This window comes from Anguilla anguilla, chromosome 3 (assembly GCF_013347855.1).
Source record: "Anguilla anguilla isolate fAngAng1 chromosome 3, fAngAng1.pri, whole genome shotgun sequence".
NCBI classification, from domain to species: Eukaryota; Metazoa; Chordata; class Actinopteri; order Anguilliformes; family Anguillidae; genus Anguilla; species Anguilla anguilla.
Window position 1 is genome coordinate 54,819,552 of NC_049203.1, and position 61,085 is coordinate 54,880,636.

The 61,085-nt window shown below is 43.0% G+C and overlaps 3 protein-coding genes across 3 annotated transcripts; 2 read left to right on the plus strand and 1 right to left on the minus strand.

The window, feature by feature from the left end:
- Positions 1 to 837: 837 nt before the first annotated feature.
- Positions 838 to 10,895, plus strand: gpr174 (G protein-coupled receptor 174). Its single transcript, XM_035407722.1, has 2 exons — positions 838 to 1,232; positions 8,971 to 10,895. Exon 2 carries the CDS (start codon positions 9,282 to 9,284, stop codon positions 10,299 to 10,301), a length of 1,020 nt encoding a protein of 339 aa, XP_035263613.1. The 5' UTR covers positions 838 to 1,232; positions 8,971 to 9,281; the 3' UTR covers positions 10,302 to 10,895.
- A 3,386-nt stretch (positions 10,896 to 14,281) lies between these two features.
- On the minus strand, positions 14,282 to 22,344 carry LOC118223389 (integral membrane protein 2A-like). The gene is made up of 6 exons (XM_035409823.1): positions 22,130 to 22,344; positions 19,700 to 19,834; positions 18,616 to 18,813; positions 18,058 to 18,168; positions 17,643 to 17,787; positions 14,282 to 16,688 (listed from the first exon to the last, which is right to left on the minus strand). Exons 1-6 carry the CDS (start codon positions 22,205 to 22,207, stop codon positions 16,600 to 16,602), a joined length of 756 nt encoding a protein of 251 aa, XP_035265714.1. The 5' UTR covers positions 22,208 to 22,344; the 3' UTR covers positions 14,282 to 16,599.
- A 22,647-nt stretch (positions 22,345 to 44,991) lies between these two features.
- Positions 44,992 to 51,633, plus strand: tbx22 (T-box transcription factor 22). Its single transcript, XM_035411289.1, has 8 exons — positions 44,992 to 45,303; positions 45,915 to 46,071; positions 47,769 to 47,870; positions 48,860 to 49,034; positions 49,178 to 49,342; positions 50,314 to 50,378; positions 50,600 to 50,685; positions 50,818 to 51,633. The coding sequence occupies exons 1-8, from the start codon at positions 45,129 to 45,131 to the stop codon at positions 51,396 to 51,398; spliced, it is 1,506 nt and encodes a 501-aa protein (XP_035267180.1). The 5' UTR covers positions 44,992 to 45,128; the 3' UTR covers positions 51,399 to 51,633.
- The last annotated feature ends 9,452 nt before the right edge of the window (positions 51,634 to 61,085 follow it).

The following is a 61,085-nucleotide window of genomic DNA, read 5'->3' on the forward strand; positions in this document are numbered from 1 at the left end:
TTAACAGTGGCATTTGGGACCTTATAAGCCGCGGATATAAGACCATACTTGGTAGTGGAGAATGCAGGATTTAAGAAAATGCTGAGCCACATTGTATGTTTCTTGTCCACGTTTCAACAAGACTGCAATTGCTGCTTGTACAGTCAGACAAAAGATCAACTTTGTTTCATTCTAAGGCACTGCTTTTGTTTTGGGTTCATATATGCTGCTGAGAAACCACTTTAAATGAGTCAGATGTAATTCAGTTGTTTCATTGTAATACTATAAATATACTTTTATGTTAAATGCTTAAATTAATTGAAATTGTAAATGTAATGCACATTTTCAGGCATCCTTTTTATTTTCATTGTATCAAAAACATATCAAATCCTGAAAATACAATATTGCATTGAATTGAATCATGAATTTTGTGAACCATTACACCACTATATATATATATATATATATATATATATATATATATATATAACATATTATAATATATATATATAATATATTATAATATATATATATATATATATATATATATAATTACTAGTAGTACTACTATTGTCATTACTACTAGTACTAGTATACGTTTTATGTTTATTGTATATTTTAATCTATATTTATTATTGTTGTTTCTACATTGTTGTTATTATTGTGCTTTGGAAAAATGTATTTCAAAATATGCCATGCCAATAAAGTATTCTGAATTTTTTTGAGTGAGAGAGAGAAAGAACTGTTTCAGTGTGCATCATCTGCAATAGAACATTGTTTTCAAATAACAGAACTGAAATATTAAAGTCTGAAACAGTGTCACATGTGTCTACCCACATCCCCAGAGAAGTACAGGAAGTAAGTGGTATGAGATGATAAACGTCTATGTTCGAGACAGGGTGAAAGTGATAGCAAGCAGGAGTGAGAGATAAAACACGACAGATCGAATGAGAGGTCGCACCTAAATTAAATGAGTATGAGAGAAATAGCAAGATCGAGAAAGAGTGAAGAAAGAGAGATAGCGAGAGAGTGAGAAAGAGAGAGAGAGGAGACAGAGAGGAGAGGAGAGAGAGAGAGAGAGAGAGAGAGAGAGAGAGAGAGAGAAAGAGAGAGAGAGAGAGACCCACACTAACTGTACACACTCACTCCTGACTGGAAGACCATGTGTGCTGGATGATCTGATGTCAGTATTCATCGCGGGTTTCCCTCGAGATCCAAACAGCCGGAACACACAGCTACGACCCAGCCTGAAGGTAAGAGAACTACCTTAAACTGCTACATGTTCTTGCCCTCTGTGTGTGTGTGTTTGTGTACGCGCACATGTATGTGCATGTAGGAAGCTGGTGTGATCAGGGGAGACGGTTAAAATAGTTTTCTTGTGCAGTCATGCCTCCTGTGCGGTCTTCTGATTTTCCACCGACAAACTGAAGAATGTGAAATATTTGGGTTCTGCTGTGGAGTGGGGAGCCAGCGGGAAGGGGCGTATTGGGGGTATTGGGGGCCTGTGGGGTTGTGAACCAGGGCGGCATACAGGAGGGGCCACACGTGGATGGGGAATGGCTCTTCCTGAAACGTGTGGCCCTCACATGTGGATCCAGACATGCCCCCAACAGCCTTTTCCAGGACACTGAGCTTCACGGCAGGCTCCCGGTTTAATAGCAGATCACAGCAGGGCACAGAATACTGGTATAGAGGTGGGACAAATCTGAAAGTTTTTCTTAAACCATGGAGGGTGTTGTGTGTGCTAACATATATCTGGCTTCTCCTGTAGTGTCAGGTACAGCTCCCGGAAAGAATAAACAAACAAACATGCAAAACCAGAAAAAAAATTCACTTGTTTTCTGTTTCTTTACCAAAATTTAAAATGAAACATTACTTTTTTTCTGTCTGAACTTAGGGCAGGGCATTGTGAGATGACTCAGTGGACTCATCTTTTCCATCGGCCATCTGCGCCTTAATTTAAACGGCTCTCACATGACAGAACAGAGATGAGAACAAATGTGCAACTCCAGAGCAAGCTAAACTGAGCATCATAATTTCATGTTACAAACCAATGAAGAAACAGAGTTAGAAAGATTAAGCACAGAACGAATCAAACGTTATTCACCAGTTTGAGTGCTGGGTGAAATCTCGCCCTGATAAGAAACAGTTAACTGGAGGGTTTTCCCAGAAAGCACCAGTGCAGTGTTCACTTGAGTGAGAAGTTCTGTGAAAGTAAGCAGGGTGAGGGGGGAATGACTGTGAGGCCAAAAAAGTCACTTGAAAAATCTTGAGAACTAAGGCCAGAGGGTCTCGAACCTTTCCAAATATTTTGGAATTTCAAATGCTTCTTTGTGACCCTCCACTGAAAGGGACAAACAAACAGAGCACAGGCTCATTAGATGGTGTCCCGGGCCAACTTTCTCCACATCGGCCCTTCATCTTCATCTCTCCTCCCTCTGTCTTCTCCAAGGGAAGAGAGGAGGCTAGGAATTGGGACGCTATCCCATAATCCCCAAAGGCATCATTCATTATCAGACTAACATTATCATTGTCTTGCTGGGGGATAGTCAAATAGAGATTACTGAGATAATCAGAGCATGTAAGAATAAGGAAGTCCCCTGGTGGGCATGAGGGTGGGGTGAGGTGGGGGTGGGGAGTGCCCCAGGTGGGGTGAGGCATCCCATGAGTCACAGATTCTGGATGTGTACACATACTGGCCTGTCACAGAGAATGGGGTGCATTTCATAGGACCTGTTTACATGGTGTCTGCTCTGTAAACATGTGACCAGCAGAGAACTGTGATAGCTGTTGGACCTCCACACAGCATCACAGGGATGTTGGTGATGTGGTAAGTATGCACACCAGACAAATCAAAATGGATATGTTAAACAAGATTCTCTTCTGTACTTTTGCTCATGCTATTGGTGATTTAACTGAAATATTCAGGAAAAGCTTGTTGACTGCTGACACTTTTGCACAAGCTGTCTCAGTGTCATCTTTTCGCTTCCTATTTATGTGTTTTCCTTTTTAAAAACTTGTGAAGAATATGCACATCCAATGCAGTTTCACAGGACTGTATTTTGAGTATTTGACCTGCACAATCAGTTAAGTCAACACTATCAACCCATCCTTGGTGAGCTAACCCCAGCACTGTATAAAATACATTTTTCAGTGTGAATTATTTATCTCAGACGAACAAAATAAAAGCAATTAATAAAAAAAACTGTGTTTTAAGTGAAATGTTTGCATTTGCCGAAAGCCTCGAAAGACAGGAAATTAAATTGATCAGCCCTAACAACGCAAAGGCCTACATATGCAAAAAAATATATACGTTCATATACTCTGGATAAAAGGGTCTGCTAAGAATTCTCTCTCTCTCTCTATATATATATATATGTATATATATATACTGTATAAGGTCAGTATTTAAACCATGAACCAAATTCAGTGGCTTTTAAAAAACATCTGGCAAAGCCAGTTAGAAAGTAAAAAAAAAGAAATTATCAAAAAATGATAATAATAAATGTATAATTCACAACTGAATATGGAAAATATGGAACAAGCCACCTCTGTGAGCTGTATTCCAAGGCAGCATTTCTCAAACAAGTAACAGTCTGTGACATGGTAATGAGGAAGACGCCAGATTATTGTCTGGGCCATCAGCTACTGTAAACCTCCAGTAATAGGTACTGTGGCTAAGTAGCTAATACCCATTGGAACTGTCAGTCCATAAAGCAGCTGCAAGGTGAAGGACAGTAACTAGGCAATGAGTCAAAAGTAACTGGGTGGCACTTAAGACAAAAAATAACCACATTTAGGAAGTTCAGAAATGTACTCACACTCAGAATTATCTGATACAAAGTGAAAGACCAAAAGGTGCGAAAAGCAATAATTTAGGCTTTAGTCTGATTTTCCATTCAGACACATGATTCTATCTATTTTCTTTTGCTTTTTTGATGGTCCAAGTGTGATTATCTTAAAGAAATCTGTTTAATTGCACGCTCCATTGCTGCAACATCCTTAAAATGCACGCATGTCCTCCAAACTGCCTCTTTTCTCTCTGCACTCTGCCAGCTGAGCCATGCTTCTATTACACCAGAGGCCAGTGCAACACTGTTGATCGACCCTCTCTGCTTGTGCGATGCTACGGCTAATTATACCATGGGGCTGCTGGACTCACAGCCACGGTCCCCATTGACTCGTTCAGGATTCATTCAGGTCATTGGCTGTTTTAGTTTCTCACTTCCCAGCTCTGTACTGTGGTCACTAAAGCATAGCCCTGCCTTACATGTCTATTGCCTATTGCAATACAAGCGGGCAAAGCTGCGATGTGTGCTATGGTGTTACTCTCCCTATCATCAAATTGACCAAGATATGAAAATGTTTCACACTTCTTGTGTTTTTGTCCCGAGCTCTACAGAACTCTACACAAATCTTAATTTATGCTCAGGATCTAAAAATATTTTGTTACTGTGTCTTTCAGATATCATCATCCTTCTATATATCATCTTTTCTGAACTTACAAGGAAAAAATTACCTCAGATAACGTGAAGATGGAGAATAAAAAATGAAAATGCAGCGACGGCACTGTCATTAATTAAACAAATGACATCCCAGCATTCATAATAGCCATGTTGGAAAACAGGCCTGGCTGTCTTTATATGTAGCTAAAATGGCTGCAATAGGAGAGCTCATTTACTTTCAAAGAGGGGTGATTGTTGGGTTGCTTTTTGTGGGAGCTTCAGTGTCCAAGACAGCTCAGCTTGCTGATGTTTCACAAGTCACAGGCAATAGTGAGTGGTACAGTAGGACATATTCCAGGATCTGCAAGCAAGCCTGGGCAAAAAGCAGCCAGTTTAATCCAAAATGGTAGTGAGCCAACAACCTATGAATTGATATTGGGGCGTCATTGTGCATTTCTTCTTTGGCGTCAGTCTAGACGAAGATGAGGAAACACAACTCTGAGGTTCTATTCCTGCTGCTTGTGTACATTACACACAGGAAGTGTTCATGCATTTTCATATTCCATGCAATCATTTACAGGCTGTGGTAAATTTCTAGATGCTAAAAAACAAAAGTTCTTTCATCAGGAACGGCGGGTGATGGAAGGGAGTCAAGAGTCAATGAGAGTATGAATTACTGGTAACCAATCATACTTTTTAGCAGTTGTGTGTAGACCTTTTTGCAGTGATAGGCAGGCAATTGTGGGCCCACCCACTGAGGGTTCATGAGGCCATGTAGGGCCACTCTTGCACAAGCCAGGCACAGTGATATTGCAAAAGGACCAGCTTTGCAGCAGCAGAAGGCTCTGCCACATGCAGTTCCCCCATTTACAGTGCAAACTACTACTGTAAAAACAAGAAGGAACTGTCAAAGCAGGGCCTATGTTGAAACCCAGCATTACTTAAAACTGCCCAGTCACTGAACTGGACAGCTGAAATAAAGAATGCTGAAAATTCTTATGCTAATGGTAAAACCATTGGGCTCATCATGAAACTACATCCTTTAGATGGCATATCCAAGCCCCTACAGATTCAACACCCTCAGTTAGTGTTATTTAGAGCAGATCAGATGGACGCGGTGCAGGGAAATCAGCGATGCAATGCAAAAACTTATTTCCTGGAAAAATACATAAAAATTTGCAAAGGCACATGGCCAATGGTGAGCAGCCAATCAGAGCTGCAGTCAGGCCCCATGTGACAGTGCTGTAGGGGAAACAGTGATATGCTTCGGTACTCAATTCTTCAGTCACAAACAGCAAATATAGAGGGATGACAGAAAGCGCATGCACTTGCTACCTGAGAGAAATTAATTGAAGGGAACATCGTTCTTCTAGAGCTAGCATGGGTAGAGTGACGCCACAAAGCAGTATCTTTGAAGGCACATGGGGCAAACATTCCCTCTTCATTTAACATAGCATTTTCATCATTAACAAGACATGTTTTCTCTTGGGTCTGAACAGGAGAGGAATAATAAAACGTAATAAATCAACAGACACTGCACATTAACATGGTTCTGATTTGACAGAGATCTATTTCTGAAAGCTCTCAGACAGGGCCCTGACTAACTGGCATGCTTTATTTTAATAAATGGTGTGTTCACCGCTGCGCACACTTCCTGTGCACGATTCACCTCGACCTGCGTTTCTGGTAAACTAGTCACATCTGCCCTTGGTCACACTGATAACAAAATAGCTAATAACTGTCAGATTGTGCTTTTCAAAAATGCATACTAAGTTTACATGAATCACTGGTCATTAGTTCATAACACAGTGAAAACTACAAACTGTAAAAATGATACGGTATTGTTCAGATCACCTGAGTGACCAATTTTAGTGAGCTATACTAAGAATACTGACAGAAGAAGAAAGGAATTGATTGTAAAATGAAGAATAACTCCACTATGATGCATATATAAGTATTATTTGATATATAACCATAACTTACTATATAACTTATTTGACGTTGACCCGATAATCTATTTTGACAGTCCAAACTGTTGTACCTATAAAAGTGGTTATATTACATATTTGGCATTCCCAATTTGTGTGCTGTCTATATGAGGTTAATGCTGCTTTTATAATAATTTGGTATGTAATCATTGTAGCTGTGTACTGTTTATCTGGCCTGTTAAATAAGCACAACAAAAAAATTTTTAAAGAATGGAAAGAATTGATAAAGTAGTAAATGAATAAATAAATGGATGACAAATATATAACAAAAATGCAGACTAATCTACCTTTAATGCACTAAAAACGAAATGCCTCCAGCTTTAATAATGTTTGTTTTAAACAGGGGTCTGATGACCTCAGCAGTCCATGGGGAAGTCCCTTGCAAAAAACTTTTTAAAATTCCCTCCAAGGATAATTTTTTTTTACATTGCATAGATTATATATTTTAGACTTAAAATATCCCTTTTTTGGTTTGCAAATTAGTAACGCTGTGATAAAGATATTAACAAAATATATTATATATTATATATTAAATATTGACATGCCTTAAACAGATCCCTGATATGATGGCATCAATTTAGACATGCTCCCACATGCCAGCTTGTTAGATTAGTGGTGCATGGCGTTGGGTAAAGGACAAAAGGTAGACATTTTAGGGGTGCCCTGCTTTCGAATGCGGCCCCAGCATCAGACTGCCTGCTGAGCAACAGCTTGCCGTCTGAAGTCATGCTTTAATCATGTCACGCCATGTCATGTTATGGTCCTGCTACTCCTGAATATTTTCTTAAAATGCCATCATTGCTCATCCATAGAAATGAAATCCACCCCTACTTCAGTACTGTATATGACTATAACATTTATCTAAAATATCACAAGTGATAAGCAAGCATTCACATCAGTATACAGATTTTGCACAAGCTCGGGTTTTTGAAGCAGTCGTTTCAATTCTCACTGTCTACTTGCTTTGTTTATGCCAAAACTTAAGGCTCAGACTCTCAAGGTGTTACAAAAGACTGCATCGGTCACAAACTAACTCCGCACGGCTGAGATGAGATGGCAGCCGAAGCAGGGTGTGAAAAGTTACCCACACACGACAGGACTGTGTGTGCGCGCACACGGGCGTGTGTCTGTGGGCGCGTGTGAAAAGTGGGTGTTAGTGTGAGTGTGAGGCAATTGTTGTTTTAACAAGGAGGTCTGAGGTCAGAAAAGGAGAAGGTATCAGGTAGGGCAAAGGCTGCCAGAATACCTGCGTGACAACCTGACATGACAACTATTTCCAACAGCAAAAACAAAGGCCATTTCTACAGAAACAAACGTTCTTCCTCTCCGGTAGTAAAGCATTATTCTTATGAAGCCCTGCAGCATTACTGAGGTGTAACAGCTGCAACCTTCAGGAAAAAAAAAAAAAACACCAACCACACCTGCAGTGAACAAAACAGTTACATCTCTCACTTTCTCACATGAATTTCCTTTATCAGACAATACATTTGAGACCGACAGTGAAAACAACACTCATAAAAAAATATATTTTTGCAAACCAAAAGCAGATTGTGCCGTTGGTCTCTATGGGTCCAGCATAGGCTTAGTTCCTGTGAGTCAATAGTAATAATATGGTCAAAATAAGAAGTTGATAATTTTTTTCCCACTAGATAATGTAGTTGCACTCAAGTGTTTTTTCTTCTGCTAATGTCTGCCCATTTGCCAATTTGTTAAGTTATGTTATTTGGACAAGATTTTAATATTTTGTGGGTGAATTAGGGACAGTTTGCATCACTGCTGAGTTACTGGACCTCACCAGTTTAGCGGATGACCCAGAATCAGCTGATCTTTATGTACACATGTGTCCCCCCTTTCCCCTATTGCGTCTCTGACACCAATTTGTACATAGTGAGACCTGAAATCTACACTTCCGTGGTTTCACAAGGCTTTTCACCAAGCCCATGGAAAGTCAATGGGTGACATCACAGTGATTTGGTCCATATGTTTTATGCAGTTTATGTAAATAGCACTTTATAATATGTCCTTGGTAACACATTTTTCCTTGTTTCTAACCTTTGTTCTGAGCTGAAAGATTAATGCCCCATCATGTTTCAAGTTGGGTAGGGTTGACAAACCTACTCATGGCATGGCAGTTCTAATCAATAAATCAATCAATTAAATGAATGAATGATTGGAAGACTCGATCAATCTGATCCATTAATAAATACACGTGTACAATATACTTACAGTATACAACACTCAAAATACTGTATACAGTTGAAAGCATATTAATGCAAATTAGAGTTTTTACTCTGGAGATAAAAAATGACATTTTGACATTTAAACCAGGGAAAAAATGTCAAAACTCTATGTAACATTCAAAGCATTAGCATTTTTTGGTTTTGCATTTGTGTCCAAAAGAGGATGTTTTGTGCACTGTGTCTGGTGCTCTTTAAAGAGCACTCCCAGAATGGAGAATGACAAATGAGATTATAAAACCATAATGTAGGATCCAATGACTTGCCTTCCTGCTGTGGTCCGACTGACACTAATAGTCTTTTTTTATTCTGGCTTTCCAGGATTCTATGCACTGATACAGGACCCAAGTCCTTACACTGCTCCCAGAGTCTGAGCCTCCCTGTATGTGAAACGACCTTGGAAATCATGAAGGTTAGCCTGGACACACATGGCAAAGCCCCACAGAAGGCAAGGCGGAGGCTAACAGATGGCCCCTGGAAGCTAACAGGATTCCCGCTCTGAGTCATGTCACAGGGTTCTGCTCGGAGACAGCTCTTTTAAAAGGACACCCCAAAATCACAGGATTTCCCCCCCGAGAGAGCCCCTGAGTGAGGGGAACGCGTCTCTAAGACCCGGGGCGGCGCGGTGGAAAATGGACAACTTAAACAACTCCTGTCAAAACAACACAGACCTGCAGAAGTACCAGCACTACATCTACGCCGTCTTCTACTCAGTGATCCTGCTGCCGGGCCTCATCGGCAACGTGCTGGCCCTCTGGGTGTTCCACGCGTACGTAAAGGAGACAAAGAAGGCCGTCATCTTCATGATCAACCTGGCCACGGCCGACCTGCTGCAGGTGCTCTCACTGCCCCTCCGGATCTACTACTACCTGAACGACTCCTGGCCATTCGGCCACTTCCTGTGCATGTTCTGCTTCTACCTGAAGTACGTGAACATGTACGCCAGCATCTACTTCCTGGCCTGCATCAGCGTGCGCCGCGGCATGCTGATTGTCTACCCGCTGCGCTACACCTCGTTCGAGCGGCGCCTGGACCGCGGGCTGTGCGCGGCTGGCTGGCTGGTGGTCTGCCTCGGCTGCCTGCCCTTCCCCCTGCTGCGGCACAAGTCCGAGGAAAACCTAGAGGAGAAAATCTGCTTCTCGGAGCTGGCCATGACGCCGGTGAGCACCTGGGCCGGGGTCACCCTGATCGGCCTGGCCGAGCTGCTGGGCTTTGTCATCCCGCTGACCCTGGTCCTCACCTGCTCCTGGCGGACGGCGGCCAGCCTGAAGCAGAAGGCCGGCGTGCTGCAGGACAGCCGCGAGAAGCGCAAGGCCCTGAGGATGGTGTTGAGCTGCGCCGGGGTCTTCCTCTTGTGCTTCGCCCCCTATCACATAACCTTCCCCCTGGACTTCCTCGCCAAGATCAAAGCGGTCAGCTGTGCCTCCCAAGACTTAATCCTTCGCTGCCATCCTGTCACTCTGTGTCTGGCCAGCCTCAACTCCTGCCTGGACCCTGTCATGTACTACTTCACCACGGATGAGTTCAAGAGGCGGCTCTCCCGGCAAGAGCTCCCTGAGAGCTTGCAGCTGCACCGCAAGTTCTCCTGCACGATACGTGAGGAGAAGTCAACACAACAAGAGTTTAAGGATTCTGAGGCTGCAATCTCTTAGGACCCTTAACCTCTTAGTGTTTTGAAGAGGCATGATACCACACCCCCACGTTCTGATGGAGAGGGTATGACCTCACTACCTATGGGAGGGGTCTGAACACAATGGATATATGGGATAGGTATTGTATTATGCCATGGCTCAAGAATTCTGAGGGACATGAATGATGGCTCCCTCTACTGAGGGGGTAGGGGTGGAAGACTTTGTACACACCCCCAGAAGACTGGGGCAGAAGACTACAGCGATGGCTGTCCAGAACGGATTACTGTGAAGCTGAAATGTAAACACAAGGCCTACTTGTCAAAAGTTGTATATATACATTTGCAGGATGTATTAGGTTATTTAAATACAGCGTAAACAAACAAGAAATGCACTTGTAACGAAGGATGAAAGGCAGCTAAATTATTGAAGAAATTTTTGTCTATGTTCTCTCCCATGTTATCTTCCATGTCTCTCCCATTATCAATGATATGAGTTGCACATTTCATGGTGCTGTGAAATTCATGGTGCCCTGACTATGTATAAAAAGGCATGTCCTTTCTACATGGTGAAACCAATGAAATACCATTTAATAAAGGCTGAGAACCTGCACTTTAACCCCACCTGAATGGTTTGATTACAAATCTAAAATTGTGGAGCAAAGATCCAAATAATAATAAATAAATAGCAACTATGTGTTTGTCCCAAACATTATGGAGCTCACTCCTACTGAATCCAAATACAGGGGCTGGGCGTACTGGGAGAGAGAGTAATGTTACTCGCTAGCAAGCTAGCCACTAAAGAAAGAAAATCTAGTTTCATGTGTTCAATTCAGTTTATTTTACTGCTAAAGTTCTAATAAAAAGAAAATACCACTTCATTGGGGCAATGGGTTGAGTGTAACTATGATTTGAATAACTATGATTTATACAGTTGACTCATAGCAAGTTATTTCATAATCAATCCAGCAAGAACACGTTTTTTTAATAAAATATCGGTGGCGTGAGAGAATGGGGGAGAGGAGACGAAGTTTGGAGATACATCTGATGTTGGCAAAGTTTCTCCGAACTGCAAAGGAGAAGTTCAGAGATGTGTTCCCCACCTTATCCAGGGTTTTTCCTGCATTGAATGTCTTAGACAGCCATCTAAGTGTTCTTCAAGCTGTCTAAGCAAGGAGAGATCGGACAAAAACAACTAGAAATGTTTTGTGAATGTATTTGGTCATGAATGATACTGTATTTTAAGTTTTGACTTTAGTTTTGCTTTCAGGTTTCATGCAACCTCAGATGTGCGAAATTAACTAGTAGAATCCACTTAATTGATTAAAAGGATGAGACAGAGTGCCAAGGACCGTGCACGGCAAAAACCATTATTTAGAGCTAGAAAAACCTTGTCATTCAAGAACACTAGATCCCTGTCAAAAAAGGGCCAGAGAGAGCACAGAATAGCAAATAAGTCCACTACACTAGCTAACTTGCAAGCTAGCACTGTTTACATTTTGAACAGCAGCTACCCCAAATCTCTCTCTGACATGAGTTTGTTCAACGCTTGCTTTGACTATGCATCTCCAAATTCAAACGAACCGCCCATTGTAGTTCTTCAAAACTGATGAAGGGTAGAGGTGTATGTCATTATGACGTATACCTCTACCAAAATTTGTACCTTTCACTGCCTATGACTATGTACAGAGATTGCTCTGGCCAGACACATAGTGAGACTTAATCGGTTATACCAAAAGTTATTTTACAATGGAATTTCCCTTTAATCAGATATAATTAAAAACAATAACTCATGAAACCCATCATCATCCACAACAGAAATTGCATCAACACATAAAATCTTCTGAAACCCATTTGAATTGCCCTCAAATTATAATATACATATTTTAACTGAAGGGGCTCATCAAAGACCATCCCCTTAAACACTAGCACTGGTGGCATTGGATTAATCACTAGTCACTACTTATCACTACTTGGATTTTATTAATATTTATAATGCAGACCCACAATTTGTTTTGACCCCCTGCCCAACCCCCCGCCCCCCCCCCCACCCCCAACCGCCCCACCCCCAGAGAAAAAAACTGTAACGAAAGAGAGAGCGAAAGAGAGAGAGCAAGCTCCTCTGAATGGAAAGTAAGGTGGGATGAAAATGTGCTTCACCACACAAGTGTGCATATGTGTGTATGTGTGTGTGGGTGCTCGCAGGCTTGCATTAAAGCGTGTGTGAACTCAGCCTCACCATCTCTTCAAAGAGCATAAAATCATTTTGCAGCATGTGAAACCTATCAAAGGAAAGCAAGCAACGGCCTGGTGTTTCAAGGTCATAAGCATTTATGGTAAAAATCGCTCATCCACTCCTCTTTACTCCAACAGTTCACATTAGCAGAGTAATGTTTGTTTTATACTTAGTTTCCTCTGATTAAACAGCATTTTTTATGTTTTGTTGTAAATTTTCTTCAGTCTGCTATTCAGAGTAGCACACCACAAACGAATGTAAAAAGGACAAAAATAACAGCAAATGTCATCATAAGATATTCACTGTGAAGACAGCTCATGCATTTCCGTTCATTTTACCACATTTTAAATTAGCTATTTCAGAGAAGATATAAATCGAGAGAGAGAGAGAAAGAGAGAGAGAGAGAAATAAATGATGTAGAATTAAACAATGATTTGGGAACAGCCCAAATTAAAAGCAACAGATTCATTTTATGAATAAGGGATACATTTTGAGGAGTGGGGGCAAAAATTGAGCGAGGCCAGGTTAAGGAGGAGGATGTGGGATAAGACAATAGGTGACGCACTTTTCACACCCACAGCCATTTTGCACCCGTTTGCATGCGTAGGTACAAGATTCATCCTTACTGGCACAGCAGCACCACATCAGCAGAAACCCATATTTGCAGGGCAAAGGAACATGTTCTGCTCCACACCATTTGTTTAATTAGAAAATCATCTACTGGAAATAAGGGGGGCGGGGGGGGGGCGGGGGGTGGGAGAGTGGGGGGGGGCGTGAGAGGGTCACAGCCTTTTGTTCCGACAAGCCTGACATACGTTCCACTCCGAGCTTCCCCCACCCGTTCACATCCGGACGCTTGGACAGATCTGCCAGCCTCGGTGCCGTGAAGTTGGAGTCATACCCAGAGCCTCCCAGCGTGACGCCTGTTAGCCGGGCCGTTTCTGGCCGGGCTTCAGAGGAAACCGTCTGATCTGGAGGAGTTAGTGCCCTGCCACCCAGAGAAGCTGCTTTAATGCAAACCCCTGCTGGCAAAATGCAGGAATGACTCTCCTGACCCCTCCCCTCGAATCTCTCTCAGATTCCCCAGTTACAGAGCCCATGGTTCCTGTTCTTACAGAACGAGGAATAATTTAGAAGATGCGTGGGGTATGAGGTTGAGTTCCTGAGTAAGGGGAAGTATGTGAGAACTATAATACTTTTTTTTATTTTTTTTTACTTAGTCCAATTCAAGAACTGTACTCTGGTGCCCCCTACTGGTTCTTAAGTTGCACAACAAAATTAAGGAAGTCACATGTATATACTCAACTACGGTGCAAGTTTTTCTCCCACGTACCCACTTATCTCTGGCATTAGACACTTAAAAATCGAAGAGAAAATCTGAACGTGCAACAGATTCCTGTGTGTGCAAAAGTGTAGCGGGGCGAAATGCTAGGTGTGAAAGGCAACATTCGCAAGCGGAAATTTGCGCTGAGTTCATGACCCAGTACGCAAGAAAGAGAAAATGTCAATAGTGAGCATAAAACTATACTAATAACGCTTATTTCCAGTAAGTACAACCGTAGTTTTCTGCGGTGGCTTAAACAAAATCTGATAAAATATGGAGTGGTTTTCAGATTGTGTCATCACAGGTTCATGTGAACAGAACAAAAATAGTTTTTACGTGGTGTTCAGAATTTGATTCGTTTTGGTGGTTAAAGCAGAAACCTAAATATAGTGTATGTGCACATTCAGTGCTTTCTGTTCCTGTTCAGCAATAAAAACAAGCCAGGTTTATGTAAAGAAATGCATCTTTATTCGACAACATACAGTTACAAAGTGAATTCAATCGAATGCTTTCACCATATATTTTCCTCAACTTTCAAGACATTCCAGCAACTTCCATCCCTTCGTTGCCACTACAGGGGTAACAGTTAAAGAATTAAAACAAAATAGTAAATTTTAAAAAAAACAAAACAAAAAAAAAACATCCCTGCAGACTCCAGCCATGATTGTCCTTCCTTCAACAGTAGTCAATGCAACCAGATGCCACATTTTAATCATTTTCCATGAATTTAATTAGAAGTACATTTCACAACGAACAAAAATTAAACATATAATGCCCCTTAGGTTAACACAAGGGAGCTACAACACAGCTAGAGCAAAAAAGATAAACTCGAGGAGAGCGATGGAATCAAGGATATCTACAGTAGTACTACCGAGGTTCACATGCCCAAATGGTAACACAGCACGCACAGGTTTCTCTCCGGAACACGGCAGGCAATATGACAGGAATATCAAGATGGCCGGAAATGCTCTGCTAATGGCTTCGGACTGGAAAACGTCTATTTAAGCCCGCTGTCTTGTAAAAGTATTTGGTTCCCCAGTTTTGGCCCTTTCACCATCACATGACCATCAATTTTATGATCATCATTGTGTGGTGAGAAATGCCCTGTGACAAAGGTCAAACATACACTGTGCCCGTTTATTATCCACACCCCTGATACAGATGAGCGAAGAAGGGCTGTGTCAATATTTTTACTTCCAGGAAGCTGAAACCTAGCCGTAATTGGATCAATCAATGGTCAGAAAAATTCCTCCAAATCAACCAACAAACGGTAAACAAACCACAATGTGACTATTTTGCGATGAACATCTCACACTCTAGACTTGAACCCCGATGAACAACGTGTGGTTTGAATTGAGGGCAGTATGCAAGTGCAGACTGAAGGATCTTGTAAGATTCTGGAAGGGTCAAAGATTCATCCCTAGGTTCATAAATCTTAAAAACACCAGAGGACATCTCAGTGCCTTTACCCTTGAAAAGGTAGGGTGCACAAAGAGCTGAAAATAACGGTGAGTCTATTTGTCACATTTTGTGCACTGCAAGCAGCCCACTCAGTATATTGCTATCTATTTTGAAAAACTCCCACAGAGGGAACTGCTGGATTGAGTAGGTAACTGAACAGTGGCAGACACACACAGGCACAATCACGCAAATACACACAGGCACAATCATGCAAATACACACAGGCACAATCACGCAAATACACACACGCACGCGCACGCACGCGCACACACGCACACGCACACGCACTCACACACACACAAACGCGCATACGCACACATACGCACAGACACTCTGCACCTGTGAACTGATGAACGAATGACATACTTCCAGTAAAACCTTGTCAACCCTTATCAGCAGTGGTTTGCTCTTCTCTACGTCAGCAGGCTCAGGAAACACGTCCGTCAGATAAGGACCTAAAGTCATCGTGAATATATTTTGAAATCTTTGACCGTTATTTAGACTGTTCACAGCCGTCAGAAGTATACTGCTTTTAAGGCTGTATGTAAAACGTTCTTATGCTGAATGGCTATAGCGCCAGGTGGCTGGTTTACAGAAGTCGTTGCGGATCACAACTGAAAGGAACAATCCTAAAAGGCGCGGGCGATCTGAAAGGTGGGGTTAGAGATGTTCCCTTAGGATTTTGAGAGGAGGGATGGAAACATTTGGGAATTTGTAATGTACCGAGGGGGGGAAAAAGAAAAAAGTGGATAGATTGTGGGCACACAACGGTCCACAAAAGAGGAGGGAAAACAGCTATCGTTTCAGTTATTTCCAATTTCACCCCTTCCCTTACACAGCGGAACCGCATACCTTCTGTTTTCCTGATTGGATCTTTAATGTGGACGGCTTAAAACACATTCACTAATGAGTTATGGAATACTGCAACACAAACCCTTATGCACACCTACATTATTAAAACTGGACCTTTCTTATTAAGAAGGGCCCATTTCCAGTAAAGGGGGGGGGGGGGGGGGGGGGGGGAGTGACGATCCAACGCACCGACGACAAGGTTAGTGGGCCACTGTCGGCCCATATAAAGGAGCCCTACGCTGGCTCGGAGTAGAAATAAATCAACAACATTACAAGGAGATCTACTCTTCAGTGGGTACAAAGCAGGAGAAGAACAAAAACAAACTGCTGTTTATATTCAACAAATAATGACTGCTTCCAACGCAGCGGGGGGTGGGAGGCGACCCTGCCCCCTCCCACTGGCGCCATGGGAGACAACCACCCACCCACCCCCCCCTCATCCGCCACCTCTCAAGCCCGGCAGATCTTGGTCTCCGTCACATACGTGTTCTCAAAGTGGCGAATGCTGAAGCAGTCCTCCACAGAGCGCTTCTGGATACCTGTTGGTCGGCCACAAGCATAAATCACATCATCAGATTATGACAGAACTGCAAAAATGTCATTCTTAATCTTTGCATTTCAAATACAGAGAAGACCAGATTAATCTCCACACAAACACGTAGCCACGGCTTAAAAATAAAGGGAGATTAAGATTAGGAATTTACAGGTCGCTTTTTGTTTCGGTCTCGCTGCACTTGCCCACAAACCAGGACCCTGCATCACAAAGCAGGATTACTGAGTTAACTGGATAACTGCGCCCCAAACCTGGAACATGGACTGAAGTAAAAAAAGAGCTGCCCCAGTTTTTACTCGGCACAGTTATCCAGCTAACCTGTGAAAAACCTGCCTGCACAGCTCAGTGTGAGTTTATCAGACGGTAATCTGTATGCGAGGCAACTTGGGCATCTGTGAGCATGCTCAGTGTGAGCTTATCTACCATTAATATGTATGTGAGGCATATTGGGCATGCGTGAGCATGCTCAGTGTGAGTTTATCTACCATTAATCTGTATGTGAGGCATATTGGGCATGCGTGAGCATGCTCAGTGTGAGCTTATCTACCAATAATCTGTATGTGAGGCATATTGGGCATGTGTGAGGATGCTCAGTATGAGTTTATCTACCATTAATCTATGAGTCAAGTGTGAGTTTATCTACCACTAATCTGCAAGTCAGTTTGGGAATGTGTGAGCATGCTCAGTGTCAGTTATCTACTATTAATCTGTAAGTGAGGCAGTTTGGGCATGTGTGAGCATGCAGTGTGAGCTTATCTACCAATAACCTGTATGTGAGGCATATTGGGCATGTGTGAGCATGCTCAGTGTGAGCTTATCTACCAATAACCTGTATGTGAGGCATATTGGGCATGTGTGAGCATGCTCAGTGTGAGCTTATCTACCATTAATCAGTACGCGAGAGAGCTTGGGCATGCGTGAGCACGCTCAGTGTGGTTACCCATGATCTCACTGCGGCGCTGCATCCGATAGGTGTCCTTGCCACGGCACAGGTGGGAGATGTAGTAGCCCAGCTCAGCCATGTTATCAATGCGCTCCTTTACCACCAGGTCCTCATGCACCAAGTAGGTCCTGTAGGAGCCAGACTGACAAGGACAAAAGATTGTTAACAACTCAGACTGCCCAGTAACCTCCTGACCACACAGGACACAAGAGGGGGTGGCGCTTGACCCAAAATGGGGCTTCCCATGTCCTTCCTCGAAACCATACGCTCCACAGGAGGTGAAACACACCTTCAATGTCAAAGGTTGATTTGCGATCAAACAGATGTGTTTATGAAGTTCCAGGTGTGTCTGCTGCTTTGCAGACGAGGGTATGGGGAGGGGCGGGCGGGTTGAAGGATGTCCGACACTCACCATCAGCTGCTGGAACAGGTCCAGCAGGTCCTGGGGGGGCATGACCACTGAGGTGTTGAGAGGAATCACAAAGCATGTCCCCAGCCTCAGGTCCAGGTACGCGGTCATCTTCTGCTCAAACAAAAGGACACGTTCAGACCCGGTGCTAAGGACCACTCGCCAATCGTGAAGGATACAAGGATGAAAAAAGGGTTACCCTCTTAACTGAACTATGGTACCAGGCACGACAGAGCATTCTAGTAGCTCAAAACAGACAAGATGACATTCGATGGCTAGCTACTTGCACTTGCAAAGTGATCTTCACAGGCTTCAACTGCTCAAGTATTCCTTGTCAAGCCTGGTGACATCCATCAACAAACAGTAATCCTTTTCTCAACATACAGAGTCAGCTCACCTCCTTGCTACATTACAGTACAGTACATGAAGCACAGAGACCTATGATATGGAGTGAGCAAATAAGCGCTTCTCTGACACGGCGCTCTTATCTTCGGCTATGGCCCGCGGTAAAAGCCCACGGAGCTGCGTGGCGACCGCGGCGGGAGGCGGCGAGCTCCTCACCCGCTTGAAGTCGTGCAGGATGTAGGCGGGGTCCCCCTTGCCGAAGCGGGGCACGGGCACGTTGATGATGGCCACGTTGTCCTGCACCTCCACCTCCTCGTCGATGCGGGGCAGGTAGTAGGGCTCGCGGGTGTCCATGTCCACGGGCGCGGCGTCGCTGTCCATGTCGGTGAAGTGCATGGCTCCATGGTACAGCTTCTGAAGGGGAGACACACGCGGCTCGTCCGGTCACCGGGACACGCAGGACTAGCACGTATACGCACGCGTGCACACGCAACCCCTTCACATGCAAACACAGCAGGGCTGACACCTTGTGAGGGATTTGAATTTTACAGCCAAAATGCTTTGCGTATTCCAATAAATATACTAAATAGAAATAAAGGAAATGACAAGTCAAGGCCATCCGGGCTGTCAGCCTGGCTCATTTCCATATAATTATGACATGAATCTATCAGTGTATGTATGGAGTAACTTGTAAAGACTGGGGTTCCTAACGACCGGTCAGGTCGTTAGGAACCCCAGTCTTTACAAGTTACTCCATGTGTATATGAAAGTGAAGACCGAGACAGAATGCAAAAAATTACAATCAGCACACAACCTACCAAAAATAATTAAAACACTACCTCTAGAATATTACTAACCGCTCATAATTTTACTGGAAAGTTTTTTCCACAGAAAAATTTTCTACAGTCAAACCACTGGCAAATTACATGTAAATTCCCAGCCGACCTTACTGTCTACCGGACTTCAAGGGACATTCCACCCCTGTTGTTTTTAGTGCCAGGTCATTGGTTTCTATTGAGCCTGACTGCTCAATAGAAACTACTATGCTGAAAGGGTCCACTAGAGGGACTGAAAAAAGGACTGGCGAGTCCAACTAAACTTTTAGCCAGAACAAGCTAGTTTTAGCCACACTGGTCAGTCGGATGGCTGTTCATTGAAACCCCTGACTGCACCGATACTTTGAGCATAGATCCCACTATCTGGAAGGCCGTGAAGAAATCAATTATGGTCATCTCTGACAAGACCCTCCCCTTCCCTCCATCCTCTCCCTCCGGCAGGGAGGACATGGCGGAACGCTCACCTTGGGAGTGAAGTACCTGTACACGCAGGCTCCGCCCACAATGAGGCCGGTGAGGATGAAGGCCAGCCCCAGCAGGGTGAGCAGGCAGCGCCCGGTGGAGTTCTCGCCGCTGTACACCGAGCCGGTCTCGGGATCCTGTCCGGAGAGCGAGGGGTTAAAACTTTGCCGCCACTTACAAGCCGTTAGACACCGGCGCCTTACCTTGCCCAGGGGGTCACCGCTGGAGTGGGGGCACTGCCGCACACCTGGGACTTACAGAAACCACACACCAGACCTGGGTCAAATACGTAATATGGATTCAAATACTTTTCTACCCTATATTGATCTTGTCTGGTGTATTTGAACCAATGAAATACTCTCAAAAAGTGCAAACCCTGCCTTCTGGTCATTTTGGCAGGCTCAATTACACCAGGCAAGATCAATAGAGCACAGAAAAGTATTTGAATCCAAAACAAATGCATATTCGACCCAGGTCTGCCACACACACACACACCTGTGCCTGCTCGGTCACGCCCCCCTCCAGGTGGCCCGATACGCATCTGAAACGGTCTCGTATGACATGCCTATATTTATCTTATCAAGAGAGCGTGCGGAAATGAAGCCGCCAAGGACACATCGCATCCACCGCACGTGCGTGGGTGCTAAATTAAGCAACGCACAGCTGCACGTTCAAACGGCACCGAGCAGGACGCGGTTCTTGCATCTCGTATCAGCGACGGCAGGAGGAAAAAAGTGCTAGCTTTGCACTGCACGGAAATGCTCACTGACAGCAGCCATGCAGCAGCAGCTTGCAGAAGTTGTTGCGCTGTGCTGAACACCCTTCGACCCCCTCCCCCCACCTTACAGCCTGGGAACCCATCAGAAACTCCCCTTCCCTGCAGCCTGAGCTTGGCATGTTGCAACTCTGATTTCAGTTAAACACCAATTCAATGGCCCTGTGTTGCTTCATCGCAATTTCAACATGATGACAATTTAACCTCTGCACAAACAACAAAATGTTTAGCAAGGAGTATAGCTCGAGACTGATGTTGCCAACAAGTGACAGATGTTGTTTTGTTAAACAGACTTGAAGTTCTGGAGCAAACGCATATCTGCAAGTTATTTCAATAAATTTGTATGTGCTTTAGGCTAGTGACTTGATGTGGCTGGGATAATCATTTAAAAGGTAAGCTCAGGCGTATTTACAGGGCAACACTGAACGGGTAGATGTCAATATAAACATAATTAAAAAACAAAAATACAGTTTTCACATTCGCAGAAACAACCCCAAGAGCACATTAAATGTGCTGTTCACAAATAATAATGGGTCTTCTGTTAAAAGCCCCATCAAGCATGATTGACTTAGAGCCTGGAATTAACACATACACAGTGTGGTCATACAGAGAGGGTTTCTAAACTGCGCTTGAAAAACACGGTACTCCAGCAGTACTACCCTAAAGCTTAAGTTGGCCTAAATGTACTCACTATGCTCCAATGAATTAAACTATTTTCGTTAATACAATTGCAATACATTTTATAAACAAAAGTGACAACAATACTAGCTAAAAAAAAGTGGCAGTATTACTAGTAAATCTTTGTTCATCTACTTATTGAATCTGTTTGCTTGGTATTATGGATTACAATTCTTTCAGTCGATTATGCGCTTCCACTTGAAGGATTAACTGTGTTCCTTTCATTTTCATTTACCAAAAGCTAACATGCAATCGCTTACCCATCATTTTGTCAGTTGCCCGAATTAAACTGGGTGACAACAGAGTGAAATTAAATACCATACCTGTGTATTAAAGCGTTTATTCTCTGTTGAATATCTGTTTTATCTTGCCAATTAGCTTATGCACGAACACGACTACTGCGTCACGGTGCTGCGCTGCGCTGCGCTGCTGCGACCACAGCAGGTAGCTAGCAGGTCACTTCTACATTTTCAGAAAAAAAACGGGGATAGCGGACTACCTAACTAATATATTTACTCCACGTCCAAAACAAATAACAAAATGTCCCAAAACACTTGATTCAGAAAAACAATTTTTGCAATACACGGCAGTGAAATTCGCTACGTTAGCAAGGCAGTTGGCCTTAACATTACTGCTTGCTTTAAAACCAACATAGCTATCCAGCTGCAAGCAAACTTACAAACATTCGCAACGAAGATAAAAGAACATCTACGACAAGGATTGTTCGACTACAATGATACAAAACAATCAATGGCAAGATCATCTTTCGGCAGCTAGCTGGCGAGATGCAGTTGGCCTGTTTATAGATGGCGATGGTTACAAAACATTAGCAAGCCATAGCTCGTCGTGCTCATTGGTTCGCAGTTTTCTGGCCCAAACAAGGCCTTGATGTCCGATGGGTCAAGTTGCTTGCTAGCATGCACGATAGCAACACAGCAGCTAGCTTGTTAGCTAAATCACAATGAAACAAAAAGCTCACCTTCTCTGCGACAAGCACCTCGCCTTCCTTGCCAAGCGCCTTTTGCGCCAGGGCAGCGTTAAAGGCTATTTTCACCATTTTAATCAGGTACTAAGCGTTTGTTAGCTTTGTGTAAATGCGTCAATTTCTGTTTTCGGGGCTTTAAAGCTCAGTGACGCAGTTTGTTGCAGGCTCCACAGATCTGTACTGCTTTCGGAGACCAGAATTCCGTTTTCAATCACGTGACAACATGAGGATTCGCTCATACCATCGCTGCTTGTGGGTCTATTTTCATTTCAAAAAGTGCAGTGATAGTTGGCTAACGCTGTTTGCACAGCATAACTTTTGGCGTGAGGTGAAGAGAATGAAGGGTTCGTTAAGGAGAGAAATGTTAATTATCGGAGTGAATTATTATCATTACATAAATGTGCATAACAATGAATGTACAACAATCTAAACCGATTTACGAATTCGAACGATTAAGTAAAAACGATATAAAATCTATCTAGTAGGCCCTATGTATGCAAGATAACCTTGGAAACCGCAAAACCGCAATTTTGTATTTGTATGTCAAATGCAAAGTTAACATAATAGAGCGACGCAATGCGAAAAGCCATTTTTGCATCACTAGTGACCCCCAAACCTGTACGTCAGACTTTGGACAGATTACAATACAATTTGATCTGGAAAAATAAACCCCATATATATATATTTTTTTAAATAAGAAAAGTTATCAAGCGAAATCAAGGATGGAGGTCTGAAAATATTAGATTTTACTCAGTTGAATCAAATCATAAAAATGAGTTGGTTTAAAATATACGTGATCAACCCTCATAGCCTTTGGCATAATCTTCCAAACTTAGTTTTATTTATTTATTTATTTTTCAAAAATCAGGCAGTCTTATTTCCTTCTTCAATGTCCCTTCACTTTGGGGATTGGGCAAGCTTCCTGTTAAACGAATGGCCTTTCATAAATAGGTCCTAACGTGTCGGTCACTCATATACAAACCCACATAGTTGTTTCATATGGAACAATCAATATATTATTTTCGGAAATAAATCTTAATTTTTTCCCCAAATAAATCTATATAGTTTTGGTTTGACAACTTCGTCCTACTCGTAATCCAGCTAGCCTATTGAATAATAAGAACACACTTCTCGCGTATGAAGAACTCTCTGAAAAATATAATTTGTATATCTCTTATCCAGAATATGATTTTATGAGGAAATCTATCCCAACAGGTGTTCTTGTGTTATTCAAATCTGGTCCAAATATAGCAAAGGACACACTGGATATTTCAATGCATGCAAAAATCAATGGTATTAGTGTCATTCAGAAAAAATTGAACAACAAGTATATTAGATATACTGAACAGAAATCATATTCCCATAGTTGTGTATCAATGGGCCTGTACTCATAATGTCTCTTGGCGTCAGGCATGGACTACCCCACATACTCCCAGATAAAGGTAAACAAGTGGCCTACAAGGTTATACGTAAGTGTTACCATTGCAATTATTTATTTCAAAGTTTAAGCTGGATGTTGGGTGAAAATATGGTTTCTGTAATGTAGAGGAAGACATTTTTGAGCATCTTACTTTTAGTAAGATTTTCTGGAATTACATGATTAGTTTTCTTATAAATTGAATGCACCAGCTAATATTAATATATATTTTTTTTATCAAAAATTTATTTTATTTTTCATATATACACACTGATTGACAATATATTGTCAACTTATATATTTTATGGGGAAAGGTCATCATCCACAAAACAACATTTAAAGGCAAGAAACCTCTCTTTAAATTGTTTCTAGTGGAATATAAGCAATATACAGATTCTCTGGTGGGCTCTAATGATAAAAGATCAACCAAATGTCTTTGTTATATTGAAATTGATAGTGTCATGCTTTCTTTTTCACCCTATTGCGTGAACCTCTGACAGTTTTGTCTCATTCCTTTTCTCTTTTTTCTTTTCCTTCTTTTTAATATTGTTGATTGTCTATCTTCATACATATTCTATATATGTAAAGTGAATAATATTTTCAATAAAACTTAAAAATAACAAAGCAAAAAGCCCAGTTAAGGCCCTCTGGTGGATAAATAGTATAAGCACACCAGTCCCCTGAGCATTAAAGGGATAGTTTTGCCAAAAAAAGAAGAACAATGAGCAATGTCTGGCAATGACCAGCCAATGACAGCTCTCTGTAGCGACACATCTTTGGGCAGATTTGATTAAAGGGTCCCCAAGGCCTCATTTCAGAACGAATAGAAGGTTATGGATGATGAGGATTTAGGTTATGCTTTAAAATCTTTGTGAAATGCCAAAATGATTAAAAATGAATGCCATCATTTGTAAAAGTTTGTCATTTGGAGTCTGTAATGTTAAAACCACATCTCAATTCTTAAATGATCCCGGTTTCATTAGAAACTTGCTAACAAGCTAGTTTCGTAATCGGTCACACATGCTGTGCCATCAGTATCTGGGGAAATAACCTTTTTTTTTAAAGATGAGGCAAGTGAATAGACTGGCTGTGTGCAACATCCTCTAAAATGCTGTCAAGCCAGTTAGACCAGGCATACACCAGCACCATCAGTTTCCACAGAAATTGGGCAAAATGCCTGTACCAGTTCTGGCAATATAGATTTAAACCATCTGTCCAAATGAATGGAGGTTTTGGAACAACACAGATAGAGCCCTATTTAATATTTAATTTGGCATACTGATTAGTTAACTTAACAATCACTGTCAACTTCCACGGATTGCCCACAGCTCTGAATTTCCACCGTTCTTTATTAAATTCCCACAGGAAAAATGTGGCTTCTTTTCATATGTTGCCGGCAGCCTGCTACCTCTCATTAAGTCAAGCGTGGAACACTATCCAAATGTATTCCGCCTTTTAGATCTGCTTGGCACTGCTTTTCAGCAGCAATTCTGTAAAATCAGAGTATGGAAACAGCAAGCTGGGAGTCACGGGAATCACAGAAACAATCTGCGGTGAAATTACACAGAACAAGATGAGGATTTTCCCCTCCTTAAACCTGATTGTGAACTCCCGCATTCCCAGAATCATGTAAGAGATACGCTTTTCCTGTTCACCAACCACTTCCTGGGAAGTGCTTGCCGAGTAACTTTTTACCTACATAAAAGCCTTAAATCCTTAAACATTGATCTGAAATTACACTGGGTTCAAGGTGGTCTTCTGGGTTCACTTTACCAATTCCAGAGGGTAAATAAACAATCAGAGTGCTGATGCTTTCGGGTCCAAAAATCCGGAGCTGTGCACCAGTTCCCTCTACTGTACATTCAAGATCTCATCTTTACACATAGGCTCTCCACGGGCTTTGACATTTCCTATGTTTAACAGGCAAATTGTTCCCCGTAATCACAACTGGCTTATAAATAAACAGGGCAGCTGATTTCTGCAACGAGAGTGAGCCTCCCCTTCCCTGCTTCCCACTTCAATCGTGGACAGGGTTTAGTGATCCTGATGGGTTGTATGTGAGCTCGTCTTACGACTTGTTTGAACTCTCTAATCCTGCTTGCACACACAAAGAGAGGAAGGATTAACATGCAGTTATAACCCGGCTAAAAAAAAAAATCACAGCTAAATTTAATCAAGGAGCACCTTATCAGTTCCTCTAAACAGGGCAGAGGAGAGGAATTCCCTTCTGTCAACAGAAATACTATGCCGTGGCTGGCGAGGCCTTTTCTGTTCATGCTCGAGGAAGCCTAAAATAACCTGTGGTTTTTGATGCTTGATTTAGTTTTCTGTTGGGTTAATTAACACCAGATTAAACCCTCTGCCACTACGGTTTATTACTCAAACTGACAAATGTGCTGTGTTTATTTGTTTTGTGTTATTTTCCCCCCCCTCCCTCTCTATTCTGCTTTAATTTAATGGGAATGACTGCACGCTGTAATGCTCCAACTCAATACACAAAGAGCTGCTGGCAGGCCGAGGGAGAGGCCTGGCCAAGCACTGGTTCAGAAAGCCATCCACTCAGCTCGCTGCGGGTTACTGACAGAGAAAAGGGGAAAACAGCATACTGTTATCATTACAAATCCTCTGCTGCTGTCTGTAGAGGTTCTGACATACAAAGGCGGCGAAGCCTTTTCGTAAATGTGAGAAAATTCTCCAAAATGATGTCATCTTTGATGCGAGGCCCTGTCTCTGCCTGCTCACCCCATTTCAGCGCTGTCACGGGACCCCCGATCCGAGGACGGGGGAGGCCGCAGATGACAAATTAGGCTGTCCCGCCACATGCAACGGTCCAAAAAACTCCACTGCAGAAACGGCACGCACCGACCGCAGTGTTGCAGCTAACCAAATGCCCATGTGTTCCAAAAATTGCTCGCAACTTCAGAGCTACCACCACTTATTATGTGGACTAGCAATGAAAACCATGTGGACACAGCAAATATTTTTTGTTACTGTTCTTTGCACAGGAAAAAAAACAGTGAACCTCCACACAAAATGTGCAGTTGTTGGGTGCAATATTTGAAATAAGCTATATTTCAGTTTCCAAGAAAATGGAAAAATAATCAGTGAATGTCACTCAGAAAAGGCCAAAGAAACTTTGGGAATGAAAAATGGGGCCATACTAATGGTATCCATTTCAAAAGGTACTCAGGACCTCTTCACTGGCATCCTTTATACATAATCACACTTCAGCATCTGCCCAAAGTTGTCTTCCCAGTCATCATGATGATTCATAGGTACCTATGTGTGTGTGTGTCTGTGTGTGTGTATGTGTGTCAATGTATGTATGTGTGCATGTGTCTGTAATTGCCTTGGAAATTTGATAATTTCATCCTTAAGGAGAACTAAGGCAATGTCAGGAAAAGCTCCAGTTTCTCCAAACTGGAAAAAATGAATGTTGATTAAAGCACTCACCGACTCATCTCCACCTCCCTCTCCCATCCCAATCCCATGCCATCCTACCCCTCACCCCCTGCCCATCCTGCATCTCTCATTCTCTCATCCCAGCCCTGACTGATCAGCACAGAAGGCCAGTCCTCCTTGTTGGCATTACCTTCACTCAAGCTGTCGCAGGCAGGGCGTGTATCAGACGTTGTGGTGCAGATTTACTGTAATTTGGAGCAACTGGAGCGGTGATTAGTACTTCCCAGGGGCCCGCCACATCGGACTATCGGTGCCATCCATCACGGATAGGCGGGGCCCGTGACAGGGGTGCGAGCGGCTGTGGACTTGGAGTGATGATGCGTGGGCGTGGATTCTGTACATTCTGGCTCCCTCTGTGGCAATGCCCTCACCACGTGATTGACAGGCCTTCTAATTAAACCCTGTTCCACCTTCTGAACCCCCAAATCAAACACAAGCCCTCAAATCTGCTGACTTATTTGCCAACATTTATCACGCTTTCAGCGAACAAGTTCGTCGTGCCATAATTGGCATGGATATTGAAATGGGATTTATGGTTTTCAACAGCACCAGTGGGAGTACAAAGAACATTGCTGTGAGACTGAATCTGGGGTGTAAAGCACAGCAGCTCAAATACTTTTAGAACAAGACTGTTTCAAAGTGTATTTATCCTACAAGAACACTGTAAGGCCCTAAACAACTATGTAACCTACATAAAATATATGTCCCTGTGTATAGGGTTGGGTGTTTAATCTTTGCAAGATGTAGATGACAACTCATAAGATTCAAATAAGATTCAAATCAAGCACTAGACTCTTGTAGATTCAAGGGGCTCATTTTCTGTCCACAACTTTCTCATCACTGTATCTTGTCATTTTGATTGTTGATTTTGACTTTGAAACTTGTGTTTTATGTCAGCACCACTTTACCCCCCCAGCCCCCCCGTCACTTCGAAACTTTGTGTTTTATGTCAGCACCCCTTCACCCCCCCCCCCCCCCCCCCCATTTGTAAAATACATTTCGATCTTATTTTCCTAGTAAAATAAAAGATGAATAAACATGAAGAAAGTTCCTTGGTATCACCTGTGACATCACACATCACTGGTTTGAATTATGATCAAAGGGAATTAGCCAAGATAACCAAATAAATGAGATGAACATCAGAGCTTGGATAATTCAGCTGAAGTTCACTCAAAGTTGATGTTTCATTTGACATACTTTTCTTTGTTCAATAATGAGGTAATTAAACGATGAATTCAGCGGGTTCACAGCAGTGGCTGTTGACAGGCTTTCATGCTCTAACAAGTCATGAGTTCACTCCCCCAAAGGCCACATCCTTGCCCTATACATCTCCATCTCTACACCTTACCCCTGCGGCAGCACAGCCCACAGCTATGTCAATAAAGGGGAAGAGGTGAGAATAAAGGAGAGAGAAGAGATAGAAGAGGGGAAGAAAGAGAGGGGATGCTGATGGTAAGGTGAGGGGGAGACAAGAGGAGGGAGATAACTGAGAGGACAGAGGGAAAAGGAATTGAGGAAGGGGGGGGGGGGGGGGCTCAGGCGGAGAGCAGCTGCGGGACAGGGAGGGAGCATCAAAGGGCATCCGCTCTGGCGCGCTCCCTGACACCCGAGCCCCGGCAGAGCGCATCCCGCGCCAAGCAAAGCATCCTCCCGTCATCGCCCCGCGCCGATAATGAGTTACAGAGGCCGCGGACAGCAACCGCTAAACCACCTCCAGCTGACAGTGGCGGGAATGTGCGCGGACGCGCCGCCGAGACGGCCGGCCAGACGCCGGGCCTCGGGGCACGCCCACGCAGCGCCAGCTCAGCACGGGCCTCTGGGCCCAATGCGGAGGCTTCAGGGGCCACTGCTGGGAGAAAGGGGGAAAAGGGGACATACATGTTAATAAGGGGCATGTGGGGGGGGGGGACAGTCTGGAGGTATTTTCCACTGATGGTAGAGATGGGGATCGTTAGCAAGAAGAGGACTCGCTCATGGTTACAGAGGTGGCTGGTGTCAGAAAGAGCAATAGTATTCATACATTTTAGCAGGTGTCCAAAGACATGAAATCCCATTTCACACAGCCCATCAGAACACACACAGCTACATGACAGAAAGGCCTCATTTGAACATTGTCCTAGCCAGCAGTACAGGGAGTGATGTGAAACTGATAAAGGACATTAAGGAAAGCAGCGATCATTGACCGAGAAAGAGAAAAAGAAAGAGAGAGAGAGAGAAAGGCAGAGACAGGAAGAGAGAGTTAGAGAAAGATGGAGGAGATTAAAAAACAGGAACGATTTTCGAGGGTCCACGAAGGATGGCTTATGTGTTTTCTAAGTGTTAAACTCCAGGGAAATTACTTCATCAAAAACCCGCTCCAGACCGTTGCATGAAGACTGTGGTGCAGCCAGCATACAGCCATGTTGACTTTACACTGCTGGAAGGGGTCCATTCGCATTGCATTTCTATGAAATCACTTCCAGACCAACTGCCTCTCTCAGCCTGACTTCATCTCATGCAGGTCTACACAGGGAGCCTTGCAGAGCTTGGGGACCTGGCAAGCCGTCTGTGCAGCTTCACAATTGGTCACCAGGGGGTGACATTTGCAACATCACAGACAACTGCAGAACTGGTTACTTTACAGGAGCTGGAGATACACAAGAGCAGCATATACAGGTGCTTGGATCTTTCACAGGGATGCTCAGCAGAAAGTCTGTGAATTATTTTTTAAAGAAGTGCTTCCTAAGGTCACCAGGGGGAGGGCTGACAAACCACATATCCTTATATTTTAAAAATAATTTAAAACAATACATTTTTCTACATTTTTTCTATGATATAAATGCATATTGCCTTATCTTTTTTTTTTACTTGGTAAAGAAAAGCTTCAAAATGTAACTGTCAATCAACCAATAAATGACTCAATTTACAGTGACAGAGTACCTGAAGTTGGCAAAACTGTGGCGCATGTCATATCTCTTCACACCCAAGCCTGAGAGGAAGTGTCATTTCCCTTTCCATAAAATGGCGGCTACTTCTCATTGACTATGAAACTATTGGGACAAACGCTCCAGAGAGACTGAAAAAGTCAACACATACACAGAGGAAGAGTCAACAAACGTGTACATGGAGCGCCTCAAATAACAGACACTGTGCCACAGAGCCATTAATGCACTGCAGAGGATGTGGAAAACTGCACACGTTACATAGCAACAAGTAGCAGCAAACAGTCGGGCCAAGAACACGCTGTCAGTTTTTTTCTTCCCATGATGCTTTCCAGAAGAACGGGCACACTGAATCAGTATCTGTTTCTGCAGGCCTGACATTGACCCAGAACGGTGCATGGCCATTGGACATACAGCCAGCCACTCAGGGAAGTTTACAGCGTGATGTGTCATGAAACCACAGTACCATTCTGTACAAAGTGCTGTTGAGAATGGACAGAGTAGTAAATTGTGCACACATGCACAGACACACACAGACCAGTGGGTACACACATTAAATACTCAGAGAAACAGGTACACTCACAAGCACACAAACGCAAAACCGAGGGAGACAGTCTCGTGCCAAACCACCATCTCTTCAGTGGCTGTGTGCAGCAGTTCCCAGCAGTACTCTGAGCACTGAGAGAGCAGCCAGTGGGGAATTCTTATCCAATAAGGCTGAAAATAGGCCCACATGGGCCTCTTTGGGTGAACACAAAACCGCTGCAGTTCTTAAAAGATCTCAGAGACCAGGAACTAGTCTGCCCAACCGATACAGTAGGTGACAATAAGAGCAGTCCTACACCTCCTCGTTAGCCATATGTGCTCAACTGAGGCAATGTTGCATGCATTTGTATTTCATTTTAAGTTTATTTTTCATTTTTAACTTAATTAATATTCTAAATTTTTAATTACGAGGGCATTGTCCCTCTGACATATATGTTTTAGTGTGCTGATGGTAGGGTTGTGTGTAAGTGACTGTGAGTGACTGCTAGTGTACAACTACAACTGGCTACTTTCCCCCTCTCCATTCAGAGTGGTGTTCCCCACACACACACACACACACACACACACATGAACACACACACTGTTTCTCCTCATACTATGTTCACTACAGGCCATTTGCTTTTGCTTTCCCAATTACTTTCTTCTATTAATACCCCAATTGAGGATTTCTTTTCCAAGCGGGTGGTTATTTAAATGGAAAAGGTTATCATTAAATTCCTCCCTTTTTACCTCCTATTTATATTCCATTTCATTTAATTGCACAGCGATTATCAAACATTATTTAAGCCAACATTTTGCATGCATGTCAGCTGATATGGCGAAAGACAAGGCAAAGGTTTAAATAATTTGTTTCCTCCCAGAGGTGTAGAGAGATCAAAGATGCTCCAGTATTGCTCTGTGCCTGTCTGTGTGTGTATGTGTGTGTGTGTGTGCATGTGTGTGTGCATCACACCACCACAGCACATGCCTGCAGTGCTTAATTCAGGGTTATGACTGGAATCCACAGGGAATAATTCCATTGTGCTAAATGACTTTATTTCAAATAAACTGTAGCATTTGTTTTAATGGTGCGAAGCAGAGGAAACATAGCAGAAGCACTATGATACATTTCTTGTTCTTTAAAGAAAAAAAAAAAAAAACATTTTTAAATGAACCCTCCTTACTATATTTTGATGTTAGTGCATGTTTGGTTTCCTGGAGCCCTGATGGTGTGTTCAAGTAAAACAGACACTTGATCAGATGGGAAAAGTAGTTAAGGATGCCATCCTCTGCTCTGTGTCCCTAAGTTAAAGGTGTCACAAGAGTGTTCCGTGCTCCAGGTTGGACAGAAATGCTGTGTTTTCTTGTGTGTGTGTGTGTGTGTGTGGCGCTGGGTGGGGGGGTGGGGGGGGGGGGGGGGGGGGTGTAGGCAGTGTGTGTCTGGAAGGCCTTTCCTGTGCTTTAAAATGGCTAAGCCCAATATGATTCCTGGTCAGGATGTTGTTAGCGAGCACTAATTTCATCGACGTATGATTGGGGGGAACTTTCGCAAATGGCCTCTCTAAGCTGGCATGCATGTGACTCTTTCTTTTTTTAATCAAATAATTAATCCATTAGCTGCCATTAACTGGAAAAATATGTCCGGCTGATTGGAACCAGAGGGGGGAGGCGGCATGATGTCACCCAAACAGGCCCCAGCCGCCAGGCCGGATCGTGTGTCTCCCTTTCATCCTCATTATCATACACAGCCGGGCTTTCAGAGTGACCGAGTTTATCCTGCACACGCCCCATCCCTCAGCCCCCCCCATACTCCCCTCCCAGAGTAGGACAGCAGGGCAGGAAATGTTCAGTTCACACACTGCCCTATTGTTCCCGGGCAACGGCTCGGACCTGAACGCACGAGCAAGCGGTGCAAGACAAACGCTGCAGTGTCTGACACACTCTTGCCCTGAACTCTGACCAGGTAGCTGGGTTTATTTACACCTGGGGGGAGTAGTGAAGCTTCATCAGTGACCAAGGATAGCAGCAGAGTGTGTGTGTATGTGTGTCGGGTGGGGGGATGGGGCAGGATGTAAACGGAGATGCACCGAGCACTGTACAAAGACAACATTTCCATGTCTTCATTCACTGAACCACCAGTGTTTGGGATATGTGGGCAGGCAGGAACATCTCAGGACTGAAGCCTGATGTTGCGGTTGGTCATTGTGCACAGGACCTCATTTGTGATGATGTGATGATGGCCAGTAGATGTTGCAGATTAGGCCAAGACAGCCATTGTGAATGACCGTGGCCTTCTCCATGTCCAGCTTTACAATTCTCCAACACAACACTCTGACCCATACAGAAGCAGTGACTTCACATTTTGTTGAGCCTGATCTTGGTTTTGTATTTGTGTTGTATTGTTTCAATCTCCAGATGGGACTAAATGCACCACTCTGCTGAGTCTGGCCTTGATGCCCTTATTGACATCATTATCACTGCTAATGAGGCTTCTAAACTAGGTGAAATCTTAAGTTAGTGCCAGTGCCTCTTAATTTATGGCATTTTTGTGTTGTGTTAGTAAACTTGGCATGGGATTTTGGTTTATTGATGTTTACTGAGTCGGATCCTGAACAGCAAATTTTGTTCTTAAACTCCCTGGGAAATAGAATCAATTTGAGTGTACATGTGTTACCATTGAATAGGCTCTTGACCAGAGTTAAACTAACGCTTCTGTGGAAGTTGATCTTTTAACTCTCTCCAAGAGGGTCATTGTGGCCTTGATGGCTTCATGACCCTCTGCTTCAGTTGGTGGGTTGATAAAGATCTCAGTGAAACAGAACTGAGAAATAATTTCAGGCAAAGACATAAACTATACAAACACGTTCCCACTGAAGGGTCCATCTGATGTATACACATAAAAGTCATTACAAGCAGTACAGTTGCTAGAGCCCTTGCTCTTAACAAGCAGGGTTTAAAGGCAGGATCCATAAATTCTAAAGAAAAATACTAAAACCCTGAGTTTTGAGTAAATGTATAACAAATTGAAGCTGAGATACAATGAGCTGTTATTGTCTAATTCTATAGCATTCCACAAAAGAAAGCAAGAACTGTCAAAGCCGCATGTTATAATGAAAGACCACAGGCATCTCTGGTCCGTGGGCTGTTAGCACTGTGGCACCTTCCAGAAATGAATATGGCCTTCACCATCGGAGGAGGAGTGGAATCATTTTACTTAGTCACCAAAAAGTAGCTCATTGTTATGAAAGATTCACTGCTGTTACTACAGAGCAAACTTACACCACTGACACAAGGGCAATGATATCTATCCATTTTCAAAAGCTCCTGTGACAGCCCACACAGCTCTTTCCATTATTCATTGCATTTATAAAAAGAGGCTTAAATCTTCCATCTTCATTATCTATAAACTCACTGAGTGCTAATCGATATAATCAATGATGCCAATTAATCTGATCAACATATCAAATTTAAATGTGGGCGTAGCATCGATGTGAGTGTGATGCATAAATTATTTCTCAGTGGATCCATCCAAGAGATTTACACGAAGTTGACCTGTATACAGGTAGGGGTGGGGGTGGTGATTGCTTCCACAGTTAGATGGGGCCCAGGCCTTGGTCATCTTTTTCAAAACAACCATCTTTAGTCCAGCTTCAGCCTCTCCCCCATTGTTTAGCTTCGACATTAATCCCTTAAAGAGGTCTTTGCGAGACGATCAGCCTGTTTCCAGAGAAGCCTTCCCCCTCAGCTGAGAACGGACAGCTTTATTAACAGTGACAGTGGGATCATTTTCTAAAAATACAGGCTGGGCCCCTCTAATAAATCATTTTGCATGGCCTTGATAAAGAGTGGAACCACAAGAAATTAAAGCATTCAGAGGAGAGACCGCACTCTGGCAGGGGATACCGGCGGGAGGGGGACGGGTACAGCGCTTGATTGAAATAGCATGTTGCCGTTTGATTCCACATTTCGGCAGGACTTAAATTATAGCGTCTGCGCAGTTTTGAAAAATGCCTCTTTGTCCCCCCCCCTGCTCCCCCTCCGCACCAAAGAAATAAATAAAAAAGGAGAAAACAGCCAAGAAGCACTCGTCAAGATAATCCCCTTCTGTGGCCATGATGTGATGGTGGCAGTCCACGAGTTTCTCCTGGGATCATCTCTGCTAGGGAAGAAGGAGTATAAACGAAGATTTTTTTCTCTGATCACTCTTCAGGAAGTGGGGAATAAACACTTACCAAGAAGAACTTGAACGACCGCTGTGGTCCTATTGAAAAACAGAGACTTGTCACAGTGGGGAGACGTGCCCCTAATCTGTTGTGATACGTAAGGCCTTCTTGTCTATTTGAATTCTCATTACATCTGCAAGCTATTTGTTGATCTCAAATTGCTGAAGCAAATTATCAGTTTCCCCCAGAGTGAAACAATAGAAATGCAAGATAAACTTTCGTGGTACAAAAAACTGGTAGTTGCTGCAGTATTTTTACAGTAGATGTTAGCCTATATAACCTATATACTGTGGTGTTTTGCATTGCTTTACGGTGCGGTTGATAATAATTTACTGTCGTTTTTGTGTCTCTAATGTAGCACCACAAAAAGCACTAAATCTATCATATTTAAATAATTGCTTTTCTAATAGGGTTAAAAAAATTGTAACAAACTTTAATGGCGAGGTTCAATATGAGTGAGGTTTCAGTTCAACAGGCTGGCTGCAATCAACAATCATCAAGTTAATTTGGTTAATTGATCCATTGTGTAATTAAGGGGGCAATTACTTTTCAAAGGGGTGATCTGAGTGTGTAATAACTTTTTTCAGAAAATAAATACATATACGTTTGTCTTTGAGGATTCTCCTTGTACACAAAATGAGTTTTATAATATAAAAATGACATATATTGTAGGATTTAAGAAAAATGTACAGTTCTAACATTCCAATTACCATTTTGTGCTCGTGTTATGTGATTTTATGGAAAGGGGGTCGGGATGGGGATTGGGGTGAGGGGGAGGGGGGGGGTTAATCAGGGCTGCGCTGTTTTAACCGCGGGTGTGCCTTCCCCACGTGGGTGCTCCCTGCAAAAAGCACTCCCCGCCCCTCCACTAGAGCCACCTTCCCTTCCCAGAGCCCTGGGGCAGCCCAGCCTATGTCAGGAGGGGGCAGACGGTGGCCTGGGAGTGTTCAGCAGAAGCGTCCGGACGCCACGACCGCTCCTGCGCTGCCACGGGCCCGCGAGTGACGTGTGAATTACAGTTTGCCGCATGATAATAAGCGTGCAAATCCCGGCCAGAGCCCCCGGCTCTACAGCCATCAGCCATTCGAACTTGGCACTGGCTGAAAGCTTGTGTGCTGCAGCTATTTGAAGAGGCAAATAAAAATGACAAGCTAACTGTTAAAGAACTGCTGCTTTTTCACATGTTGTTTTAAACACTTTTGTGTGCCAGTGCCAGTTTTCTCCCCCACATTTTTGCTTTACCCTCCCTGTCTTCTCTTTCTCGCTGTTTTTTTTCAGAAACCACAGCCAGATATATGAAAACCCCCATTTATAGAGGAGATCTAAAAATAATAACACCCATAATGGAAAGACTTTGATGAAAAATGTCTGTTCACGACAGTCCCAGTCCCTGCCAAGACTGCTTTTCCCAGCCACAGCAGTACTTCATAGGGCAGTTATCGCGCCTGTAAGAGGTGCCTCCCCCTGGGGTACCTCAGCAAAGCTAAGCAAGGCCCCATCATGCAACCCCATTTAACACAGTCCAAAAACACCAGCTTCCCAATGAACCACGCCATGTCGAGCCCCATAACACCAGAACCCAGGATCACCCCTTTTAAAGGAAATGGTAAGATACGTATTCTCTTAAATATCCTGAACCAGGCAAATGCAACTCCATTTGCAGAAATACCAGTAAGAAAACATCACACCCATATGTACTTGTTGAACAACTCAATCTAAAACCATGGACATTACTATGGAGTTGCTGTTGTAACAACCTCCAATCTTCTGGGAAGGCTTTCCAGTAGATTCTGGAACATGGCTGCAGGGATTTGCTTCCATTCAGCCATAAGAGCATAAGTGACGTTGAGCACTAACGTTGAGTGTAAGGCCTGGCTCGCAGTTGGTGTTCCAATTCATCCCAAAGGTGTTTGGTGGGGTAGAGGTCCTGGCTCTGTTCAGGACAGTCAAGTTCTTTCCCACCCAACTCAGCAAACCATTTCTTTATGGACCTTGCATTGTGCACGGGGGCATTATTATGCTGAGACAGGAAAGGGCCTTCCCCAACCTTTTGCCACAAAGTCGGAAACACACAATTCTCTAGAATTAGTCATTTTATGTTGTAGCATTAAGATTTCCCTTCACTGGAACTAATGGGCCTAGCCCACACCATGAAAAACAGCCTGTCACATTTGGTCCACTGGGGAAGCGGATTGGTCTCAGCAATACAACAATCTGTATGTGTAATTTGCATTGTCTAAATCAAGTGACTCAAATGATTTTTGGGCAGCACAATGAGTATCAAATTGGTTTCCCTTCTCACCAGGCAGGAATCATTTAGTGATAACAGAACTTTAACCAAGTAGAGAAAAATGTGTGGCCACAATATAAAGCATGTGGACAAATTCTTTTGCACCAGTGAAATGCAACTGTATTTTTAAACCCATCAATTGATGTGAAAGGCATGTAAAACAAACAGATATCTACATCATATTCTTAGCTCTTCCCCGACAGTAAAACATCCATCATACCAAAAAAATGAACAACTTAAAAAAGCTATAGTTCCCAGGAGCCGTCATCCCAAATATCAAGAACCGTTAAACAGTGTGCATGGAGGAAGACTGGAGAGATGGAGCAGACAACCAATCTCTGCCCTCTTTGTGGCTTTTTGATGGCTTGCATGGAAAGTCTGATTTTCATTATCATTTTCATCTTGTTTTTGTTTCTCAGACCACAGGCATGCACCACCCATTCTGTGTGCCAGAAAAAAAGGGGTAACACATTAGGAGTTAGAAAAAAGGAGGTGGGGGTAGTAGTGTTTGGAAAGAGAAGGGAGGGATTATATGTAAGTGCTAAATATAGGTACATATAATATAAGGAAAGAACACACAATTTGGAATGTGATAGAGGGAGAGAATGAGGTGTGAGAACATGCGTGAGAGCTTGGGTCATTTCACATCTTTCAGATTAGAAAATTCTGGTCAGGTTGATGAGCTCAGAAGGGTGAGAGCAAGAACACTCAACTGGCCATATCTTACTGTGCATCAAAAGGCACTTTGAAACACCAAATCCATGCACTCACGTGATTGCGCTAACAAGCTTGGATGATACTCTTTTTAGGCCTGTAAGTTGGTCAGTGGTGGTACATTATATTATTTACAGGCCTTTCCCAAGGGAGACTCATCATGTCTACTCTGAAACCTCTTTTACATCAAACAACTCCAACAGCACACTAGTTTGATCATGAGTCACCTTCAGCACCAGAGACTATACAACATGCAATGCATCAACAATGTTTCTGCTTACTTTCCACTTCGTAAAGCTGACGTTTACCTGCTGCATATGTATGTGTACGATTTTAAGAAATAGCAAGACTGCTTGCACTATGTAGAGAGAAACTGGACTAATCTGATGTCAGGTGATGCTAATTGTTAAGGGTGCACACAACTGGGACAATGCATTGTACATGTACAAAATAGATGCCTTCTTAATCCATAGAATACATTAGTGTGCTCAAACTGCAGATTCAGACCTGGATATAGTCGTTATTTTTAACACATCTGAACAGCTACTTTTCTTCTCAGTGGCCAAAGGGCCAAGGACACGATTAAATAGTTGGGCTGCCATTTGAATAGGTCTGCCCTAAATGACCAGACTGCACTAAATGTACACAACCTTCACTAGCATTCCCCATGCCACATGCCATAGCCTCACTTCATTTGCTACCTGTTAGCATACTAAAGACTCACCTCTATAGCCTACATTTGGAATTCCCTGCGATTTCCAGATCAGTTAACACCAAAGAGGCAATTAATCATCTCTGAAGTAGCATTAAACGCGGGTCCAAAAATGCCTGTGGGTTTAAACGCACACATGCGTATTATTTTAAATGAGGCCATTGGCAAGCAACATGACTAAAAGTTCACTCACTGTTAAATTGCTTTTTGAAAAGATCCATTTGATTCAATGTTTTAACAGTTCAGCTAAAGATTTTTCATCACATTGGACCTCAACAGTCAAAAGTGTAATTTTATTACTTTTTCTTTGTGATTCCATCTTTATGCCCCATAACAACTTCTCTCTGATGCCTGCTGTTTAACAAGACCCCAGTCTTTCTTGCACTCTGATATGATTCTCACAACATTAAGCAAAGGTGGAGGACAGCATGACTAAAGCAAACTTTTGAAGGATTATACAGACTTTAAGCATGATGACACAGGCCTCAGAAAATGTTCAGCACCCAATCAAAAGGGCTATACTTAAGAGGCCATGAGTTCCAGCTGGATGGCATGGCCTGCTAACTGCAGGACAGAGGGAGACTAGATGGGCTTCTACACGCTAGCACATTTCTCACTGCCTTCAACAACCCCTTTTTAATTATAACTTTTTTTCTGCACACTTCTTTCCCTCAATGTCACCTTAAGGAGGGAGCATTTAGCATTCAATGCCCAGCTTTTGCTTAAAAACATTGCACTTAACTTATGACTAGTGCCATACCATCAATCAGATCCTCAGTACTGAGATAATAGGTGACTAATTGTGGTATGAATCTTGCAAAGTTAGAATGGCATGTTGAATTGCTGAATCTGCTACCCCCAAACTCATTCTTTTTCTCTGTGCCCCCTTGTGGCAGGCATAGGTATACCACATTTCACATTTTCATGCCTCTTCTAACTCTCTCTCTCTCTCTCTCGCACTCTCTCTTGCTCTTTTTCTCTCACTCATTCTTGCTCACACTCTTTTGCTCTCTCGCTCGTCCTTTCTCGTTCTCTCTCTCAAATTCAAATGAGTTTATTGGCTCGACGTACATAAATAGATATTGGCAAAGCATGAAGAAATACAACTAACAGAATGAACATATAAACAGAATGTGTGTGTGTATGTGTGTGTGTGTGATATTTTTGTATGCTAGCTTGTGATATGTCATGTCATGTGAATTTATGAATGTAACATTGAACAGTAATTAAGAAAAGAATATATAAAAAAGATCAATAAGCAAATGTGCAGAACTTTGTAAAGTGGGCTGGGTGGATCTGGATACATGTACTGTTTCACTGCCTATGTGTTACTCACTGTCCCTCAGATTGTGACAAGTGGCAATGTACTGTGTTGCCGAAGCCACATATGCCCTCCTTTCTCCCAAAAAGAATGGCAGCCTCTCGACTGCAGAAAGTGTCTCAAATTGACTGCAGATTTGTTTTATTTTGATTTTAATTGAATTATTTTTTTCTAATCTCTCTCTCCCTCTTATTCAGTGACACCACACACACACACACACACACACACACACACACACATCTGTACAAAATTGCACAGAAACAGGCAGACATAGATTCATGTACACACACCCAACAGCTTTAAAAATTTTTCTAAATTAAAAAAAAGTTAGAGTCACGAGATGTCCAGCATACAGGTCTGCCGCTGCCTTATTGGAATCAGATGCGGTGCTTGGGTCTGATGCCAACTCCAATGTCAGCCTCAGAGTCAGAGCTTTCAGAGGAGGGGCGCATTAATGTCACCACTCCTACCACCCGGGATAGAACAGCGCACACGACTGCACGCTTTGACAAAACGAATAAACAGAGAGACCTCCGAGTGCAATCACATCAAATCTGAATGATGTAAAAGACTTCTCAGGTGTCCCTGGCAAACCCTGCCCTGCGCTATCTGTCCAATGTTGCGAAATGGGAAGGAGGCCTGGCTCACCCCTGTGAGGTTGCGGGGCGGTGGGCATCCCGTTCCACACGCAAGGTGCCTGGGAAACTCTCTGCACTCTGTTCTATGTCAGTTTGAAGCATTAAAACAAACTATTGGTGGGAGACGTCATTTTTAATCAGCAACAAGACAAAGGCATACCCCCCCACCACCACCACCACCACCATCATCCAGGCTAGGCTGCTGTGTGCAATTAGCCTGCTCGGAGCAAGCTTGTAGCTGGAAAGCAGCAGAGCTGGCTGTTGTTTACAGTGGGAAGGTCTGATATTTCAGGCAAGGTCGTCAAGCAACCATTGCAGCAGAAACTAAAGTACAACACAGAAAATGAACAAACATCTCTAGTTAGAATAAGAAGTCAGGTATGGGCTGTATACCTACTGCAACCCATGCCAGGGTGTATCAGGGAACTTTTGTGTAATCATTCTGGGTTCTGATGCGGAATTCAGATCTCAGGCATTACCTGGGTAATACAAAATATTACACCCCCTTCTCAAAAATGTAAATTGATAAATAGCCCACTATAACATTAAGTATTGATCTAATAAAGATAAATACAGATAGAGGTCTGTGTGAAACCTGCACATATCAGTCACAGATGTAATACATATACAATGTTACACATATAGAAAAGGATGGCTGTTGGACAAACCGAGATGCAGCCAATGCAAACAGTAACGTCAGGAGCAAGGTGGCCAACAGGAATGAATGGTATGTGCCCCCCCCCCCACAAAAAAAATAAAATAAAATAAAATAAAATTAATAACTAAATAAAAATAAATAAAAAATAAATAAATATATAAATAAATAAATTACTATGATTATGATTATTATTTATAATAATAATAATAATAATAATAATAATAATAATAAAATGCATACAGCATTATGACTCAAATGAAGACAATTATGACAAAAATCATCATCTTACATTATGATTAAAATAATCATTATATGGAAAGTGTAGTAAGGCAGAGAGAGAGTTGTCTGGGCCCAATGAAACATCATTCAGGGGCTAGACTGCAGTTGTCTTGAATGTTTATTTTTGCCGTCTGTAAATGACGTAAGAGCAATCGTCCCGTAGGTCAACGTAGGCCTACAATTTGTTGTGCTGCCTTCCCTGTGATTTTTGGATATTTCACGTAAGGCAATTTCACATTGGATCAATGACCTTCTGCAGGTTATAAGAATTCCAGCAAACAAAATAATTTGGCTGGACAAATTTATACATCATGGGCGAATCCATAATAACTTTCAATGCAGTGCCAAAAATATCATAAAAATAAGGATTGTAAGAGAATCATGTGGTGGATTCACAGCCTCCGCAAATGACCATGAATTGCCTCTTACAATGTAGGAGACTAACCTTCCAAAGTAAGCCTGCTAATTCAGTGTTGAGCCCTAAACCCACATCAAAAGAGAACAAGATTTCTTGAGCTCAGGTTTTTACAACAGCTAATAAGCATTCATATAGACCATGTATTGGAATTCGTTTAAAAACCAATATAAACTGAAATTGGAATAAGCCGTTTATTGCCCGGACACGTGTGAATGCAGACAAATTCTCTTGCACCATAAGGTTATGGAAGCGTTTGGCCGAATTTCGGAAATGATCGGAGTTGTTAGCAATTACAGCTGATCAAGGCAGACTTCCTTAATGGTAACCGAACCTGGCGCTCAGTTCGATTGGAGTCTCCTGTTTCAGCAGGACACGGAGTGCGACTAGGATTATAAGAGGAAACACGTGTTCTCACCATCAAGGAATCAAACAACCCCAGATTTGTTTTCATTTTAAAGAAATAAAACATGATTTAGGCATTTCCTGACATTTTACAACTTTAATTTAATTAACTTATACCTACGGTCAGTTCAACAATCGGTTAAATTCAATAATCAGACCAATGGATGTAAAAATAAACACCGCCATATTTGAAAATAGTATAAATTCTCAACACTGCAATTTAAATGACAACTACGTAATTCATTTCATGTTCTACTGTGTCCAAAAAGAAAAATAAAGGAAATGTGCAATCGTATTGTAGGCTTTTTTGTAAATACTTTGTCGGTATGTCATATACATATCATCTCATTGTTGGCTAGTAGGCTGCAGAAATGTATCTAAGACAAAATGAATAAATTTCGCTCTCACAAACATTACAGGCCTACGCAGTAAAATGGTCAGTTATTCCAGCTAACAGCTGAGTCCAATAGGGACCATATTGTACTCACGTTGTTACCGTGAACCATTGTATAGACTATTATTAGGCTATACTGTTCTTATTTATTATTATTATTATTATTATTATTATTTCTGAGTATTAGCCGAGGCAAAATTATTGCAGGGTAATTAATTGAACTTGCATTTTTACTATTGTCCATTGAAGAAGTTAATATTTACCAAAAAACAATTTATGTACCTGCCAGAGCTGATTCCCGGTGAGTGTGGTATTTATTATGTCATGAGTTGGATTACATTTTGACCCAACGTTAAAATGAATCTTTGACGTTTTGAATTTGTTTATAGGCTGCAGGGCATTGGAGCGGAAAACAAAATTCATGTTTAAGGGTAGAGAAAAAACCAGTAACTAATCCAAAACTAATAAATACGTAAACGCTTCCAAACAAGTTCTGATGAAAAAGAACACATGATTTGAGTTCGCTATAGTTCTACGTTTCCCTGTGCTTTGTCAGTCCACCGCTCAAAAAGTTCCATCACCAACGAATCCAACCGACCCATGTAAACACAGCTGTAATTTGTTTTTCCTTCTATATAATTATTTTTTGTGATTTTTAAAAACAATTTTAATAAGCCTTGCTAAACTTTATTTGTGTAAAACGGATCTATTTCATGTCGGACAGTAATTTAATAATCCAGACCTGTCATTACGGGCAGTTACACAATGCTCCGAACCTCACATGATATAGCATTATGAAAAGCAGACAGGAACTCCGCACCACTCGGCCGAAACCTAGGGGAAAAGGAGAAGAAGCGATTTAAATAGTCGACTTTATGTTACGGTAAGCCCCTATATATATATATATATATATATATATAGAGAGAGAGAGAGAGATAGAGAGAGAGAGAGAGAGAGAGAGGAAATGTTAGCTTTAAAATCGAGATGGCATGGGTTTCATGGAGATGTTTTAAATACGTGTTCCATATGGTCCCAGTTAGCTGGACTGAAATATTTGTCCCCGGATTTTTCCCCGTCTTTGAATGAGTTCCTAAAAGTCCAAGATTAAAATAAGATAAACGCTATATGATTTCTGCACACCATATCAACTAATAAAACAATCTTTGATAAGTGCTGTTCCAACATAAATATTTCCTAAATATGGCCAGTCAAGTGATGTCAGAAAACGCCGTGCTAAGACCTTTGCAGTTTGGACAACTCGCAGACAGCTTCTCAGTTTAGTTTCCTGCGTCATTTACCTCGCAATATCTTACACTTGTCTAAGTCTATTTAAAGGTGACGGATATAGTGAAGTCAAAAACTACGTTGCTCACCTTGGACAATGTGGTTTTGTGCTGCATAGAATGAACGACTAGGTCAATATTTCTAGAAGAAACTGCATTAATAAAACAACCGCCTGTTTATTTTCATCCCTCAAAATGATGCTGATAATAAAAATTTCAGTCGAGCAAAGGGACACTTGCATTTGGATTCAATGATTCAAGCACAAAGATTTTGTCAATTAAATTCGAATTCCAAAGTGCGCCGAAATTCTGACATCCGAGGGACAGTCAACGCACGTGAAGATAGCAAATTATTGCTTTCTCGCTTTGCAGGGAAGAGACCAAGGGCCAGAGACCATAAATTAAAACAAGTGGCAATTAGAACGACACAACCATGTACTTAAATCCCGCTCTTGGTCGACTCTGTCCCTAATGACCTATTTTACAGAGTCGGCCTACCCAAGAATTTATCTTAAGCGGCTTAACCTCCGGAGAGGCCTCCGATTCGAAGACAAATTGAATTGCATTTTAATGGTATATTTTGCTTTATTCTGAAACGTATTTTTATTTTATTTGTACAAAGCTAAACACACCGTAACTTAAACGTAAAAAGTAGTTTCTTATATATTAACCATATGGGCAGATGATACAAAATTTCGAAGGGGAGGGCGTATGTTGTGTATTATAAGATACATACATGGAAATATAGACTAAAATAAACCAGTAAGCCTAAAACGTTATTTTTATGTATTTTCTCAAGTTAAAACCATTTACCCAAAAGCCTGAAGCTTTGTAAAATAGAGTTTGAAATGGATTCCTCTTCTCTATAGCCATTACTTTGTAAGAAGCACCCATTTTCAGGACATAGCTCGACGCACCATGTAATGCCACATGTCATTCAACTGATGTTCCTTCATGTCCGTAAAATAAACACGGAAGCAGTCTTCTGTTTTATTTGTGTGAGTCCTCGGGTTGCTTAACCCCTCTCGTGCCCTCCAATTGGCGCCTAGCAGTTTGACACAGAGGGCAGGTCCTTTACCCGAAGCGCAAAACATAAGGGAGGGGAGAAAGTCTACCACTACAAACCAGCAATTGGGAGACATTAGGGTAAATGAATCTGAGATTTAAATGTCTGCGCGCGCCAGCGAGGCATGTCAAGTAAACGATTCCTCTGAAACAGAAACGGGACTCCAACGGAGCTTGTGGGCGGTTGTGTGGGCTCCGAACTTCATAGATGAGAGTGAGAAGTCCCGCAGTGAAGTTAAGCTGAGGACAGTGGATTTTGACTGGTTACAGCATGCAAGGTTTGAGCTCTCGAGCCCATGCTTTCTCGGTGGAAGCATTAGTGGGTAAGAGTATGTGTAAGAGGCTGAAAGTGGAGCACGGCAAAGAGGAAGATCCCAACGACACCGAGAATCGCAACCAGCAGGATCAATCGACGTGTACCGTCATCAGTGAAGAAGAGGACTCCGGTTAGTGCACAGCATCCATTGTCCAGTCCTGCCTGTTGCTTGGTTTTACGCATCGTTTAAGAGGATTGTTTGTGGAGAGATTAGACACATCCAGTAGCAGCTGTGCGCACGCGTACACTGCATATTCTTTCTGCCAATATTCTTCACTATAGATTTTCATTTAAGCAAAAACGAGCTACATTATAAACATCGGAATAATATAATGTTAGCAGGTTGTTATGTTTTCAATTTGGCTAAATCTATACTATTTAGACTATATATTCGTGCTATTATTTAAGTTAAGCGACCATTATGGATAGATTATTAAATAAATCACAACAAAACTAACATCTGGTTTTGAATAATCGTTCCCAAATAAAATGAATAGGCTTTATAGCCGAGTCTGTTTGAGGCTTTTAGCGGTACCCCTACATGTTTCATGTTATAATTGGTGTTTTAATTTGCGTGAAATGTAGTGAAAACTAATTGAAACTAAATTCACTATTGATTTCTAATGGACTGTGCTAGGCCACCAATTTAGCGGCGTTTAAACGGGTGCCAATAGTTTCAAATGGTATATGTATCTGAATGTTGGCTAATTTACTTTCATAATGTACACTGTGATGATAAAGATAATCAGACGGAGAAGAAAAGAAAAGGCGGCTTCATACTGAGGAATTCCAAAGAAACCGAGAGTGAGACGGAGGTGAGAGTGGAGCTTCAAGGGTCTGACCTATGGAACAGATTTCACGAGATCGGCACAGAGATGATAATAACAAAGGCTGGGAGGTAATACTAAAATGTTTAATTTATTCATTGTGGATGCATTTATATGAAACAGTAGCCTACATGTCGTTTGATGATCTTATTAAATGGCAAACTTTACCTGCCGCTAAAATAGCTACATAGAAAGAAATGATCAGTGTTAAAATCAACTCTTACAGAGTAGGCCTACATATGGTCCCGATTGGACACTGGGCATTTTACTGTGTGTTCTACATACATTGCATGCGTAAATACTGCAACTCCGTTTCAGTTAGATCATGCGTTAGGCTATACTATCACAGAGTTCGTTAATTATGCCGCTTTAGTGGAATGGACTGATATTTCCAGCGGGATACCCCTGTTAATTTACCATATACAATTTTAACTACTTTTTATGAATGTTCTGAAAATGTGTAATGTGTTTAATTAAAAGGTATCAGGCTCTATGTCAACATGATTTTTTTCCTGCCCAAATCGAAAAGAGATTACTTGTCTTATTTTCATTGATTTAACCGCTTAGTTTGAATAATTGTAGTAGATTCTAAACGCTTGCCATATTTAGACTAAATTAAAAGAAATTCAAATAAACCGAAAATACATAGATGGCACGCGGCAGAACATCATGGGTTGAAACAATGTTTCTCAGGTGTGACAGCACGAAAAGTTTCCCTTTTTGAAATTTATGGTCCCTTGGTTCCAGGAAGTGGTCGTGAAGCACCATTCAAAGCAAAATGTTCAGTGTTAAATCAACTCTTACAGAGTCGGCTACATATGGTCCAGATTGGACTCATATATACTTTTTTAGCGGTGAATTAACACTGGACATGTTACTGTGTTCAATGACGTGCTGTAAATGTTCCCTAGATTTTAGAATGTGCTTTTCTTTTATTCTAGCTCGAAAATACACTTATTTAAAATTCACATTCTCCTCATAAAATCCCGTATTGGGACAGGAGTCTCAAGTCTCATAAAATCCCGTATTGCTTTAAATCTCAAGAACCATATAGGCTATTTTACTATGCTGAAACCTAGACTACACGGGGAATTCAATTAAAAAATGTATATTTTTGAAAATGTTTTCACTGCAACATGAGTTTGTCATCCAAGACACTTGCATTGGGTCAAAACATTTAAATACTCAAACTTTTTCTTTCTGCCGGGTCTCAGGGGGATATAGCCTTTCCACTGATATTTGCCTATAGGCCCAGCTGTGAGTGAGCAACGGGTCCAACTGAATTCTGCTAATCATCCTCAGGTGGATAACAAAATTCTTACCAGCTATCTTCATATGGCTAAGAAATTAAGGCTCACATTCTTCAGAGTTGTTTGTTAGACGTGCTTTCAGTCACACACAATTATAAGAATTTAAATCACGGTTTCCTTAGAGAAAATTCCATATTTGCCTTCGGTAAAGCGTAATGGTTGGGGAATGTAGTGTGATTTTATGACCATGTTTCCTAGGTGGCCCATTGCGTAAAAAATGCAATGTTATGCTCAACTGGCAAACCCACAGATATGACAAAGCCAGGAAAATGCGATGTGATTAAACAAAAAATAGGCTATACAGGAAACGTTCCCCGCCGTTCTCAAGTCCCAAAAATATTATGTAGGCTAATTCAATGTAATTTAATACAGAACGTTCAGATGTACAGATGAACCATTAAATATTTTATTTAATGGTTTCATACGAATTATAATTTTGGAATGTATTCCCTTGACAGGAGAATGTTCCCTTCAGTACGCGTAAAAGTCAGGAACCTGGATCCATTCAAACAGTACTACATCGCAATGGATATTATGCCCGTGGACTCAAAAAGATACAGGTAAGACCATATAGCGAACCAAGAGATTTAATATCTTAAACCCACTTAATCTAAAATTACTCTAGGCTAAATGGTAAAATAATTCAGAATAGACACAGTTTACTTAGAGAACACAGACATGCTCTGAATAAATGAGAATATCACATCTCCCATGAGTTCAGTCGGCCTAAATAGCTGCTATTTTACAAGTAGTCGCCTTCTATGTTGTGGTGATTTATAAGGACTTTTTCACAATGGCAAACACGGGCTTATTTGTTTAGAAGTTGCAAATAATTCTAAATGAAGTAGTTTATAGACATTTAGACATTTAGACGCTTTAAATCATATTTCGAAACTAAATATTACTTTAAACGAGTCCCTGTCCAGAGGTGCAGCGATAACACGTCTGTGCGCCTGAACTCAGACATTTGATATGCGACGCGCCTTTCTGGGGAACCATAAAAGTCTGCCCTGTGCTCATATTCTTTCACGACAGTAAAATATGGACACAGTGAGCGCAGGGTTGTGTTTTTATATACACATACAGACAAGGCTCAAAATACACGACAAAATAGTACAATTTCTTATGAAACGCTGAATCCTGCCAAAAATATACAGATTTTTGACACACAGGACTTGGATTTCACAAAGGCCTCTGGTAACACGAAAAAAAGTGACCTGAGAATTAGACACGTGTGTTTGGGCGCGTGCGCGTACACATTATTATTATTATTATTATTATTATTATTATTCGATTTGACATGAATAACTGACTACCGAATTATTAAATAAAATTATTATTAATAAAACATATTTCCCACATTAATTTGTTAGTCTCTCCAAATGTCAGTTTAGCTTCAGTTTAGAGTCGACTGAATAGACTACATATTGACACTTACACAGGAAAAAAATAATTTAAAAAATGGCGAATGATTTTATGAGGACAACGGATGTTTCAGATGCTTTCGTTTCTGCGTTTCTGGTCGCAAAAGTCTGTATGCTGCTTGCAGGTACGTGTACCACAGCTCGCAGTGGATGGTAGCGGGCAACACCGACCATTCATGCATTGCGCCCAGGCTCTACATACACCCCGACTCGCCCTGCTCTGGGGAGACGTGGATGCGTCAAGTCATTAGCTTCGATCGTGTCAAACTCACTAACAACGAAATGGACGATAAAGGACACGTGAGTTATTGTATTAAGAGTTTTAAAGTGATGATAACTATTGTTTAACGATGTTTTTTGAGAGAAATAGTCCAAAATCATGAAAAGTGCGGGTAATGGGCACAAGCTAATCCTAACAACTGCTCGTAACTTTCACGATTTAGATAATACTACAATCAATGCACAAGTACAAGCCGCGCGTTCACGTGATCTTGCACGACCCGCGACTGGACCTCTCACAGATCCCATCGCTCCCAGACGAAGGCGTGCACAGTTTCTCGTTCTCGGAGACCCAGTTCACCACTGTCACGGCCTACCAAAACCAGCAGGTAGGACAATCATTACTGTACTTTAAATTTTACTTTAATTTTACTGTACTTTAAGTTTTGATGAATAGTCTTCTATGAATAAGGTCAACACTGGAATTCTGGCATTACTGCCTCTTATTTTGATTGTTCATACATATCCTCCCTCAAAAGACTGACATACACACACAGTAAAGGATAAAGGATTTCTCATGTCCTGTAGATCTCTGTCAGCAATATTAAGAGATAAAAAAAAAATAAAAATAAATAAAATAAAAAAAAACATTGAATCCTAATCTAGAGTAAAAATTGTACAGTATTGCTACCAGGGTTCTGCTAATAAATTATGAAATCAAACATGATTGGTATTGCAGGATTGGTAGACCTGAATATGTTTGGCCCAGTTTTGGGTGGACGTAAGCAGGAAGGGGGTGTAGACGCTGAAAGACCAAGAAATTGGCACATTTTGGATTCGTAGCATAGAATCCAAACTTTCAGACTGCCGTCTCTTTCTGCCACATCCATTACAAGCGATCATTTTATTATTGGAGATTTAGTAACTGCTTTTAACTGGGCCAGCTTGTCAAGTCTTGGCCATAAAAATGCTGTATAAAATCATATGTAACAAGTCCCATGCTATTGGTGTGTTGTGTTTGACCTGGCCAGTGGCCCTATGTGGTGTTGTAAATTGCAGAGCTAGAGGCACACTGCTCTGCAACATCCCATAGCAACCTAAAATCTATGTAACAAGACCAGGTCAAAACCTGATATGGCTGGCTGGACCTAACACACTTCATCCAGCCGACCAATGGTGTAACTTCATAACTCGGCCGACCAATGGTGTAACTTCATCACTCACTCAGTCACTCAGTCACTGACATTCACGTTTGTAGGGCTGGCCCCGCTGTTGCGGTCCAGCCAAAAAAAGATCACTTAATGTGTTACTGCAAATAAATGAATTAATGTTCTTATTCACATCCTTTTCTCATTCTAAGATCACAAAATTGAAGATTGACAGGAATCCATTTGCTAAAGGCTTCAGGGACCCCGGCAGGAACAGGTGAAAGATATTACACACACGTGCATGCATGCAAGCACATGCTCGCACACACATACACACACATGCATGCAAGCACAGGCACGCGCGCACACACACACATGCATGCAGCGCACGCATGCAAGCACATGCACACACACACCTGCGCATGCACACACGCACACCCACACATACACTTGTTTATTACAATCCCACAAGCCTCTTTTCCCTGTTTTTCTTTGTAGGGGGGTTTTGGATGGGATCCTCGAGTCGTACCCATGGCGAAGCCCTCTCAGCCTTGACTTCAAGCCCTTTGCTCTAGAGACACAAGGTTCGTTGCTTCTGAGCTCAGCAGCCCCCCCCCCCCCAACCCCAACAAACTGGCACACATCATTTGAGGATCACACATACAGGTACAGCACACATGTCTCACACTGTCCTATTCTATTTCTCTTTATTCCAGGAGGAACCTCCAGGTCTCTGTCGAGCTGCAGCAGCATTTCTCCCCTGAAAGACCTTTTGTCCCCGTCCTGCTCGCCCACGTCCTTCCCATTCACTATACCCTACTCAGACGCTGGTGCCTTACACAACGTGAGCTTCCCGCTCTGCTACAAGATTCCTTCTTCGGCAGCTGTGCTTGGAGGCCGACCCTACAGCCTACCAGTGGCAGACAGGCTGCGGGGCTACCCCGGGCTGCGACCGATGGTGGACTTCCCCCTTCTGTGTCCCCTGCATGGGAAGAAAGGGCCCAACTGCAGGGGCCCATGCCTCCAGGGGCCCCTTTCAGGCCACCCCGGCCAGCTCTCTCTGTCAGGTCTCCAGGGGACTGGGGGATCCATAATTCACCAGTCCCCGATGCACCATGAAACTCTACCACCCCCCCTGCCTTCCGCCTACAGCGTCTGTGGCTACAGCATTCCCGTAGGTCACCGGTTTTCAGGCGTCGCTCGCCACCTTAAGTTGGCGGACGGCGTGAACCTGACGGCCAGCGAGAGCCTGCTGTCCCAGACACCCTGGCATCCTGCCATCAACCACTGCCTCTGAGCACCCTGGCACCCTCCACCACTGCCCTGCCTACCCACGTTCCCCAAACCACCCTTGTCACTCCTGTCAAAACTGAATATTGGAAGGGGCTGCCTGCCATAAACACACACACCTTTTTTTCATTATGAAAATAGAAGAGAAGAAGAAATATACAGGAAGTACCATTATATGGTGAAACAGCGCAATTAATACAAACTGAAGTTTAACCTGTTGAACCTTGGCTGGAGAGGAACACCTGGCGCGAAGAGAAAAGTGGGGGAGCGACAGCTGGAGATTTGGGGGGTGGGGGTGGGGGTGGGCAGAGAGACAGGCAGTTGAACAGATAAAACCCTTCACTTTTTAAGTTAGCAGGTAAGTTTGTTCTAGAGATAACCAGTACTTACATATTTACCTTTTAATATGCTTTTTGTATTTACCGGTAGGTCGGAAAATAACATATAAGCAGGGAAAGTCCTGAACGACCAAGTTTTTATTTATGTACAATGTTGTATTTTGTATAAAATGTAAATAAGACTAGACAGTGTCCCAATTTCTGTATATTTTAAATATACTGTATATAAAAAAGACAGAAACTAAATAAATGTTTTTAGCCTACCATTTTGTTAACATTGGTGCATCATTGACTGAGAATGCGTCATGTTGCCATCCTATGAGGATACATGAAAGGTCACTGTAGTCGCATTCAGATTTAAAGGTTAAAGTAAAAAAGAGGAACGCAGCTATTGAAAATGAGAATGGATTTATCCCTTTTTAATATTCAAACCACCAAGAACAAGCACCGTAAATACTTCATACAAAATTGGAAATTAATTATATGGTAATTATGGTAATTATATTAATGGCGGGATTGGCGGGTGGGACATGAGTTTTGTTGCTAGATAGAAACCAAAATGGTGTTGACATTGATTTTGCTATCACATCATAATTTAGCTTTTGCTAATTTAGAAACATACAGAAAACTATACGCATACGTGAGCTTATGGTGTTGTATTATATGAAATATGGATATATAGCTGGACGATTATATATAGGCCTATTTATTTTAAATCGCATTTAACCATTTTTCAGCAACTGTTTAATCTTGGGTGGAAATAAGAACAATACATAATCGATAGTCTTCAGAATTTATAAAATAATAGTCAGCATAGCGACATTGCAATTGCTAAACATAAATGTATTATTTTACTCTAATGACCAATGGTATAGACATACTGTTCGTTGTGTTCTTACAACGGTAGGCCTATTTCGCTAAAAAAAAAAAAAAAAAAAAAAAAAAAAAACTTACTCAAGCCTTTTTTGATCGAATTTTTATTCACTTTACTCATTTATACCCGTTATAAAGCACGCAGCCTAGTCGATTGTCAACAAAATAAATCATAGCTTACACCACTCGAATGAAATCAATGTGTGCATTGTAGGAACCAATGTGACAAAGACTACATGGTCTAGATTTTATGCGCGAGTGATAATAGTGTTCTGTATTAAACTCCTAGAGTAGCCTAGGCCTACCTTTGATCCGTACTGTACTCATACAACTTTGTTAGAATAAAATTAACATTCAACCTTACACTTCAGAGACAGTGGGACGTTTGTATTTTATTAGTGTATAGCCAACTTATGTTTTATTTTCATATGCAGGTAACTGTGGTCGAACACACAAACACCCCATCACTATGCCACGGTGCCATGTCAGTGTCACGAATTAAATGTAAAATCATGCAAGTTTATCGTGTAAATGCGAGAGTCAATTCTTCCTGTATGGCGCTTTCAACACGTTTTTCTTTCTCTGGGGAAAAAAGGACAAATCAATGGCACAATTGTACTGGTCTCCAGTGGCTAACTGCGTTTCTTGAATCGCGTCAATTATGTAATTTGTTCAGTTTAGTTAGACTGGAGAGGAAGGACATATTAAACGACATCGGTTCACATGGCTGGAACGGTTTTTATATATATATATAGGTACAGGTTCGGACAAACTGAACGACAGAGAGTTGACAGTTGGTAATGGAATTTCTTCTAGGAATAAAGAAAGAAAAGCAAACCACTGCAACAGCGTGGAATGAAAAAAAGCAAATGGAACACGAAGTACGCCAGCGCAGGGTCTGCCTTAAGATGTCTTGAAACATACAGGCTTGAACAAGCATGACTAGTGGATTTCAATTTTAATGCTTATATTTTGCCGTTGTAGGAAAAAAAAAAGTTTAACAAGCAACGTTTTCTTAAAGAAGTTCCAAACACCAATTACTTAATTTAGGTAGTCATACAACCCGAGTACTTTCGCCTTCCTGTTGTTCTGCGGTGCCTGCGTGGATTTTACGCACATAGGCCTACATCAGATCCCAGCTCCCCTTTCTTCTCTTTACTTACGTCATCCCCTAACAAAAATGTTAATAAACACAATAAAAATATGAATCAATAACAACAATTAATAACACATTGTGCTTGAACATGAGGGTTTTAAGTAAACACATAAGTTTTTTTTTTTTTTTTTTTAAATAAGCCTAAATATTTTGATGTTCCAAAACCTGTTACTGGCAGCTCATGGTTCATAACAGGATTTATGAATCCCTTACTTTCCCATCACTGAAAAGCCGCAAAATGCACTGGGATTATCGGATCCGTACAGATCCAGTATAAATCTAAAGGCCTATATCCAAGCAATGCATCTTCATACGACTCCTTCTCCAATGATGTAAACAGACCGTGGCGTATAAGTATATAACATGCGTGTAAAGCTTTAGTTTCCTTCTGCTTCAACTACATCGCCAAAAGTTTCCTCTACATCATGTGGCGCCTCCTCTACACTTTGATGCGATAATTGAAGCCCTTCCTCAGAAAGAACCGGGGTAATTTCTCCCTACTCCCACCGTCAACGGATGGGGATTATCGAAAGCGGAGGGTGGGGGTGGCCCGATCCCGATTGACGGTGAGAACCGAACAGCAATTTAGCTGCCAGGGCCGCATGACATGCCAACGAGGTAACGTCTGTACGATTTGGAAATAGCAGGAAGGAGGATAATGGTTGTGGCCTGGTGAAGCCGTGGAAGGCTTTCGTCTCGGATAGTTCAGGTGCATCGTTACTAACACAGCCCAATACGCATCAGAGCACTCCAATCAGTCAAGCCAATGTCGACTGCCTGTCGTGTGCAGGTAACTGACCCCGACTTCCCCGAGCACAAAGTCCCGCATTTGTCAAAAGCTTGCAAATTCCATCTCAATATAATTGGTTGTGTTTTGATAACCACGTGCCAACAATAGGCACCTGTCTGATCAATTAAATCCTGTCCCTCAGTCTCACCGCCCCATTCTACACGTGACTCCCAATTTATATTGCGCCAAACCAGATCCACCTGTCGTCGTTGCTTGGGCGCAAGCACCGCATGCAGTCTCCAAATGTCGTTCCAGTATACTTCCTGACATTTACCGAGACGCGTTTGAGTAACAATCTGTGGTGATTATTCGGTCTGTTTCTCATTATGGCTTTCCGCCTTGTAGTGCAGGAGAGGGATAGTCATTAATTTGCGAGGACGTTACAGGGATGTACCGAAAGCAAGTTGGAATTTCCTTCTAGAGTTTATGACATATGCTATTGTTAATACGCGTAAATATGAGATTAGCTTTGAGGATGGCCACATTTCGATTTTTTTTTCCATTTGGAAAGTGGGAATGAAACACAAGGTGAATTCAACAGCATATCACTTAAATCAGCATTCTCTTAATTTAAAACATTCTCGCCAGCATAGCTCATTATAATCAAACAGAATAAAGTAAATATAGAAGATGAAAAATCGAGATTCTGTGAAACTGCAACACGTTTTCTATTTCTCGTTGTATGTGAAGTAATTCCAGGCTACCAGTCCCTCTACTAAAATAACACACAGAGAACAAATAAAAGGAGCTTGTCATTGGCAAGCTTGAAGGAAAAATAATGCAATGTAATTTCACATATTTGACTGGACAAAATTACTGAGGTCACATTAAACACACACACACAAATGCGCGCACACACATCTGGTTTTACTAAAGTGAAGCTGTCTCCTCTCTATGGAGGATATATAGGATAAAATTGGACTGAAACCTGGACATAAAAATTCCCACACAAAATTCACCAAAACAGAGCCATCTGACTGATGCACCCAGAAAGGGTACACATTAATATAAATGACTTTATGCTTAGTCAGCCCCTCTGGGCAAAAAGCAATACATGCCATCACGTGGAACAGTGGAAGACCCAAATTCACTTAAAAAAAAAAAAAATAATAATCTTTGTCCCTAGTGGGATATAAGGCTGCAACAGTGCACTTTGATTTAACTGAAAGAAAAAATCTGACGGAAAGTGGCACTCGCTTGACAATGTTTTCATATATTTCAACCACTAATAAATAAAAATGCAATGGGAGAAAGGGAAAAAATGACATTTCCTTTTGAAAGTCATTGCATTTAGGCAAGTGAAAAGGGGATTCAATATCAAAATGAAAGCAAGGCAATGTATTAACACTTAAAATCTTCTCAAATTTAACTTATTGTGACGATTGCTTTCCGCTTTTACTGAGGAAACACTTTCCTGAGGTGAAACGTACAAGTACTAACTCTACACCTGCGACTGTGGTGACACAGTAGAACCAGGAGAAATCAGAGCTTTTGATCAGACTTTCGCCTTGCAGGGAAGCGCAGAACAAGAGCTGGCCGGACCTGGGTGGGGTCTCATTCACTCAGAGTGATTGACTGCTGGAACATGGCAGAAGGTGAAATCCAATCACTGAATCAGCGAAGGGCTTGGCGGAGAGCCACCGAAAACGACCCTTTACAGGGATTCACCATCCATCTGAGAGAAGGCAGTGACAGTGCTAATGTATTTTGGCTATCAACATGGAGTGTGCACAAAATCTGCCGGGACTTAGCCTCCATGCTGACATGTCTGCATTTGTTGTACAATTAGTGTCTTGGCAGATTCCTGCCTGTGCTGTGTAATCCCATGCCCTCGTGTCCACTGCACCTCGACCACAGTGCAGCGCGTCTGCCCCTGGGCACTGCCCGTGTTTGGGTCCGATTAGCCTGCTCAGGAAAGGTTTACATTGGACTGTATTTTCTCTGCAAACTCAATAAAAGAGGATTATTTATCGGGTCAGCTTATGGGATGTGACTGAACGGTGTTGTAAAGCAGAAAGTGGAACCAGCTGCTGGTGAAATTGAATTACGCCCGGCGGATAATGTGAAAAGCAGGGGTAGTTTAACAGCTTATTAAAGAGGGCTCTCCTCTATCCCTCCTTCCCTCTCTCTTCCTGAAAAAAAAGAACAAGACCCATTCAGGCCAGGCCAAACACATTCTCCAAATGTGCAATCTATGCAAGGATCCTCAGCACCGATGCATACCTTAAATCTGGTTAGAGTCCTGACCAGTCTACACCCCCTCTTCTCCTGCTTCATATGGACAGTATCTGGAAAAGAGATGCTCATTTTTTGAGAATTTAATAAGCAATAGTTTTCAATTGTGTAAAGTCAAATACAGTTCTGATACTTATACCCATTCTTCTCCATTTTAATATATGCACCATTGCAAAAACACAGAACATCATAAGAGACAAAGCCACAAATAAATGCATGTGTTGTCATGTACTGTAAGCAGTATGCTTTACATGAAGGCAGTATGTATCACAAACAAATCAATAATAATAATAATAATAATAATAAAACAATAATAATACAAAGAGTTAAACAAAAAAATGTGTGACCATACCAGGCACAAATCTTTAATGCAATACTTTTCATAAACGAAAATGAATAAATAAAACAAATGAATGAAGCCCAGCTCTGTGTGGGCAAGCCCACTGCAAATCTGTGAACAAATGTGCGGCCAGCGGGGTCAAGTAGGTGTCTGTCAGGCATGTGTCGGCCCGCTGCCCCGGTTTAGAGGGGGGCGTCGGGGTCAGGTGACCCTGGAAGAAACGGCTTAAACATGTGGCCTCCCAGCCAGATTCGCGGCAGGCCTACGGGCCCAGTCCGTACTCGCCGTATTTGCACGGGCCTTGCTTTTCCCCCTCTCCGGCGGAGCCTCTTCAGGGGCCTCCTGCTCTGATGTCATCCATCACCTCCCCCGAGGAGCACGTTGAGCGTTAATGACCCGAGCAGCGCTCACACTTCCACGCCGGCTAACCCAAACATGCGCCGGTCGAATCTGAGCGACCGTAAGGCAAACAGCGCTCGTTCAAGACCGTCCAGCTGTGCGATGAGGGTGCGGGCTGTTTCTCTCTGTGCTGAGCTAAATGCGTTAACCAGCTAAGTGCTCAGCTACATTTTTACATTCACGGTTAGTCTAGACTGATGACTGACTTCCTGCTACGTTCTATAGTAGCCAGCCATCGCGCTTCAACAAAAAGGATACAAATCCTTGCTTGATGAATGCAGATTAAAAAGCAGTCCCTCCCCTCTCAGCCCTACTGACCCTACACCCGTATAAACCCAGCCACCCCTGGTTCAGCCTCAGTGCCAAAACAGGCCCTCGCTGGTGTGAAAGGGAAGTGAACTGTAGAGAGAGCTGTCAGCAAGTCTCAGGGACTCAACCAGGACCAACAAATGCTTTCCACATTCTGACCCTGGCTGTCTGTCACCATTGGTGGAGAGTTGTGCCCCCCAGCCCCCCCCCCCCCCCCCATCTCCTGTGCTCAGCTCTGATCACTTCTCCAGGCCAGCAGCCTCTGCATTCGGGGGTGGGGGGGGGGGGGGGGGGGGGGGGTAGTCGACCCCACACCCAGTGGAGGGACAAATCTGTTGAGGACTGAGAGGGGGGTTCCTTGTTGACAGAACTTGACGGCAGCGCAGACAGCATTACTCTCATCACTCACCCTATCCTAAAGGACATCCCAGTACCCCATATGTTTGGCCCACTCTGCCTCCTGGAATTGTAGTGTGTATGGAAAAGTCAGTTTGCCCTGTGAGCAACAGAGAAATCTTTGATTTCTTTGAAAGAGAAAACCAACTGAACATTGGAACAACTAACCTGCCCAAGAGGAGAGCAATAGCTATACTCTGTATGTGCGTGCATGAGTGTGTGCAAGCATGTGTGTGTCTGTGTTGAATGTTTAATCCCACATTGGCCTGTGCCATATGCTGTCACGCAGGTCAAAGTGTTTGCAGGGAAAGGCGAACAACCTCGCGCGTTTCGCCGGTCCTGTCGAGGATGAGCCAGACGGGCTCCCTTCCTTTTGAAGTGCCGCGCTGCTCTGAAACAATCACCCGGGTCCTGACAGCCACAGCGCGGCGGGATTGATATCCGGCGCATCTGCCCGCTTCCTGTGTGTGACAGGTTATTTATTCTGGGCAGAGAGGGGGGCATTTCTGGGCAGCGCAGGGCGCACCGGGTGGAGGATGGGTATCGGGTGGCAAGGGAGGGCGCGTGATTTAGTGCTGCCCTGTGCCCGCTCTCTCCACGGGGCCCAGCCGCTGGGCCTTTTAAGTGCTGCCCAGGGTCAGGGCAGCGGGTTGGCCGCAGATGCCGCTGTCAGTCTGGGCTCCGAGGCTCTGAACTGCAGGATGTGCAGGCCCGGCCCTCACCCCCCCCCGCCCCCGCCCCCCCCTTCCCCTGTCCTGGTAATTGATTTCAGGGAGAGTCCCGCACTCCCAGGCACGCTCACACCCCACCCCCAGGGCTACTGCAGATCCCCCACACTGCCCAATGTGTGCTGTCAACGGTAATTCAATTAGAGACGCAGGAGTGTGACTAACTACTCAGCGGCAAGCGCTTTCCCATCTGCCTGCAGCGCTGCTCCGCGCATTCCACACACAACCGCACACACGCATGTACACATACACGCACACACACACACACACACACACACACACACACACACACACAGGGACAGTTATGTGGGCTCATCTCACTTGCTTTCACTCACAAACACACAGACATAGACACGCACACATGCACACACAAACACAGGGACAGTTACGTGCACTCATCTCACTTGCTTTCACTCACAAACACACAGACATAGACACGCACACACACACATGCACACACACCTCTGAGTGCTGTCATTCAGCAGCACGGTCTCACAAAGTGTTCCCAGCGAGCTCAAGTCAGACCGTTGCACACGTCCTTACGAGGCAGCCTTCTGTCAAAGGCAAGCACGGAGTCCTGGGGACGAGGCCCTCCTTTGCCTCACACGACTCGCCGCCCCCGGACCCTTTTCCCGCTCCTCTCTCTCCCGGGCTCCACTCCGGCCGCGGGCCGCCCGTCCGGCCCGCCGCTCTCCCGCTCGTCGCCTAACCCCTTCCCCGAGGTCAGCGCCATGTCATCCTGTCACCAGCCGCGCTGGGGCTGAGGTCTCATTAACCTCCCCCAACCTCGTGCCTCTGCCCCAGTAAAACACTGCTGAGGGGGAGGGGGCGGGAGCGCCATACATAAAAGGATGTTATGACACTGCCCCCCCCCCCCCCCTTCTGTCACTGATCTGCGCTCTCCTCAGGATCATGTCATATCAGTTCCTGACAGTAAAACGCTTATTCTAGCCCATGACTGACAGCTCCAACCGTAGACAGAAATGAAATGATGGACTGGTGTTGTGGCGTGGGGTGGGGGGGGGGGGCTGGTTCTGTGATAGGGTTGTAATGAGATAGTGTGAAGGTGAACGGGCTGTAGTGGGTGAAACTAAACTGGGGGGGTGGGGGGTGGGGGGTGGGTTTGGACCTTGGGGAACGGGAATGATGGTGCCAGGTGGGACGGAGAGGGAAAAAAAAGCAATAAAAACAAATTAAAAGCAGCGTTAACACATCCGTGAGGAAGCGGCGGCCGTGGCAACGGGGTGACGGGCAGATGCCCCCTGTGTAATGGAAGCCGGGGGAAGCCCCGTGGCCGAGCGATTGGACGCGCTCCGCTCTGACATACCGAGCAGAACCAATGGACAGCGCTTCCTGTGTCAGCCGGGGCCTCTCCCACAGCCGCCGGGTGCAGGGAAAATTGAATATTTCAAACGAGATAGACGGGTGTGTGGGGTGGGTTGGGGGGGGGGGGGGGGGGGCGAGAGGGGAACAGCCGACCTCACCTCGCCCCAGCCACCCCGCCCGTAGCCTGGAGCCCGGCCCGGCGGAGCACACGGGGGTGGTTGGAGTGCTCTCAGTTTCGCACCCTGGGACTACGGACGGGGGGCAGGGGAAGTGCCACGTTAGCCCCCGTGTCCCGTATCGGCCTCCTGCTGCACTCTCCAAAATCACTCGTTCCCCAATCTCCCGAACAAGCCGTAAAAGAGGGGAAGAAGGCAAAAAGAAGAGGGTTAGGGTTAGGGTTAGGGTTAGGGTTAGGGTTAGGGTTAGGGTTAGGGTTAGGGTTAGGGTTAGGGTTAGGGTTAGGGTTAGGGTTAGGGTTAGGGTTAGGGTTAGGGTTAGGGTTAGGGTTAGGGTTAGGGTTAGGGTTAGGGTTAGGGTTAGGGTTAGGGTTAGGGTTAGGGTTAGGGTTAGGGTTAGGGTTAGGGTTAGGGTTAGGGTTAGGGTTAGGGTTAGGGTTAGGGTTAGGGTTAGGGTTAGGGTTAGGGTTAGGGTTAGGGTTAGGGTTAGGGTTAGGGTTAGGGTTAGGGTTAGGGTTAGGGTTAGGGTTAGGGTTAGGGTTAGGGTTAGGGTTAGGGTTAGGGTTAGGGTTAGGGTTAGGGTTAGGGTTAGGGTTAGGGTTAGGGTTAGGGTTAGGGTTAGGGTTAG

Coding starts and splice junctions, on each gene's coding strand:
- gpr174 (XM_035407722.1), top strand. CDS start 9,282: ATGGACAACTTAAACAACTCCTGTCAAAACAACACAGACCTGCAGAAG.
- LOC118223389 (XM_035409823.1), bottom strand. CDS start 22,207: ATGGTGAAAATAGCCTTTAACGCTGCCCTGGCGCAAAAGGCGCTTGGC. Junction 17,788..18,057: donor ACCTGTTCCAGCAGCTGATG/GTGAGTGTCGGA, acceptor TGTCCTTGTCAG/TCTGGCTCCTACAGGACCTA. Junction 16,689..17,642: donor GCGCCGCAGTGAGATCATGG/GTAACCACACTG, acceptor GCCGACCAACAG/GTATCCAGAAGCGCTCTGTG.
- tbx22 (XM_035411289.1), top strand. CDS start 45,129: ATGCAAGGTTTGAGCTCTCGAGCCCATGCTTTCTCGGTGGAAGCATTA. Junction 46,072..47,768: donor ATAATAACAAAGGCTGGGAG/GTAATACTAAAA, acceptor TTCCCTTGACAG/GAGAATGTTCCCTTCAGTAC. Junction 50,686..50,817: donor CTTTGCTCTAGAGACACAAG/GTTCGTTGCTTC, acceptor TCTTTATTCCAG/GAGGAACCTCCAGGTCTCTG.